Raw genomic sequence first — 72,089 nt, 5'->3', positions numbered from 1 at the left:
AGAACAAGTGGGGATGTGACATCATCAGCCCATATTCATGACGACTGTTTTCACAAATTATTGATAAACTTTAAACTTCAATAACTTTATTATTTGTAATCAGATTTTGATGAAATTTTCGGCATTTTGCTCAGTGAATTCTACTCTATGTATTAAGATATAAATATTTTCAGCCCGGACCATCCCTTTAAGTTTCATGAGTCATGTGAGCGGGTAGAGAAGTCATGCTTGCTGCTGATGGGGGTGACAATGATGAAGGAGACAATGAGGAAGGGGTGTCTGATGGGGAGAATAATTATGAGAAAGGATACCGGGGGGGCGTTTCATGAAAGGACTTGTCGGACGTTTTATCCGACAAGTCCCATTTTATCCGACAGTTACCATAGTAACAGTACCTCTCAGCCAATCAACATCAGAGAAAGATGTCAGATCTGACAACTTGTCGGATGAAAATGTTGATGAAACGCTCCCCAGGTGAAAAGGAATGTGTCAGGGACCTGGGAACGATTTTTCAGTGGGGGTGCTGAAATCTCTTCTCAAAGGTGGGGGGGGGGAGGGGACACAATTGAATTTTCCATAATTACACACACACACACACCTCTAAGGGCACCACACACATATATATGACAGTCACTTCTTAGCTTTCTTCTTATAAAAGAACATAGATATATAATGAGATAAGTCGAGCGCGAGCTATTTTTTGGGGGGGAAATTCATGTATTTTGTCCTGAAAAATCGAACATTTTGAGCAATGTTTGTGGTCCTGAACAAGATGCGTATGTAACAAAATAATAATAACTGCGAACGTGATCAGTGCGAGCAGATATTTTTTTATATACGCTCTGGTCTGATCGAAAGGGAAGTGTTATAAGGAATGTTTGCAGTTACCCATTAAGACGATTCATATATCAACAATTAAATAATCAAGCTACAGCTGGGGTAATAATATCCAAGTCCTTTGGAAGCGCATAGAGACATTATTCATAATCGTGATATGCGCTATACAAGAACTGTCTATTATTATTATTATTATTATGCGAGCGCGAAGCGCTAGCTGAAAAAATTGACATTCCGACCTAAATACTGGACATTCTAAGCACTTTTTGCAATCATGAACAGGATAAGATGCGAGCACGAAGCGCGAGCGGAAATAAGAATGAGATTTCAGACCTAAAAACAGGACATCTTAAGCACTTTTCTAATCATGAACAGGGTAGGTATATAACTATACAATTGATGCGAGCGCAAAGAGCGAGCGGAAACAAAATTAAGATTTCAGACCTATAATTGAGACATTCTATTCATGTTTTGAAAATCAAGAAAATGATGGGTAATTGGATATATTCTTAGATTAATAATGTGAGCGCAAAGCGCGAGCAGAAAATTTTCCATATTCTGATCTGAAACTCCACACTGAATGTAATATGGTTTGAACAGATAAAGAGAAATCCGACAAGGAATATCAAAGTTATAGCATTTTAAAGATTAGCATTATTCCGGTGAAACAGTTTTAAGCATGTCTTCATTAATATTCAGTGAGCAAACTGATGATGTCATATCCCCAATTGTTCTTTTATATTTTATTATATAAAATTAGGTTTATTTAATATTTTCCTTCAAGAACAAAAAAAACAGTTGAATTGACAACTGATTTAGTCTATTAGATATTCTTTGCTGCAACTTATTTCATTATAAGGGAGACATATCATTCACACTGGTATGAAAAAAATGAAACAATTTTGATTCCATGTAATAACACAAGAAACAGGATAGTGGGGATATGATATCTTCAACCCGCAAGGGCGGAAATCCCAGAGGGGACAGGGGGACGTGTCCCCCCTACCAAAAATAGTAGGGGGACACAATATCAAATGTCCCCCTACTATTTTTGGTCTTTCATGGAGAAAAATACATCACTTCACAATCGAAATAATAGCTTTTGGACTAAAGGACCTTACATTTTGGGTGAAAAACTTTTTTTTTCTTTTTTTTTGCTTGTCAAATTTTCCATGCAGGCCCTGGTCCCCCTACCTTTGGGGAAAGATTTCCGCACATGTCAACCCACCTATTTAATATTCATGACGACATGCATATCACCATTTTCATAAACTATTGCTAAAGTTTAGAATTAAATAACTTAACTATTTGTTATCAGATTTTCATAAAATTGTATTTGATATAAATATTTTCAGCCCGGAGTAGCCCCAAAACAAGCTGCGTATCTGAATAAACATGCGTGCGCGTGTTTAGAGTTAGCCCTTTAGTATCTGGGCGTTGTAAATACTTTGTTTTTATTATAAAAATCAATAATGTGAGCGCGAAGCGCGAGCAGAAAATATTTGATATTCCGATCTGAAAAAGGGTGAATTTAAACACTATTTTAAGTACTGTGTCGGAAAATTCTTGAGGGGGTGGGGGTCTACAAAACGTCGTTCATTTTCATTACATTTCTGTCATTCATCAACTTACCACTAGATTTCCAGGAGGTGTTGCCTATGGAAAATAACACATGCAGCACCCCCAAATTTTGGGGTACTTCACCCCCAGCACCCCCGCTTCCCAGGGCCATGGGGCAGGGCGAAAAAGACTGTGAAATTTGATTTATATTGTCTGACTTGTAATTGTTTATACAAAACACGGGCGGTCGGGCTCGCCCACACTTGATTCGACATAAAACCCTCTAAGTTTCAAGTCCAACCACACCCTTTTCCCTCCCTGCTATCGAGTAGTCATGGTAGTGTGTAAACTATGGTTATCACGTATCGCGCGCGACCACCTCTGTATCGGCGTGACGGAGCTTGATTGAGTCGCGTTACATGTTAGGAGGGATGTTATTGGAATATGTGAAAGACGTTGTAAATGATTTGATTGATTGATTGATTGATTTTATTCGTCAAGAATATCACAGGAGATTACAATGAAATTGAGGAAATACCTTGACAGGATAGCCCATGAAAGCCGAAAGGCTTATTTCCAATGGGGTCCTATAGTTAGTATAAAACATTAACATATTGTAACAAAAAAATATAAACTACGACAAGTACTGGAATATTGGGGGAAAAAAATACATACAAACATATCCATCAGTCATATAATTTGCAAACATCTGAAGCAAACAATAATCTTCCTAATATGTGAAACAAGATTATATTTTAACATACCCTAATGTATACATTATCTACAATACTAGAAACCAACTGTACAAAATGTGTTATTTTACTGGTAATGCTGTTCTCGGGCAGCTTCCAGTTTTAGGTGATTTTTTAATGCACTCTTAAATTGACAAAAAAATTTAACGGCTTTTATTTTATCAGGAAGAGCATTCCAAGATTGGATGCCATTAAAATAAAAAGTGTTTCCAATATGTCCTTCACGTTTTGGTAATACGAAATTAAAATTACTATTTCGAGTATCGTACCTATGGATATTTGATACCCGGGTGAAATTATTTGCTATATAATGATCTAATTTATCCGAATAGAATATTTTATGCACGTGGTGTAATACTAATTGTTGTGACCTGTGATCTACATGAAGCAATCCTGCCTTTTCAAGTTCATTATATCCGACATGTGCTCTTGGTCCTAAAACATTTATATATCTCACAATTTTATTTTGAATTATTCTTAGCTTTTTCTTATCCGTAACACCCAGACTACCGTACCAAGCCGCATTAGCATAGTCGAATAAACATTGTATATTAAAGCAAAGCATAAAAAACGTCTAGACTTCATATTCAAACAGGTTTGATATCTATACAAAAATTTCAAGCGTGAATTTGCCTTTTTGGCGATTGAGTCTACCAAACCCGTCCATGATAGGTTACTTGTTAAATTAATTCCCAAATATCTTACTGAATCTTTTCTTTCAATTACCTGATTATTATATGAAACCTTGAAATCGTGTGTATATCTTAACTTTCGTTTCGAACAAAATAAAATGCTTTCCGTTTTCCCAACGTGTAAACTAAGCTTGTTGTCAGACATCCATTCGATGCAATTAGCCAAATCTGCACTAAGTTTTTTATCAATTATCTTGGGATTTGTATCTGAATATAGCAAGACACTATCATCAGCATATAAAATTAATTTAGATTCGTTAATACAATTACACATATCATTGATGTAAGACATAAAAAGAATGGGGCCTAAAATGCTTCCTTGAGGGACTCCGCATTTAATAGGCAGTGAATCAGAAAGAACCGTCTGCATGGTAACTACCTGATGACGGTTAGATAAATATGATCTAAACAATGTCACACATGCAGAGTCTAAACCCATCACTTCTAATTTCTTTAAAAGTATGCTATGATTTACAGTATCAAAGGCTTTTTGTAAGTCTAGGAGAACCATTCCAACCATACGCCCATGTGAAATTTCATTCCTGATAAAATCTGTTAAATGTATTAAACAAGTTTCAGTGGAATATCCGTTACGAAAGCCGGACTGAAATTTATATATTAGCTTGGTTTCTTGGAAGTATTTCTCCACTTGAGCATGAACAGATTTTTCCAAAATCTTCGACACACTCTTAAAAACGTTGGGCAACATACGGTCCACACAACAATTGGTTAAAACATTATCCAACTCTGGGTAGTTTTCAACCAATACTGTGTAGTTTTCACCAAAAGCACACATTATTGGTTTAAAGCTACTCAGAATTTGATAAAGTTTTAACCAATTGTTGTGTGGACCGTATGTTGCCCAACGTTTTTAAGAGTGCACTATACACTTAATACACTTATTGGCCTATAATTACTAACGTCAGTTTTATCTTTCTTTTTATGTAGCGGGGTAACTTTTGCGAATTTCATATCATTAGGAAAGGTAGAAGACATAAGAGATAAATTAATAACATAATTCAAAGGTTTGTACAAATTTCTTGCCCCATCTTTTAAAAATCTTGCAGGTATCATATCTAAACCAGTACTTTTTGATATTTTCAACCTATTTAGTTCTTCTAAAACAAATGTTTCTGTAACGGGGGAAAAATGAAAACTACCTTTTGAAATACCCTTTTCTTCATAAAACTTTTGAAATTGGTCACTTTCTGCATGAAATTTTGTTGTATTTACTGGTAATTTACAAACTAACTTGTCGGCCACAGTTGTAAAATAACGATTAAACTCATTTGCAATTTTAGCCTTATCGTGACTTAATTCACCTTGCACATTAATAACCGTTTTTTATCAGATTTCCCTTTACTTTTTAGACCTAAACCTTTCAAATTCTTCCACAATTTTCTAGAGTCATTTTTGTTTTCTTCGATTTGTTCTTGAAAGTATTTTTTTGGCACTTCTTACCTTCCTTTGAACTAAATTCCTTAAAACTTTATATTTCCTTTCAAGGTCTAAATTGCCAATATTCCTTTTCATATTTTTGTAAGCTACATTTCTCTCTTTAATTAAAACAATAATTTCATGGTTCATCCATTTTTCAGTTGATTGCTTAATTCTTACCTCTTTCAGAGGTGCGCTCATATCTATAATTGACAAGAATATAGATTTAAAATTTGCCCAAGCCATATTTACATCTTTACATTCAGTTACCTTGGACCAGTCTGATCGGGATAAATTTAAGTTAAAATTATCTACATTATAACCTTTTAAGCTCCTGATGGACACAGTTCTGTGGTGCCCAACTACGGGCCTGACAATCTTTCTTGAACAATAAATCAATAAATGATCACTTATACCTAGGTCAATAACACCACTTTGACTAATATGCTCTTCTTTACTACATAATATGTGATCTATCAGGGAGGAAGATGTCTAAGTTGTACGTGTGGGCAGCTTTACAAGTTGGCGTAAACCACTTAGATTAAGTAAATTCTCATATTTCTTGGATAAAGGAGACTTTTTCGAAAGGCAAATATTCATGTCCCCCAACACTATAATCTCATCATCTTTTTTAAATTTTTTTAAAGTGTCAGAGAGTGATTCAATGAAATTATTATCTTTAGGGGGTCTGTAAAGAGCACCAAGTGTAATGGGCTTTGTACGAGGCAATAGAATATTGATCCATAATGATTCAATATTTCTTGGAGTCAAGTCTTCTCTTATATTAAATGCAATGTCATTTCTTATGTAGAGACAAACACCACCACCTAGCCCACATTCACGATCTTTGCGTAATATACAGTATCCATCTATACAAACTTCTTCATCATTTACAGATGAGTTTAACCATGTTTCAGTGATGGCAATAATAGCTATTTTCTGTTTAGAAAAAAGAAGCCGAAGTTCGGATATTTTATTCAATATTGATCTCACATTTAAGTGAATGAAATGCAACCCTTTTGTCTCAAACTGTTCTTCAAAGGACTCATACACTGATGTTTTATCGGAAGTTGGGGTAATAGTTACATGTTCAGTGGGAGGTAAAAGTGGTTCGGTATGACCAACATTTGTTTGAATGGGGTGCAAGAATAAGGAATCACAAAAAGACGGTAAAGAGCATGTTAAACAAGTCCAACATTCATTAGCGATTGTCGGATGTGATAATTATGTACATTATAACATATATAAAAAATACAAAGGGAACCTGATTTCGTGGGGGTGCTGCCTATGGAAAATAATACACGCAGCACCCCCAGGAAAATTTTTGGGGGTGCTTCAGCACCCCCATGCACCCCCGCTTCCCAGGTCCCTGGAATGTGTTATGGAAAAATGTGTACATTGACGGAGTAGGCCTAAGGATGGTTCGAAGAGGTTTGTATGCAATCGGCCCTACTTATCAGACACATACAAAACCCAAATAAACATGATAAAATTTAATGTCCTGTACTAAAATGCACTGATAACTGCAGAAATAAAGTGTAATTTTCAACTAGCCAGTAAACCCTTATCATGCTTACCTCAAATAAAAATTTGATTCAATTGTCTGGATGTGACAATCTCCTTGAAATATAGCTAACAGGTATATCCTTGCAATAGATTTCCAAAGATAGACGCAAACAGTGATGATAATACTAATAGTACTATTTGAAATACAGTAATAATACTTCTAAAATGCAACAGTTGAATCCGAATAGCTCCAGATAGCCTCCGATGCGTCCAATGAATGTTTGATGTGAAATGATTGCCTGCTATAGGATGTCCAGCTTTTGAGTCAGCGATCCACATACTAGATATCGTCGTCTGCAACTATAGGGGGCTAGTATATCGGCAAACACTACAGAATCCAATTTCAACATCGGCAATACTCCTGCACATAATCAAAGCAATTAGAAAGCGATCCTCATTAGTAGGTATTCAAAAATAAATAAATAATGCCCCAGCGGCTAAGCGAGAGAGAGAGAGAGAGAGAGAGAGAGAGAGAGCGGTATACCAATAACACTGCTTTCTGAACTATATAGCTGCCCTGACTGGAAATACATTAATTCAATATTCGCAGCCCGCCAAAACACGCTAAATCGTGCGCCGATAAAAACTTGATGAGCCCAAGGATTGGATAAAACACGCAGTCAAACGATCGGTCAATTCCGAGGCTTATGATGAAGCATCTCGTTCTGATGAGATTGGGAATCCACTCTCATTAAAAGAGTGGAATTAAAATAGCTGAACTGGATTTGGATTTAACACCATCCCAAGCAGTTGAGAGGATTCAATCTGTATAACCTTCACTGTTACATGTTTTCTGACATTTACAACAACAAAAAATAATAAATACATCGCAATATAGGCCTACATACAAATTTATTTGCATATCCGGCCTCTCTGTCATGTTTGTACACTATAATATTCATTATGTCGATTGTTTTTTTTTTAATTGCTCGCTCTCTCGATTATTGGCTTCTTACTCCACTGTGTTAACACATGGAAGTAATGTGTGGAGCGTTGTGGCCCAGTGGATTAGTCTTCGGACTTTGAAACAGAGGTCGTGTGTTCGAATCCCAGCCATGGCGTAATTTTCTTCAGCAAGAAACTGATCCACAGTGTGCTGCACTCAACCCAGGTGAGGTAAATGGGTACCGGTAGGAAGTAATTCCTTAAAAAGCTGTGTGCGCTATGAACGCCTAGCTTAGCCGGGTAATATAGGAGCGCCTTGAGCACCTAACAAGGTGGATATGTGCGCAATATAAATACCCTATATTATTATTATTATTATTATGGAAGAATACTCTGATAAAGGAAATTACACATTCTGATTAAAATTTACTCATGCAAAGGTTTAAAAAAAAATAAAACCCAGTGCAGACAACATCAAGATGATTTCAATAAAACAGGGGAAGGTCATTTGAATTGTGAAAAGTTCACTTGTTCACTATAATATACGTCTAATTATGATGCAATGTCACATTATCAAACAAACATTTTCAAAGTTATTCTAAGTTTTATACAGCCATGACATGTAAGGTGTGTAGTGAGGACATTATCTATTCACATTATTGTGTTATATTCAAATATTATAATTTTCTGCTCCCATAGTACCGGAAGTAAATTGCCATTTTTGCATGCATAGGCATGAGTGATTTTGAAATTGCGATTGTCGACGATATCACGCACTCATCATTTAAAGGACAAGTCCAGCCCACCAAAAAAGTTTATTTGAATAAAAAGAGAAAATCCAATAAACATAACACTGAAAATTTCATCAAAATCGGATGTAAAATAAGAAAGTTGTGACATTTTAAAGTTTCGCTTAATTTCACAAAACAATTATAATATTTTTTATGCACATCCTGGTCGGTATGAAAATAAGGAGACTGATGACATTATCCACTCACTATTTCTTTTGTATTTTATTATAATTATGAAATATGAAATATTCTAATTTTCTCCTCATTGTCAAGTGAAACAACAATAAATCCTCCCTGAACATATGGAATTAGCATTGTTAAATACTGCATGGTTCAGTCAAGTTGGTCCATATTGTCAAATTGGTTTCAATTCAAACAATAAAAAACAAAAGAAATAGTGAGTGAGGGACATCATCGACTCTCTCATTTGCATGTCACTGAGTTGTGCATATCACTGTTTTTTGAAAAATAAGCGAAACTTCAAAATGTCATAACTTTCTTATTTTACATCCGATTTTGATGAAATTTTCAGCATTATGCTAGTTTGATTTTTCTCTATTGATTCAAATAAACATTTTCATGTGGTGGACTTGACCTTTAAGAAGAGTATAGTTACCTTCCGTAAGACAGGTGAAGCGGTCCGAGCGAGGATAAGTGATTAATTTATTTTTGAATGTATCGTCGACACCATAAACTAAATGATACATGTCGGGTACCTATTTCCTAATTAAATGGCTTTTCATGTTGCCCATAGAAGTCTCTTTCTATACTTTGTTTGATAATGCAGGATTTGAATAAGTGCGCACCAAGATCATATTGATTTCAACAAACACCCCAGCAACAATTATTTTCATCAGCATCGGATAAAAAAAATGATGAAACAGAAATATTAATGCATGTATAATAGTCTTTATAATGCCGCAAAAAACATCATCTTTTATTTCAATAAATGACATTTGATGTAAATTTGTTTTCATATAATACATGGCCATTATGCATGAATAATACACCCTCTGTGTAGACATCGGTTAAAGTATAACAATGATGAGTTATACCGAGGTTTTTTACCTGACTGCTAAGAAAGCACGAATGCCTGTGAACAGCAACTAGGGGACAAACGGCTTAAGGTCCTCTCCGAGGGACCTGGTAATGAGGATAAATGCCTTACCAAACATGCCAAAGGGCACTATAGCGCACCACTTGGGAATCGAACCCGGGTCACCGGAATCCGAAACCCCCGCTCTACCGACTGAGCTATATCGCGCCTCTTCCACAGCTTTAGCTCTACAATATACCAGCAATGAAATTGGTGCACCATTTCACACATGGTAGGTCTGATATCATTCATATTTTATCCTGTAATGATATGGTATATCAAAATACAACATAATTCATTTTTACTCTATGAACTTCGCTCGCAAATGTTAAAAAATGCACACCTCTCGTTTGATAAAAAAATTGCCTTGTGCATTACTTAAGTTTGCTGTAAGATTATCTTTTTTTATTTGGCTTTACTCTCACCACCCCTAAGGCTAAATATATATAAATATTTTTAAATCAAGGAAGATGTAACATAGGATTGGAGGAGGTATTTTATTTGACCTCGAAAGCAGCATCTATCCCCATACCCTGGATGGTTTGAACTTTCTTACATTCATGACAGGAGGTGAAAGCTTCGGTATGACGTCAGTAAGACGTCACTGGTCTCTGAGTGTCATCGATGATGTGTACTCGCTCGGCGTACGTCAGCCATCAAAATTAGTCTATGAAGGCTACTTTTGAAATGATTTTATGAATTTACAAATGTAATTGTAAATCTTTTGCGGCAGATTGATAAATGAGCAAATCATCGTTTAAAAAAATACTTGAAGAAATCTGGGAATAATTAATGACTGGTGTTCGATAAACCGTTGAAACAAAATATGAACGTCATTTAACTTTTGAACGATGGTACGGTTTGAGAGACAAAGAAGTAATTTAATTTCTTCATTGTTTACATAGAATGAAGAATGCCTTCGTGCTCACCACCCTGGCTAATCTATTGCGAACGGTTGCTCAAATATATTCCCTTTTATTTGTTATTTGAATGCCTTAGTCAAATAAACCTGAACTGAATCCATCTCATCGCGTTTCAGGAAGGGGTTACTGAACACGATCATATATACATAGAGGACAGGGCACTCGGCGATTAAAGGACAAGTCAACGTTTTGCAAAATGGGTGATATGCAAAACAGAGAACAGATTATGTCATAACAACACAGATACTCTATAGTGTAATAAGTCCCAAAAGTTTAGGGGTTCAGACAAGGCAATTTTAAAAGATGCGAGTGGGCAAAATCTGATATCAAGAAAATTATATCTTATTTCACCCATTTTCCTTTCCTTTTCTTTCCTTTTCTCTCTTTATTTTCTTGTTAGTGAAAATTTTGGGAGGTCCATGCCCCCCCCCCCCCCGGCGGCGCGGATCCAGCCGGATTATATATAGACACGATCGTTTTGAGAGGCCGAGTATTGCGCAAAATCAATAATTATATAAATGGCCCCTGAAATTGAATCGTGGCTAATCATATATCTCCATGTGGCTAATCCGGTTGGATCCACAACTGCGCCCCACCGACTATCTGCATGCCAGTGGTCTTACCCACCAAAGCATGACGAGGGTTAAAGGAGAATGAAACTCTTGGAGCAAGTTAGCTTTTGTGAAAGCAGAAAAATCAAAGAATAAGATCAACAAAAGTTTGAGTAAAATAGGACTAGCAATAGAAGAGTTATGAGCATTTGAATGTCGAGATCACTAATGCTATGGAGATCCTCCCATTGGCAACGCAACCAAGATCTATGATATCACAGATGAACAACTCTCCCCTTTTGGACACTGAAAATATACCCCAAAACATCTCTTTTTGCTCATTCTAATCATATGACGAACGATTCATCATATACTGTTGTGAAACCTCTGTACTTGTCCTCTCATAAAGAGAACACCTCACCTTGTGATAGATTCTATAAAAGTGAGAATATAAGTGAAATAAGTACTAAAGCAATGTACTAAAGCAATGAGGGAGTTGTACGTGTGTGACATCACAGATCTTGGTCGCATTGCCAATAGGAGGATCTACATGGCATTAGTGATATCAATATTCAAATGCTCATAACTTTCTTATTATTCATTCAATCTTCCTCAAACTTTCAACAATATGTTTCTTTGATTTTTCTCTTTGATATGGATTCAGCTGGTTTCAAGGGTTTCATTCTCCTTTAATGTTTGTAAAAGCTGGCAAGAAATAAAATGGGAAAAATATGATGAATATGCCGATATTTTTTAGTTCATGCATGTGTATATAAAAGGAAAAAAATTATACATGTATACGACAGCTTTGGCAAGTGGCAATTTTTTAAATATAATTAAAATAATGTTGTGAAAGAATTTAGTAGAGAACAATATACAGCACGTCCCCAAAGAGTGTCCCTCTGACATAGGTCTATACAAATGCAATCGATCGAAGCGAGTGTGCCCACACTTTGTTTTTAAAATTTTAAAATCTAGTTTTGTGATAGATTTTAGCATGCATGATATTTCAAAATATATCATATTCCACCTTTTTTCTTTTCCTTTATTTTCTCAATCAATCAATCAATCAATCAATCAATCAATCAATCAATCAATCAATCAATCAATCAATAAATCAATCAATCAACCAATCAATCAATCAATCAATCAATCAATCAATCAATCATGAATGAATGAATTAATGAATGAATGAATGAATGAATGAATGAATGAATGAATGAATGAATGAATGAATCAATCAATACAATCAATCAATCAATCAATACAATCAATCAATCAATCAATCAATCAATCAATCAATCAATCAATCAATCAATCAATCAATCAATCAATCAATCAATCAATCAATCAATCAATCAATCAATCAATCAATCAATCAATCAATCAATCAATCATCATTTAACCAACCAACCAATTTATTATTGTTGGCCGTGAAACTTTTCGGGGTCCATTGCCCCAATGCATGCACGTATACATTCCAGTTGGGAAGGGTAATGTTAGCTCTAGTTATACAACAATACTATATTCGTACAAAACTGATATTTTTGAAAAAAATTGACATGAAAATTAGCTATTTCGAGGTATCTTATCGGTTTTCATTCCTGTTTTAGATTTCGATCTAAATTCTTTTTTTAAAGTTTTTACTTATTCGACAACATGAACCAGTATAAATATATAGTCTGATAACCAATAAAAAGGAAGTGGCATTCAAAAGGGTGGTTAAATGATTCCCCCATTTTATGCGCTTGGTTGCGGAGATGCGGGGGTGAATATCACAACTATGTCATGTATAAAAAAAAATAAACATATATTCTATTTCATCCTGGATTTTTTCTATCTCTATATCCATCTGTTTGCAACAGTTTAAAAAAGGAATGGTTTCATTCAATAGCAATAAACATAAGAAAATTAGGAGAAAATATAAATGGTCATCATGCGTAAATACTATGACAATATCGATACTATCACGACGATGTTGATGATGTTGATGATGATGGTGATGATGCTGATGTTGATGATGATGATGATGTTGATGATGATGATGATGTTGATGATGATGATGATGTTGATGATGATGATGATGATGTTGATGTTGATGATGATGATGATGATCATTATCATTATCTTTGTTGTTATTATTATATTACCACCATCATCATCATCATTATTTGCATCATTGTTATTATTAAGGTATATTATGATCATACTTGTCATATTGTGATTTCCAATCTTATTATCGGGGGTTGATAACACCGGCCAACTCACACTTGAATTAATATTGCCTGCTAGCCTCATACCCCCCTCTCGTCCATTCCTTTCTCTTATCTTTATAGCCCTTTCTTTTGTTAAAGGTCAAGTCCATCTCATTAAAATGTTGATTTGAATCAAAAGAGAAAAATCAGACAAGCATAATGCTGAAAATTTCATCAAAATCGGATGTAAAATAAGAAAGTTATGACATTTTAAAGTTTCGCTTATTTTTCACAAAATAGTTATATGCACAATTTAGTCACATGCAAATGAAAGAATCGATGATGTCCCTCACCCACAATTTTTTTTGTTTTTTATTGTTTGAATTATACAATATTTCAATTTTTAAAGATTTGACAATAAGGACCAACTTGACTGAACCATATAATGTTTAACAATGGTAATTCCACATGTTCAGTGAGAAATAAAACTTTGTTTCACAGGACAATGAGGAGAAAATTAGAATATTTCATATTTCTTATAATAAAATATATAAGAAAAAGTGAGTGAGTGATGTCATCAGTTCCCTCATTTGCATACCGACCGGGATGTGCATATAACTATTATGTGAAATTAAGCAAAACTTTAGAATGTCATAATTTCCTTTTTACATCCGATTTTGATGAAATTTTCAGTGTTATGCTCGTTGGATTTTGTCTTTTTATTCAAATCATCTTTTTGTTGGGGGTGGACTTGTCCTTCTGGGTTTTTACGTTCCCCCCCTTGATAAATCACATACTGTATATTTCATAGTATGATATTGGATGAAATATTGATTGGAAGAAAATGAACAGGGGGGGGGGGAGGGGGTACACCCCCGGGATCGACACCCATATGTTTGAATAGTTGCAATTTACAGACCATGTCTGACTCCCCGCAAGCTCAGTGTACTATAATTTTTTTAGTGCATGCATTTAGTAGGCCTATTCGATTTTAATTTCCCCTATATGATGTCCCTGCCCCCTTCTATATATCCTATATATAATTTCTGCTTCTGGTTCTCTACTTCTTCTCCTCTCCTTAACCCCCTTTCTTTCCCTGATTAACATTATTATTGTCAGCGTATCATTATGGCCCGATGGGCGTATTATCTTTTTTTTTTTTTTTTTTTTGGGGGGGGGGGGAGTGAAGGGGTGAACACAACAATAGATGCCCCCATGAACAAAGGATAATCGTCTGCGTTGACGCCCATGATTTTTACTCATTTATCAATCTAGGGGAAGTGGGGTGACGGGAAGCAGGCCCTTGACCCCCATAAAGCCCGATTTTTTGGCTAATAATAATAGAGGAAATAGTTTGAGTGGTGATAAGTTGATAATGTCCCCCCATCTGTTTGTGACAAGTGCCCCTCTTGTGAAACCGGTTCTGATATGGATAAGGGCCTATCTATGGCTTTCGCGAGTTATCCTATTCAAATTTTCATAATGCTATTTTACTTAGTAGGCCTATTCTGATATAGAAAAATATCATGAATCAAAGGGAAAGAAGAGCCCTGATGCAAATCGTCGAAGTAAGGTTACCTTAAAAGAATCAGAAAATAAGAGCAACATATTGATGAAACTTGGGAGAAAATTTTATCAAAGAAAATTGATTTATACCTATAGGCCTACCCATGCCGGCCCAAGCCCACTCTTTTAACTATTTCGTTTCCTTCCTTCGATCTCTTACCTTTCTCTCTTATCACTTCCAATATGGTCGCATTTTTGCCGAAAGCAGTGGAGGATCAAGGGGCTGAGGAGCTAGAGACCCAGGCAGGCCGGCCTCACGTACACCGGTAGGCGAAAAATTGTGTGTGTGTGTGTGTGTGGGTGTGTGTGGGGGGGGGGGGGGTAGAACTCGTTTTGCCCTTATTCTGGTGTAAAATGATGTGATTGGAGTGAAGACTTTCTTTTTTGCTTTATCTTGGTTATTTTTGTTTTGCTTGTCACATTATGGAAGAAAAAGTGGGCCCCTTATCAAGTGCCCCCCCCCATACTGGATGTATCCGCCGCTGGCAGAAAGTGCCAAGAACTCACGATAATAGTATGGTCAGCAGCATTAGATTCTATTGTAACTGAATCATTATTTCATAATATGGAAAAAATTCCCCCAAATCTTTCCCAGAAAAAAATTCTGGTCAAATTATTTCTGACCAAATTCTGAATAAAATAAAAATCGCTCGAGATCAATCTATATCTATATCTATATCTGCAGCGCGGTGCAGCGCGCATGCGCAGCTCACACTTGACGGCCATTTTTCTAAAGAATTCATCGTGCGTACCACGAGGTGCGATTGGTACTATAACATTTCTGAAGTGTCCTAAATATCGTTTAATTTAGGTGGACTGGTAGTTCAAATGTGAAACGATTGAAACCATGCCTTCTTCGAATCCTCTTCCTCCCAAGGAGAATGCGCTCTTTAAGAGAATACTGGTGAGACGACTCTGTTTTAGGGGCCTTCTTCGTTAACAATTTATTTCATTTGGGGTCGCGGTCGTGGTTCCGCACCGGGTACTCCCCCGCCGAGCCGCTGAGGCCGACGGCGGTGGTGCCTCTCTCTGCTCAGCTAGCTGCTCCCGGCACCCGGCCCCGACATACAACAGTGAAAACCAAGTAGAATATCAAAATTTTAAGGGTGTTGGAGTTATCTTTGGGAATGAATGATTAATTAACTGTCTAATTACAAGGTTGTAGATTCTAATGAATTATCTCTGAATTCTAGATTGAACTTCATGAACTGACAAAGTCAAAGTGTTTGTCATGTTTGCCCACCGAAGGCGAAGGGTTTCATCACATGCTGCCGCGCACAGAAAAATCAAGCCATAGTCATAGAAGTCGTGTGTTGTGGACACCAGAAGTGAGATCCCCCCAGCAGCACGCGCGACCCACTAGTTAGAAATCCACTGCCATACGCGGTTCATGGTGCGTGGTTAGTTAACCCAGAGAGCTCCAGCCCGCGTAGCGGGCTGGAGCCCAGACGCTCAGTGTGCAAACGGGCATTCAGGTGAGAGTACCGTGAAGTTTGGTCAAAATAATTTTGATAATACATAATTAAAACAGAAATTAAGCACTTACCACGATTGTATGGATGATAGTCTAACGAGTGGCAGTTTCCTGACATCGAGGCACAGACTGGAACCTCAAAAAACGATCAGTTCTGTCGCGGTGGCTCTCCTTCTTTCAAAATTCATAGCAAAATGGCCGTTCGAGAGGGTGTAGGGCGCATGCGCGAATTTGACAAAGTCTATATGCGCTAGTGCTATACTAGCCTCGGTCTCGATCGGCCATTTTGTGTTGAATTCTGAAAGAGGAGAGCTACCGCGACAGAACTGATCGTTTTTTGAGGTTCCAGTCTGTGCCTCGATGTCAGGAAACTGCCACTCGTTAGACTATCATCCATACAATCGTGGTAAGTGCTTAATTTCTGTTTTAATTATGTATTATCAAAATTATTTTGACCAAACTTCACGGTACTCTCACCTGAATGCCCGTTTGCACACTGAGCGTCTGGGCTCCAGCCCGCTACGCGGGCTGGAGCTCTCTGGGTTAGTGGTTAGTATACTAACCTCGCAATACGTGTGAGTGATGTTTGCCATGCTTTTTAATTTATGTTTGCAAACCAAATGCAGTGTACAAACTTTCAGTGTGTCGTGTGTGTATGATGAAGTATTGTGTAGCGATAGTCGAGACTGAAGCCTGAGAGGGGGGCAAAAATTTACTTGTTTAAAAATTGATTATAAGTACATAAATATTAGACTCTAGATCTGCATATTCAATGTTCGCCTAGATCTATAATAATGTCATAATTATGGATGTGAGTGTGCCAAGATTGAGAATCTCAAATTTTTGAGAGATGATTTTCTTGAACAAAACCTTTGTTACCTTTTCCTTGGACCTTGGTCATTATTTCAATTTTACAGTCACGAGTCACAGATTTTGATGAGAAAGCAAATGTTGCATTTTTAGGTTGTCACATGAAATGCTATTTTATCAAAATGAGTCTGACTTTTGAATAAATAAACATTCTGCAAGTTTTAGAATTAACTTTTTTTTGAAAAGCTAGCCCCAAAAAGTTTTAGGAACGGTGAGAAGAAAATCACTGATGGTTATACCTTGGTCACATTTGTTCTATGGCGGCCGTACGGCGAGTCTTAAACAGCCGTTTTATTCATTTTTATTCAAACCATCGATATGTAGCTGGGACAAAAAAATGGTTAAACTGCTGTTTTCGACTTGCCGTACGGCCGCCATAGAATAAATGTGACCAAGGTATAACATCGCCATCTTGCCTATTGACATGGAAAAAAAGTGTTGGGCACATCATCAGCCAGGTATTAAAAACCATGCAGTGTTTTGATTGTACACAGGCTACACAGCTGATCAATTGGCACATTTACTTTGTGCAACTTTTAATGACAGAAAGCCAAGATTGAGGTGTGAACACCAGTGGCGTAGCTACGGGGGGGGCCTGGGGGGGCACGTGCCCCCCCTGAGATTTGGTGTGCCCCCCCAGGTGCCCCCCCAGAAAAAATTGGCAGAGCAAAAAAAAAAGGAAAGAAAAAAGGGAGAAGAAAAGAAAAAAAGAAAAAGGAAAAGAAGAAGAAAGACAGAAGAAAAAAAGAAGAAGAAAATAAGAGGAGGAAGACGAGTGAATGAAATAATGTAATTAAAAAAACAAATCTTTTTTATGTTACTATATAAAATTTTTGCTGGCGCTTCGCGCCAGAATTGCCTGTTCGATGAAATTCATATCTTGCTCAATAGGCTGATATGGAGTAAGGTTTGAAGTCAATATACAAAACATATTTTAGCTCGACATCGAGCTTTCATTATTTTTTTTTTTTATTTACAAATTTAAGTGCTCTGTAAAATGTCCGTTTTATGGTCTACATATATCAGCATTTTAAGCTCACGCTGCGTGGTCACATTGTTTGATTTGCGAAGTTCATATTGTCTACGTGTATTCCATAATGTTCCATTAAACAAATGTATTCAGAACAGCGTTCTCGCCAACACGCGTCACCTTTGTCGGCCGCCGACAACCGTGAAAGTTTTGTGAGCCTTGGCCGACAACCGTGAATGTCCCCGACAACCCTGACCGACAACCGTGAAACACGCTAGATATTGTCATTACTAAGTTTTGAAATGAACGAGATTCATCATGAAAGTTTTGTTTTTAAGACATACTTGTCAGAAATTTGAGCCTCGCCACTGAGTCTGCTTCGGTTTCGAGCAGAGAACCCTCCTAAATTCCGTCTTCTCTCCATTCACTGGCTTTTCGCTCGATCAGTGCCCTTACTATTTAGCGTGCGTGCAACTCGCGCGCTCGAAAGGCCCACTGTCATGACTGTGCAGCATGCGCTGCATGCATATCGCCCAGAGCGGATATCTCTCCGTCTCTCCCCCTTTTCTTTTTTGTCTAACGAGACTTCGTGTTTGGCGGCAGTGGCCTCTCTCCTCTTCGCTCAAAAATTGTATTCGTGAGGGCAATTGCCGCCTTAATAAAATACATAAGAACAAGTGGGGATATGTCATCATCTGCCAAAAACAATGCTTGAGTCTTTATCTAGTTTTCAGATGGACACTATTATTAAACCAGTCGTTCTTGGTTAATATTAAATCCTCGAAAGTTGCAGTTAAAAAAACAACAAATACAAAATCAATAATAAGCCGTTTTATCACTCTGAGAAAAAAAAGATAAATTCCCGTTTTTGCCATATTCTGATTGAAATTCAATGGGGCAGGGCAGGAGCATTGAGTGCCAGGATATTTGACTTGAAATGCGGAGGGGGCAATAGCCGTAAGACAATGTGATTTTCTGTAATGTATTTTGTGAATTATAGAGATATCAGAATAATACGACCCGCCCGAACCTCTCCTGTTTTTCCTACTTTTCTTACAATTCTTTCTCTTTCTCCCTCCTTCCCAATTTTCACTCGGAAAATCAGAAGGCAACCCCTACCCTTCTCTAAGGACATATTCCCGCGCATAATAGGGAATGTTGTTAGAATGCAATTTCTCGAAATTCGCTCGTTCGATGAAATACATTGCCTTGGTCGGTAATATAATCCTGAAGATGATTTCGATGAGAAATACCGCACTACCACAAAATAGAAATACAAAATAGAATCACATCATGAACATGTCAATAAATAGGGATAAATGGGTCCGTTGATGATAATAAGTATGAATAGGTACTGACCATCCATGCGCCACCGGCATCGTAACTAAGGGCAGACTCGCCATGAATGTGGATTTGCCACGATGTCCACGTGGGGAGAAATCGGACCACTTCTTCTTTCCTTGGTTGGTAACCACGTTCAATTGGTGATTAGTCTTTCTCTATAACGCACACTTGCAATTGCTTTAATTTTAATCTTCAATTCGGCTGCACTGTACTGTTAACCAATAACCTGTAACTGTAATATTGAATTTACTTGTATATCTAAATCAACATATCGCTAATGATTCGATTCAAAGATGAGAACCTGAGAAAACTTGTAATCGCGGATTTAGAGAAAATTCAAAGCAAAATAGAGTCTGAATATGCAGACTTGCAGACAAGCATCATGTTTGGCATGTTTTGTAAACAAAGGCGCGTGCCCTACTTAATTGAATGATCCGAATCATGATTACGCAGTGAAAATCCTTGGCTGTGGTCAAGCTCATGAGGCCCTTGGGAATAAGGGATTTATTGTCAGTCAGTGCCTTTTTAGGACACACAGAATGAACAGCGGTACTTGGAAAAGAGAGGTGTATTCGATCATGATTATGTCATATCATAGACCTATTTATGGTCATATTTAGTCGTTACTTTTTCTCAAATTGTGATTTGTATTCTTGTTAAAAGTTAGACCTAGATGTTTGACAAAAAATACGATTCAGTAAGTCTTTCCCATAAAATAAATGAGTATGCATCGTGTTTTGTGATTATGAAAGACCCATGACAGAGTGAGTATCAAGTTGATCTCATTTTAATCAAGTTCGGACCTTTCAGTGTCTCTCTTGCTCTCACTCTCTTTCAGTCTTTCTTCCTCAGTTTTAACATGAAAACCAAAGGTGTAGATTCTTGAATTTCCCATTTTCTTTTAATAACGAGTGATATCATTAAAATGCGATTTCGTAATACATATAATTATTCCATTTGTTATAAATTAACTGCGTCCAATCCAACTGTAAAGTTGAATCGAAAGACGCAAAATAATAGCTAATGAAAAAGATCTTGAAGCCTTCGCCTGTGCGCTAGCTGCGCCTTTTGATCGATCGAAGGATTATCACTAAGTCTTTGACGATAACGGCAGGGTTCTTGTGCGGTTTGCAAGGAAAGGGGCTACTACTAACTTAGTACTAGAGAGATAAATCTACATCTAATACGGACAAGGTTACAAACAAGGAATAACTTTTTAATTCTTCATTGATGCAGATTACGAGACATGGAACAGTAATAAGCCTACAATTTTAATAATTGACAAATATTCCACCAACGCAATCGAATAGACGGCCACATGGTCAGGATTCCACGGCAAGGCTCGGTAGACGTTGGGGCACGAACTCTCGCCACTCGCCGAGAATCTCGGCTCGTTTGTCAGTTCAACATTGCGCTGTGACCTGTGTGTAATTAGCTGATAGAATTCAATGCCGAAGCCGCCGAAAAAAATCATTTATCCGCCGCAGCAAAGTGGTTAATGTGATGCATTTAGCTGCAATATAAGCTCTTCGATACGGATAATGTCAAAAGCTAACCGCGCTTCGCGCGGGAGGGGGGCACATCCCCCCTCCCGCACCCACCCCCCTATGCGTGCTTCGCTCCGACAACCGTGAAACTGAACCTGGCGAGAACGTTGATTCAGAATGCCCAGATTTTAGGTCTACATCTACAACACGCGCGATAGCCTGCATGTTCTTTATTTAAAATGTACATGTACTTGAATTATCCAGTTTCACATCAGAATATCAATAATTGTCTGCTCACGCTTCACGATCGCATTATTAATGATACCCAATTGACTATATCCTATTTATGATTTACAAAATATGAATAGAATGTCCCGCTTTTAGGTCTAAAATCTCAATTTTCTTCCTCTCGCGCTTCGCGCTCGCATCAATTGTTTAGTTACATACCTATCCCATTTATTAATACAAAAAGTGCTTAGAATGACCATTTTTTAGGTCGGAATGTAAAAAAGAATTTGCTCGCGCTTCGCAATCACATTATCGAAATATATACCGTCTTCGTGGGTAACTGTAAGCAGTCCTTAACAGGTCCCTTTTCGATAATGCTAGAACAGTTTATAAAAATTTATGTTCGCGCTTGGCGTTCGCAGTAGCCATCTAGTTACATACGAATCTTGTTCAGGATCACACATAACATTGCCCAGAAAATTAAATTAAAAATACATGAAAGTAAAAAAAAAATCGCTCGCGCTTCGCGCTCGCACTTTTTATCAGGCCTATGAGATTATTTCATGTTTATGTTGTTTTATAAGAATAAAACTAAGAAGTGACTGATATAGGTGAAGATAATTTCGGGCCCCGTCCCCTACTGGCGAAAGTTGGATCCGCCCTTGTGACACATACACACACACACCGGGAAAATGGTCGGTGCCCCCCCTGAAAAAGCAAGGACCCCCCAGTGCCCCCCCGGGAAAAAAATCCTAGCTACGCCACTGGTGAACACTGACAAATTATTCTTACTGTTCCCAAAGAAACTTGATCTAGCATTTTTAGAAGAAAAGTCAGATTTCCTTAATTTTGGCAAAACATGGGGAATGATAAAAATTGTATTTTTACCTTTAGTCTGTAGTCTCCTGGCGAGTAAGAATCTTTTGCTATTTTGACTACGCGATTTTACTCTCCAAAGCATGAAGCACTATAAATAGTGTTGTGCACACTACATTTCCAATGGCAGTCCAGATCCCTAATATACATCCTCTGAAATATAACTTTTGTGCGGCTGATATCTGTAAAAGCACACTTGATTTCTTTTCAGGCTCATACATTTTGTGCAACACTTTGATTATTCATGTGTTCATGGCATTTCATGTTATTTCATTCTTAATTTTAATAATAAAAAAAAACTATATATAGTACAGCTCCAGTCCCTAGGCTGCAGCTGTAATGTATATTGACTGCGGAGATGACCTTTGTATTAAGTTGTTTTGACATAATATATTGGCCTACATGATCATTTATGAATATAGGGGAAAGACTGGACAGCAAAGTTGTATACGTCAGTTTCATTGGAAAATAATCATCAGATGTCATTATTCGTGTGAAATAAGTTGCATAATTGAGTGTGTGGATTCCTTTCATGTCATTGCAAGTACCATCTACTAATTTTTAACCCTTTTTTTTTTTAAAAACAGAAATGCTATGAACAGAAGCAGTACAAGAATGGACTCAAGTTTTCCAAGCAAATTTTGTCCAATGCAAAGTTTGCCGAACATGGAGGTTAGTTCATGGAGGTGGTTCCCATCATGTGTGCAAAGAATCTATGGGCCCTACTTAATGAAAAAGTCTTTTCTATGACCATGATTCGTATTGTCTATGATATTCTTGTAAAGAGATCACCTATGATTTTATTATTAGTAGGCATCTCATTATTTAGTACCTGGCTATTATAGAAATTGCCATAATTTATAGGCCTATTAATGATTTCCAAGTCTGTTCTGCAATCTCCATAATTTATAGTGGATGGTAATTGATTATGCATTTTTTTAATCGCAATTCTTATTACTGATGTCACAGAATTTTGTTTTATATTGTGATATCTAGTAGAAGTAAAGAATATTATGCAGTCATTACATTGTGCTTTTGGAAAACGGAAATTATAGAATACTACTCCCGTGTTATAAAAGTGCTTGATAAAACATCGTACATGAAGGTTATTTTCAACCCTATGGTTTTTTTTTAGAAACCCTGTCAATGAAAGGCCTCATTCTGAATTGCTTAGGCAAGAAAGAAGAAGCTCTGGAGCTGGTGAAGAGAGGCCTTCGGAATGATCTCAGGAGTCATGTCTGTATCCTTTGAAATATGCAGTGCTATGTTTTCACAGAGAGTTGCAGTTGATTCATATTGAGATTGACCTCAAATTGTGTGATTAAGAGCTATAGGAAATAAGATTAAATACGGTTTGAGATTGTTTTAAATCTGTCACAATTCAGTAAAGTGTGTAAACCCTTGAGGTTAGAAGGGTTTTTGTATGGTTTGCACAGCAATGCAAAGGATAACAAACAGTATTAACCAATTGGACATGTGTTTTGTAATCAGTAACACTTCTCCTGGCCGTGATCTTATATCTGCAAGTTTAGAGATCAGATAGATTTGCTTAAATTAGTTTGAAAGAAGATCATCATTGAAGGTCGGTTCACCCTAGCTTTAAATCAAACAGGCATAATACTACTTTTTTCAAAATTAGATTTAGGTAAGAAACGAAACATACAGTCCTTTAATATAACTTAAGTCTTAACAGTTCTGTGCAACAAAGGGGATATGCAAAAGCTGATGATGTTCCACACCTTTCCTTCGTATTTTATTGTATGAAACACAATATTTGTCTATGACTTCATGGTCAATAAGCTTTTGATAGTTCCCTTTGAATTTACGAGAAAGGCTACTTTCCATGAATACACATTCTATAGGAATCAAACCATGTTTTAATTATTGAAGGGGGAAAAATTGATTATTCAGATATCAAATGAAATGACATCACTGGTTCCTCTGTTTGCAAGCTATCTCCATTTGCCAATTTCAGTGATATTGGGGTGAACTTTTCTCTCTGAGTATTGTAATTGAAAGTTTTATTGCTATAACTTCATGAATAATTATAGTTCATTTTCCTTAGTGCACGTTGTATCAGGTTGGCATGTATTTGGTTTAATACAGCGAGCAGAGAGGAAATATGATGAGGCTATCAAAGCCTATAGAAATGCACTGAAATGGGACAAGGTAAGAAGTAGTTTCTGGGGAAACGTGGTTCTTATCATTAAAGATAGATTTCTTCATGGATTGTATTTTCCTGGTGTTATGTTTGGTCCAACCTTGTTAAAGGCTGCTACTTCAGAGGATGAGATAATGCCATCTTGTTACTCATTGTCGATGTGGGACAGGGATTATGAAAGCTGGAGAGAATGTATATTGCTCATAAAACCAGACATGGTGGCTCAGTGGTAGAGTGTCTGCCTCATGAATGGAAAGTAGTGGGTTCGATCCTTGGTTGAGTCATACCAAAGAATATAAAAATGGGACCTTCTGCCTTCTTGCAAGGCGCTCAGCATTTAGATTGGAGAAGGGTAATAATAACATATTAAATTATTATGTTATGCAGGGCCCGCTAGTAGAGCAGTTTTCTAACTGAAGTGGCTACCCTGGGTAAATAAAATATCATTATTATTATAACAGATTGTTCAGGGGAGTGTTGGAATTTTTCGTTGGTGTTTTTCATCTTGGGACCTATGAACATGTTCCAGTTGTGCGTGAACTTTACAAATAGTTTTATGAAACACCCACCAACTCTGGCAATCCAGGAGTCAAAATTGCTTGCGCTTAAAGTAATATTTTATTGTTGTATTTATGTATTTACAGGAGAATCTCCAGATCCTACGGGACTTATCATTGCTTCAGATTCAAATGAGAGATTTAGAAGGATACAAGGTAAGAATTATGTTAATTCGACTTTCCACATGTAATGGATTGGTAAATGATACACAAGTACATTCCTTTCTGCACATATTGATTATTATTGGTTATGCAAACATGGCAGGAAATAATTTTTGTCTCGCCTGCATAGCAGAGCGAGACTATAGGCGCCGCTTTTCCGACGGCGGCGGCGGCAGCGACGTCAACATCAAATCTTAACCTAAGGTTGAGTTTTTGAAATGACATCATAACTTAGAAAGTCTATGGACCTAGTTCATGAAACTTGGGCATAAGGTTAATCAAGTATAAGTGAACATCCTGCTCGAGTTTGAGGTCACGTGACCAATGTGAAAGGTCATTTAGGGTCAATGAACTTTGGTCAAGTTGGGGGTATTTGTTGAATTACTATCATAACTTTGAAAATTTATGGATCTAGTTCATGAAACTTGGACATAAGGTTAATCAAGTATTAGTGAACATCCTGCCTGAGTTTCAGGTCACATGACCAAGGTCAAAGGTCATTAAGGGTCAATGAACTTTGGCCAAGTTGGGGGTATTTGTTGAATTACCATCATAACTTTGAAAATTTATAGATCTAGTTCATGAAACTTGGACATTAGGTTTTAAGTCCCACTGAATATCCTGTGCGAGTTTCAGGTCACATGACCATGGTCAATGGTCATTTAAGGTCAATGAACTTTGGCCGTGTTGGGGGTATTTGTTAAATTACCATCCTAACTCTGAAAGTTTACGGATCTAGTTCATAAAACTTGCACATAAGAGTAATCAAGTATCACTGAATATCCTGTACGAGTTTCAGGTCACATGACCATGGTCAAAGGTCATTAAAGGTCAATGAACTTTGGCCGTGTTGGGGGCATTTGTTGAATTACCATCGTAACTCTGAAAGTTTATAGATCTAGTTCATAAAACTTGGGATTAAGAGTAATCAAGTATCACTGAACATCCCCTGGAGTTTCAGGTCACAAAACCAAGGTCAAAGGTCAGTTAAGGTCAATAAACTTAGGCCATGTTGGGGTAATTGTTGAATTGCCATCATAACTTTGAAAGTTTATAGAAAGAGTGAATGAAATGTGGACATGGGTGTAGTTGACAAGTCTTAAGTCACCGTTCAAATGTCATTTATGGTCAATGAACGTGGTATTATGTCATTATATGAATGGTGTTTTTGTGAATGATTATTTTATAGTAGTTTTCAAAGTTAGCACTGCTGCGATATTAAAATCGCGTAATGCAGGCGAGACTGCCAGAGGCGTTCCACTTGTTCTGGTATCCTTTCGCAATTTGCTCCACATTTTTTCTACTAATACACGAAGAGTCTTGGGTGGCAGATTTTGCAGAGGAAGGTACAGATTTTAGTTTAGAGTAGGGCTGAGTCAAAACGTTTGAACATTGTTCAACCCACTGTTGATAACGTTTTCCTATGTTGACAACTGTTTGATTGTATAGATTAAAAAAATCTTCCTAAAAAATTTGCTGAAATCTCATATGATATCTACACATCCATGAAATGTTCATCATATTTCCTTGAAATTGTCGTTTTAGTTGTATTATAAAATATTATAAAATATTCCCTTCATTTTTAGTCTGAAAGATTGTTTTCAGTTGATTTCACACTATATCTACTAACATGAAAGTCTAATGTGGGACTACATGTACCTGTTCTACAATATGTAGACATATTGTAGTCCCAAGAGGAAAAATGCATGTGTTGGGAGCGGTTTTGATTTGAGTGATAAACAATCTAAAGGAGAAAATTATTCTGAACAGAACCATAGGAAACTCGGTTGAGACTCTTCAAGCATCCTAACTTTCATGTTTCAATTGATATTGATTAATCTACTTTTGATTGCTTCTTATTCTTTATTTCTTTAAATTCTATTTGCCATGTAAATTCATGTTTATATATGACAACTGCAATATTGATCAAATTGATATGATTGATCTTCACCATGTACAGGATACAAGATATCAGTTGCTTCACTTGCGACCAGCTCAAAGGGCATCGTGGATTGGATACGCCATGGCCTTTCATCTCTTGAAAGAGTATGACACCTCACTCAATGTTCTAGAAGAATTCAGAAAAACACAACAGGTAGAGTAAATAGTGAATTTTCACAATCACTACGCAGACGCTTTCTATAATGCAGAAAATCTTATGTCAAAAGCCCTTCAATGACAAAACAGCCTGTTGAAAATTGCTGAATAAAAATAGCAATGTTGTCCTGGACAAACGACATAGTTGCAATTTTCCTTCCGGATTTTGGACGATCCGTTGTCCTGTTCCCAAAACTTTGACAAAGCCCCTAAGCTTTCCATTGTGATTTGACTTGCATTTTCAAAGGGATTGGTGTGTTAAAGAAAGCGTCTGCGTAGTGGTTGTGAAAACTCCATATAGATATTGACCGACTACTGAGTGTAATATGACACATTAATTGAAGTATATCCATGTGGTCTGGCAGTAAGGTCTTTAGCCTAATTGAGACCACTTTGCAAGCATAAAGAATAACAGATATTGAGATAGCTTACATTCCCTCAAGATTGGACTTGGCGAAAATATCCCAAGGGTGCTTCATAAAGCTGTTGATAAGGTCCTGAGAGTTATTTGGAAAGTTCTTACACGTTTTTGAGCAATTTTGGGTCTGACATGCATGCACTTACAAAATGTTGCTTACCGCGTACCCGGGTGCCGCAAATTTGTTTAACTTAACCTAGGCTCATGTAGGGACAGTGATTTTCCGCGATCGCGGAAAATGGAAGGAATTCACGGAAAGGGCCTTTTGAAACGGAAAGTGGCATTTCAAACGGAAAATCACGGAAAACGTATTTTCTCTCAAAATACACAGAATAGCAACAGAAATTACTCCAAATTTACAACAAAATGAGAATATTAAATGGCCACAAAACCCCAGAAAACATGATCTCACTTCGCTACTATCATGTCAATTCACACATCGTGACTGCACTCGACATCAGCACACTCGATTGTACCCCGCACCCGTACCCGGCCGGGTTGGGCTTCACATGCACACATATCGTTCAACTACACGGGCGTGTGTTGCTGCCCTCTACGTTTGAAGATGTAACAGCATGATATCGTGGTCTTAAAATCCAAGATGGCGGATTGGCAAAAGCCGTTGACTGATGATAACGATGTCCAAAAAACCCCAAAATTATCGATGAAATATCATTTCACCGTGAAATAATGCTAATAATGTGAAAGGTGAGGATGTATGCATGCTAAATGGGTTTGTAAAAATATTTTATGCACCTGCATAGATCCGATTAGAACGGATTCTATTGTGCTGTTGGTACAGTAGCAGATACAAATTTTGACCAGTGCGAGTGTACGTGTTGTGATTTTGCTATTCAATGTGTAAACGGAATTGTCACTTTTCCGTGTGTAGAAAGTCTACATGGGGAAACGGAATTTCCGTTTTCTGACATGCTGAAACGGAATTTGAGATTTTCTGAAACGGAAAAGGCAATTTTTTGAAACGGAAAATCACTGTCCCTACTCATGTGATTTGGTATGTATGATACAAGCATGTATCCCAGGAAGCCTATTGATTTTGAGGTCAAAAGGTCAAAGGTCAAGATCACAGTGACATGTTTTCATCTTACCCTTTTGAAGTCTTTGTCAACACGATAACATTAGTTGAACTTAACCAAGGCTCATACAGTTGGCAGCAAAATTATTCAACCCCCCTCACATTTTCGACATTTTGGTGAATTAAATGATGTTGAAACTGCAGATTGTTACTAAATCATTTAAGTAGTGAAAAGATAGTTAATTACAATTGAATACCAGAGAAAAAAATCCAGATTTAATTCCCAGTCTATTTTAAATTGCAGCTTTCACATAAAAAGCAGGTGGCAAAATTATTCAACCCCCTATTAATATACAGGGATGAATACATCAATAATGCTCACAGGCATTCGTGCTTTCTTAGCAGTCAGGTAAAAAACCTCGGTATAACAATAACAATAAATGACAAGCCATGTGCACATGTTTAGAGGTGAATTCAATGCAGCAAAGGAGCTGTAAAAAAGGGCTTGGCTAAAGGCCCGCGCTAAAGGGGGCACTGAGGTTTCTGTGCACACAGTGCACCGCACACTTCATGATGAAGTCCTGAGGGCAAGGGTCCCTAGACACATATCACTTCTGAAGCCACATCACAAGAAATGTTGCCTCCAGTTTGCTAGAACCAACCTGACAAAGTTACAGAAGTTCTGGGACAATGTTCTCTGGACTGATGAAACCAAGTTGGAGCTCTTTGGTCCTATGGATCAACGATACGCATGGCGCAGGAAGAATGAAGCGTACAAAGAGAAGAACACCCTGCCTACTGTGAAGCACGGGGGAGGGTCTGTGATGCTGTGGGGGTTCTTTGCTTCTACTGGAGCTGGGAATCTCCAGTTTATTGGAGGCATCGTGGATTCTGTCAGGTACCAGGATATTCTAGCGAAGAATGTCAACCCATCTTTAAAGAAGTTGAAGCTTGGACATCATTGGACATTCCAGCAGGACAACGACCTCAAGCACAGCTCCAAATCTACAAAGGCCTGGCTGGAGAAGAAAGAATGGAAGGTCCTTGAATGGCCATCACAGTCTCCAGACCTAAACCCAATCAAGAATTTGTGGTGTGATCTGGAGAAAACTGTTGCAGCACGTAGACCTACCAGCATCGCTGACTTTGAGACCATCGTGCAAGAGGAGTGGGCCAAAATATCCAAGGAGCGTTGTGAGAAGCTTGTGAGAGGCTATTCATCTCGTGTGCAGGAGGCCATTGCAACCAATTTATGCTGCACAAAGTACTAAAAGACACACCCATCTGGGTTGAATGACGTTACAACTTGTTTGTTGTGCATATAAGGATTTCAGTTTCATGTGGAGGATAAATGAAATCAACATTCACCTCAGAATATATGCACTGGGGCATTTTCACCACAGATGGACACAGAGGCAAAAAAATCAAGTTGATATTCATGTCAAATGCTTTGTTTTTTAATAATACAAGACCTGAAGTTTCTGAGACAAATTTTTTTTCCGACTCTGGCAGCCATTTTTTTTTTCAAAATGGCTGCCAAAGTATGGATACAAATTAGTGTTGAAAATAGTATATTGATACATAATTTGTTTTGACAGATTTTTAAAGAACAGGTTTGATCATGATGTTTTCGCCTGTGATTTAGCTTGCTATTATAACACTTTTTAAAATCCCACAGAAAGAAACACCAGTAATTCATTCATCTGATAAAAAAACATTGATGAAATATGTGATATGGTATGTAATGTCAGTTACCGAAAACATTCACTTTTTTTTCTCATTTCCTGGAAAAGAGGATATATTATATGAAACTTGGTGGATTTCCTCTCTATGTAACACCCCTCCCTTCTACACCAAAATTAAAGATTATCAATTAACAATGAAGCCATAGCGTACCATTGAATATATGTAATGTCAGTTACCAAGTGGAAAATGTAATGTCAGTTACCGATATGTAATGTCAGTTACCATGATAAAACGTTGGTTACCAATATTGAAATGCAAATATGTGGTCAATTTTATGGTGAAGAAATATTGTATACTTGTTATTCAAGTCTTTCACTTTAACCCTAAATAGACTGGGCTATTTCGACGCCTAAGAAGACTGGGGGGGGGGGCTGATTCAGCCCCCCCTTATGATCTCGGCCGTCGATTGCGCGATCGCGACGAAAATTGGCATGCGCATTACCCATGGCATTATCTACAAAACTATAATATCAAATTTTGCGAAAAATCTCATTGCTCATTAATTATGCTAATTTATGCGTAAAATCATAAGTTTGCTCTAATTAATAAAATAATGCCCCTAAAATGCTTATTTTTGTTTCACATACTCTAGATAGGCATCTGATCAAATTACATTTATTTTCTTATGTATTCTATTGTTTTCTAAATTTCTTATGTATCTCTCTGTTTTTCGACTTTTTGTTTTTTTATTGTTTTTTCAATGGAAATCATCAGGGACTTTATTTTGACCATAAAAAAGATAAAATTAATTAATTTTAAGCAGTAAAAGTAAAAATAATGATACATTTATGAATTTTGGCTAAAAACACCATTTGCATTGGATTTGTACACAAATTCACGTTTTTGAGTAATTTTGGGTCTGCATGCACTTACGAAATGTTGTATAATTTCGGAACCGCGTACCCGGGGGTCACAATTTTGGTCTCAAAAGTTGCGCGAGACTTGAATGAAAAAGTCAGCGAGTGACCCGGTCAAAAAATTTCGCACGGCGGATTTATCGCAAAAAATGTCGAGGGGGGGGGGGGCTGAATCAGCCCCCCCCCCCCCAGTCTTTTTAGGGTTAAAAGTCACACCAGAAGGAGCTTGCTATTGTATTGCCTAAATCTGCAGTATTTTTTAAGCTTAACATTGTGATGAAGGGGTTTTCCCGGGTCCCTTTTTTAGTTTCTAGGATTCTTTTGAGCATTGCCTCGCTAAAAGTAAATTCCTGGTTTTTATGCCTGTGTTTTTGGTTCATAAGTATAGATGAAAAGTAAAATTTGACAGTTCTGATCAATGTTGCATGGATCTACTAAAACTGTTTTTTTTTCTAATTTACAAATAGTTCAGTTTCAGTTTAGAAGCTGGAGTTTATTTTTTGTTGACAGCTTAAAAAAGAAATTAGCAAAGAAAATGATTAAACAAATTATGAAGAGAATAGAAATCCGACAGATATGAACAAGCATTGCTTGCACTGACCAGAATAGAAATCAATAAAACTACATGGCTGCATGAGATTTGGGGGAGGGTACGTGTAGCCTAGGGGAGGAGACCCTTATTCATTTTGCCTTTTTTGAGGGGAGGGGGAGGTTGGAGAAGGAAAAGGTTTAAAAAGTCGATATAAAACTGATGAATATATTATGGGTGTATAGTCAGAAAAATCCATGTGTACAGTCAATGCAATATTAAATTACTATAGGAAAACATGTAGCTGCTATGACCCCCCCCCCCGAGTAAGTAAAACATACATTTCTTATCTTTTGATAATTAAAAATGTGAAGTATTATGAAACTTTTATGATTTTAAAAAGCCTCACGTATAAGTACCAAGAAAATTATGCCTTTGAAAATCATATAGCACTGGTAAATGTTAATGTGTATTGTCAGTTACTGACAAATTTGATAAAAATGTTCAAATCAAAGAAAGGAATTAAGAAAAAGAATTTTTTTTTCATTGAAATGTTCCTAGAAACTTGGGTATACTTCCACACCAAGCTCACTTTCATGTGAAGCACTGCACAGAAGATACAATGCAATGATTCCACACATTTGACTTCCATGTGCTATCTCTATGGCAAATTAAGTGTAATGTCAGTTACCGTAATGTCAGTTACCAGCATGGTTGCGGAAAAATTATCATAGCCCTCAAAAGACAAAAACGAATTGTCTAATATTTTGACACATCTTAACCTAATAACGGAGGTATATTTACATATTCAAATTATTACTCTATCTACTCAGGGACATGAGATATTTCAATTTTAATGAACACCCTGAAATCAGAGTATACAGCAAGGTTCACTTTATTAACTCTATCAAAAGCAAACTCCCATCATTTGTTGTTTTAGAGATACACACAATGAAAGGTGTGAAAACATTGTGCCATGTAATGTCAGTTACCGTGAAAATGCCCACTGGCTTTTTAATTGTCATTATTTGTGCATTCCTTTCTTGTGTTTAATATAGGGGGTTGAATAATTTTGCAACATGCTTTTTGTGCACAAATTGCAATTTTGGATGAACTATGAAGTAAATTTTGATTTTTTTTCTCTGGTATTTTTTAGTAATTAACTGTCTGCTAACTATCTTAATGGTTCAGTGACATTCTGCAGTTGCAATGTTATTCATTATGACATAATGTCTAAAATGAGAGGGGGGTTGAATAATTTTGCTTCCAACTGTATAATTTGGTGTGTATGATACTAGCATAGATCCCAGCAATTATATTGATTTTGAGGTCAGAAGGTCAAAGGTGAAGTCGCCACCTTCCACTTTTCTTGCTTGACCAATAACTCGATATTCCGCATTACAGGCGGGTGTATTATGCGCTTGCCTTAGCGACACTCTTGTTTACTATGTTTTAGATTATTTCTTTGGAATTGTATTGTGGCAAATGAGGCAACTGGGTGTTGTGCTGTGATTTTGTAATCCAAGTTACTCAAGTTAAATTACAAATTGATGCAGAGATTAGAGGTTTGTGCCCTGGTCCCAGACATGATAAAATTGTATCTGATTGAATCACAAAATCTCAATTACACACATGGTATGTTTTTCACTAAAATGTATGCTTACGAAGTTTGCTATAATTCGCAACTTTGCAAACAATATCATGAAAACTGCTTGGCCTAATTTGCAAGATGAGAGTTGAGAAACAGGGATGGGACCCCCGTGTACCCTAACTTGACATAACTAACTGATTAGGGTTTGACAACATAATCTTGCCTCCTCCTGCAGGTGAAATCATATGACTATGAACATAGTGAGTTTCTTCTCTATATGAATCAAGTTATGAGAGAAGCTGGTATGCATGAAGAAGCACTGAATCATCTCATTCAATACCAACAACAGATATGTGATCAAGTCTGTCTGCAAGAAACCAAAGGTAATGACTTGAAGATTGTATTATCTTGTTTGCAACGGGGGCCTGGGAGACCCTCCCCGGGTTTAGGTTGGGTCAAACAACACATCACTTCATTATTTATGCAGGCAAATGGAATTCCTATTGTCTTTATGTGCATGCTGTTAAATGGATACAAATTCATGAGGGTGTCGCCAAGAGGGGCAATTTTTCCCCAGCCATTTCTAGATCGAATTTGCTTGTATAAGCTGTGATGATGTTAATTCAGGGTCCACAATGTGAATTCAATTTTATTCCAGCTGACAAAGTCGTTGAATAACAAAATTATCATCTACCAGCCTCTCTGTTTAAAGACTTCAGTGTGTATTTTACTTCAATTACAAAAATGGAAGACACTGACACGCTGAAAGTGGGTACCGTATGTGTAGATTCTTTTGGGCTTATTGTATTCTTTGTGTAAATGTTTTCGGTAGGGTAAGTGTGGAGTATTGGGCAAAACTCCAAAGTAGTTCCTTTGTCATGATAAAGATGCAAAAGAATGATGACTGGAAATATTAACTCTTGATCATAATTTAATTTCAACTATCTAGCCAAGAATTACCTTGAGCATAGGTGTTAAAGATAAATTCCAGTTGTGGGGACGATCTCAAAATGACTTTTTACAGAATTTGATATAATGATCACCAAAGTGCCTGTTTGTATGAATAAAAAATATGTGCCAAAGGATTCTAGAAGAAATTGTGTAATTGCTGAGAAATAAACAAAATAAGCACGGATTGTGTCATTTCAGTCGGGTCTTTATTCCAGCAATAATAATACACTGTCCCACGTGTGCCTATCTGTGTTGGCGATCTTCAGTGTGATCGTTTTTTAGCTTAGATATTATGATTTCACGAAGTTAAGTTTATGTACCAGATCTAGATCCACGATGATATAGTAATACTTAACCTTGGTTTTACAGACTTTCTCACGAAATCAGTATTTTACTGCAACTACTGTCATTTAGCTTTAAATGTAAGGACTTAGACTGATAATTCTGTCCAATTTCTACATGTTTCATGTAGCGGATCTGCTGTTAAAGCTTGGCAAAGCAGACGAAGCAAGGCAGATCTTTGAGCACCTACTGGAGAGGAATCCTGAGAATTGGGCATACTATGAAGGCCTTGAGAGAAGTACCAATGCAACCACCGAGGCTGAGAGATTAGCCATCTATACTACTTACATGGGCAAATATCCAAGGGCAGCAGCACCCAAGAGATTGCCTCTCAAGTTTGTGACAGGTAGTGCATCATTTTCCTACCCTCACCTTTGGAATTGATTTTTTTTTGTAATCACCAAGATTTCAGGGCTTTAGATTGGGAGGGGGGGCTGCTATTTCTATTCCTAGTTTTGTATAGTGTAGGAAAAAAAACCTAGCCCGATTAAGGTACAATATACTCGCGCAACTTTTGAGACAAAAATCGTGACCCCTGGGTACACGATTTTGAAATTATGCCACATTTTGTAAGTGCATATAGACCCAAATTGCTCAAAAACGTGAATTCATGTACAAATCCAAATAGCGTTTTTAGCTTAAATTCATAAATGTATCATTGTTTTTCCTTCTACTGATTAAATTTAATTATTTACATTCTTGTTTATGGGCAAAATAATGTCCCTGACAATTTCCATTGGAAAAACAATAAAAAAAAGTAAAACAAAGAAATTAGAAAACAATAAAATACATAAGAAAATAAATGTGATGTTGAATTTTTTTAAGGCCATTTGATCAGATTCCTGTAAAGAGTCTGTGAACCAAAAATTAGTTTTTAAATGGCATTAAGTTCATTCGAGCAAACTTGATTTTACGCATCAATTTGCGTAATCAATGAGATTTTTTGCAGAATATGATCTTTTAGTTTTGTAGATTATGCCATGGGTAATGCGCGTGCCAATTTCCGTCCCGATCGCGCGATCAACGGCTGAGATCATAGTCTTCTTAGGTGTTGAAATAGCCCAGTTATTTAGGGTTAATGTTTAAGAGTAATTTGTAAAGGTCTTACTTTTTTTTTGCAAGTGCACTTGGCTATCACGTTTTATTACATTGGAGTGGGGATGGCTGTAATTATAACCCAGTAGATATTCTTTCATAGATATACTCGCCTTGCTGGTGACATTGCTGATTTATTCATCTTTTCTTCTTGGGGTTTTTATTTCTGTCTGATATTATAAATCTCTATTATAAAGGTGACGAGTTTGACAAGATGCTAGATGAATACTTGAGGAAGATGTTCAGGAAAGGGGTTCCTCCTGCCTTCACCAGTCTACGAGGACTCTACAAGGAGCCCGCTAAGGTCGCTGCAATAGAAAGGATGGTCCTTGGCTACAGGGAATGCCTAGACTCCATTGGAAGGTTTAGTAAAGAAGGTCGGTGCTATGAACAAACATGGTGATGATGCAGGTGGTGTTGAAGAAGGTGGTGATGGTGGTGGTTGTGGTGTAGGTGATGACGACGTTGATCATCACTTTGATGATGACGGTGACAATGAAAAAAAAAGATGATATGAAATGTGGGAATGAGGTAGTGGAGTTGATTAATTTGCTGATGGTTGTGGATGTAGGTTTGATGGTGATGATGATAGTGGTGAAGTTGATGGTGATAACAATGACCATGACATTGGCATTGTTGGTAATGGTAGTAGTGGTGATGACTTCAGATTTAGAACGAACAGTATAGATGATGTGGAAGAGTTTCATCGTGGTGATGGATGATGTAAAAGAATAAAAACTAACAATATGTTTAGCATCATGAATTTTAATGCCATAAAATCTTCATTTATGTTTGCTTTCACTTCACTGCTGCAGACCCTACAGAAGGAGATTGTGAACCACCGACAGTACTTCTATGGACGTTATACTTTCTTGCTCAGCACTATGATCACTTAGGCAACTTGGAGAAGGCTTTTGAATTCATTAACAGGGCCATTGAACACACCCCAACTCTCATAGAACTCTTCATTGCCAAAGCTAAAATCTACAAGGTGAGCCGAGCCGTAGAATTATTCTCAAGGTTATAGCTATGGATCTAATGCCCACCTCACACTACACAATCCGACTACGGTACAATTTTTGAACGAACTGAACTTTGCATTGAATAAGACATTTCCAAGAAGTAAATTTATTAATTTGAAGTTCGGCATAATGCTAGGAATACTGACATCAGAATCCTGCTTTGTCTTCAAGTTGCAACTGACGATGACATCATTATTGGAATTGAAATTAACTTTATTTCTACAGGCAGTTTCCAATTAGTCTGGAATTTTAATTTCAGTATTCATACTACAATTCAGAACTGTGATCTTGAGATTTTAAAGATTGGAATCTTCATATCAAATGCTCTTAATATATCTTTGGAGATTGGATTGCAAGGGATTGTTTAGTGTGCGCCTGGCTTTAGATGGCTGTTTCTGGTCCTGTCTGTTACAGCAAGGGAACAAAGATTGTGCCACCACTCACCAAATGTTGGAGTCTATGCTTCCACAACCTCCCTGTTGAGGATGGGTTCGGGAGAAGCAGAGATTTCCAATAAATTTTGGTAAAAGTCTAATGAGTAACAATGAATTTTAAAATATGGAAAGTGGTGATAGTGGTGGATTTAGTTTAGACATTACCTTTAACAGCCTCTTGTAAGATTTTGTAGGGTAATGATCATTGAAGGCATTATTAAATGAATAACCAAATTGCAAACTCATAATTTTTTTACAAGCAGACAAATCTTGAATATATATTAATGAAAAACTGATGCCAAATAGAAAATGGCAAAGTGTTTGCTTTATAACCATACAACTAACTTTCTTTATTTCTCTTCTGCTTCTTCCCTCATCATATCACTTTCATTGTTTCCCTCCTCAGTCTACTACCATTCCAGCTCTGACAGTTTATTTGTTTTGTTTTTTTCTTTTTCTAGCATGCAAGGGATGCCAAGAAGGCTGTAGAATGTCTCGATGAAGCCCAGTCCTTGGACACGGCCGATCGTTATGTTAATTACAAATGTGCTAAGTATATGCTGAGAGCTAACATGATCAAGCAAGCAGAGGACATGTGTAGCAAATTTACACGAGTAAGTTGATTGAAATCATTGGGCATCGCAAATGTTTACACATAGGGGAGCCATTCATTCCATTCCTTGTTTTTATTTGGCAATAAGTCATGATTGACTATTTTTGCCACACACTGTTTGAAAAGTAGGATAACACTTTTCTTTAGTATTATTATTTTTTTATCATTTTTTTGTTTCTTTTATATTCATTCCTTTTTTTGTATGAAAGAAAAAAAACCCCAAAAACATTTAAATACATACAAAACAAAAAAACTGAGGAAAAGATATCAGCAAACAATTAGGGGATTACTTTCTGAAAACGATAAGGCTGTTGATCGAAGATCTATGAGATATTATGTAAAGAAAAACATTCTAATCAAAGGGGATAAGAGCCACTTTTAAGATGAAAGTCTCAATTCAGACTGTTCTTCATATTTTCAGCTATAGAAAACTCCTTTTTCACGTAGGAAAGTGGTCGTTGATGATTTTCAGATTTTTTTTTAAAAGGAGTTTAGTGGCATCCCTGACTAGTTCTTATTAGATTCTTACTTTTTCCTTGAATATTGTATATTGTAAAAATCAAGCAGGGTTTTCAACATTTCTTCAGAGAAATGATTTATAATAATAAAGAGCTCTTAAAAGTAAGATGGCTAGAAATGATTGCTGTATTGTCAACATCCCTATCGCACACTTGTTTTATATCATCCACCTTCTGTCCTGGTTTAAAAAAAATACACTTCCTTACTACATGATGTGACTTAAGAAAGAGATGATAGATACCTTACAAAAGGCTTAGAGTCGCATCTTTCAGACGGGAATCTCGCAGACAAATCCTAGACAAAAAACAATAAACCTAGGAGAAATCACCTGTGAAAAATGCATAATGCCTTTATGCATTTATCTTTATTCCAGGTCCTTTGTATTATGTCACGTATATCCTATTCATGTAATTTGTATTGTATCATCCATGTATTTTGAAATGCCGAATAGATAATAATAATAATAATGATGGTGAGCTTTGAAAGCACCATGCGTTTTTTCACAATACCCCACATTCTCCAGCGATGAACATATTTTTATTTCATGATTCCTCCTTGAAAGAAAGACTCAATGAAGTTTGTTAAGGAACCTTGCAAGGGTTATATTGCAGACAGCTTGATGAATCAATGACAGAGAATAAAGTTGAACTCACTTGGGCTTGAGTCTCTTTGTCTTTCTGTGATGATATACAAGTTTGGTGTGCAAGAAAGCTGCTCCTAAAGTTATGCATGACTTTACTCACGACTGGAACATGTTCTTGGGTCATAAATCAATTACATAGGGATATCACATAGCACAAGAAAGGATCACCAGTCGTGCGTAAAGTCATTCGTATCTTACAAACAGCTTTATGAAACGCCCACCAGGTATGAAAGGAAAGTGACTTGCACACATTTTCTACAACAAGAGTTAGGAATAAAATAAGAAATCTTTGTCTGTATGCAATAAAGAAAAACATTCTTTCCACAGTTTTTAGTTATAAGTTGACTTTATAACCTGACATGTTTGGAGCCTGAGTTAATCTTTTCCTACGCAGATTATTTGAATAGCAGTATAGTGAAACTGAGATGCCACATTTGTCACAGTAAATGGTTTTAATTCAAACATGTATGTTTTATATGTTTATAGCTGCTGGTAGTGAGATAGAAGGCTTATTGTATTACTGCAGATATCCAATTTATTTTATCTGTCCCTGGTTTCCCAGTGGGAAATTTCTTTTCATAACTTCTCGATCTTTGTTTTATGCGGAATATATCCTTTCTTTGGCAAGGAAGAAATTTAAAATAATATATTTTTTTGGTCAACCTTTCTAATAATCTTTTCTTCTTTTAGCCAAGTTAATTTTAACTCAATATGCTTTTATTGAATGTTGCAGGAGGGTGTACCAGCCATTGAAAACTTGAATGAAATGCAATGTATGTGGTTTCAAACGGAATGCGCCCTCAGCTACCAGAGACAAGGCATGTACGGCGAGGCTCTCAAGAAATGCCATGAAGTCGACAGGGTGAGCAAAATTATTGACTCATTTTTGCTGGTTTTATACTTTTTGAAAGCAGAATGAACAAATGTCGTTTAAAAGCAGAGTTCTCGGGTTGGAGGGGACGATCTCACAACATGTACTATGTATGTGCTACAAATGGTATAAGCAGGATCATGCACTTGCAGAAGTGGTTTATGGTACACCATGTGTAAAGTCATGGAAGGACTGAGATAAAAGTGGATAGAGATAGAAGTGAAATGGAAAGGCAAGAAAGTGGAGGTTGGGAAGTAGAGTATTCTTTTCAGAATGAGTGTAATCCTTAAAAGGACTGTAGACCAGAAGGAGGGGAAAGCTGAGTAGTAGGCAGGGTGAGAGGTTTGAGAAGAAGGCTGAGTAATAGGCTGGTTAAGTTGGAGGGGTGAGAGAGGTTTGAGTAGAAGAGAGGAGGCTGGCTTGAGTCGGCGAATGGAGCTGTAGAGCAGGAGCAGGAGACTTGATGTTTCTGGCAGGTTGACTGTTTGTCTGTAGTCCTTCCAGGACTTTACACATTGTGTACCGTAAACCACTTCCATGATTGTTCATACCACCATGCAAACCTTCACACATCAGGATCTCTTGTTTGTGAAAACAGCTTTTTGTGCATTTTCTGCATAAAGTGTCCATATCATTTAAACTCTTTTTCCACATCTTGTCTATCTTGTCACCACTTCCTCCTCTCACCCATGCCACCAAAAACGAGCATAAACTCATCCTTTTTCTTAGAGCCTGATCCAAATGATGATTGGGCCTGTATTGAATAATGCTTTCCATGCCCATGATAGAATGCTTTTTAGATCGTATATAGCCTCAGGATTTTGCCCTTGGACAGAGCTCCCAATGGTTGTTCTGATAGCTCAGTCGGTAGAGCAGGGGTTTTGTATTCTGATGACCTGGATTTGATTCCCAATTGGTGCCTTTTAGTAAGGCATTTAAATCGTCATTACCAGGTTCCTCGGAGAGGACCTTAAGCCATCGGTCCACTGGTTGCTTGCTTACAAGCATTCCATTCATGCTTTCTTAGCAGAAAAAAAAAAGAGTAAAAAATCACTACCATTCACAACCAAATCCATTCGGACATCATCATTATAATCATGATAATAACAAACGACAACAGCAACATCATCATTTTTACCCATGATAGCCTTCTCAGCTCCAAATATTGTTTTCCCATTGACCCCTGCTTGTTTGACTTTGGATTATCAAAATTCAAAACTAACATTTTTCTATAGAATGAGCTGTAAGAAAACACCTATGAGTTTTGTTTCACCATAAAGTCCATACTTTGTGATGATAAATTTTATGCATAGATTCACTAGAAATATTTACAATTTCATGTCACATGAAATTTGAAATTGAATTCTTTATCAGATAGATTTTATCTCATGCTTCATTTTCTATCTTGCAGCATTTTACCGAAATAATTGAAGACCAGTTTGACTTTCATTCGTACTGTATGAGAAAGATGACGTTACGAGCCTACCTCAGCCTGTTGAGGTTAGAAGACGTTCTGAGAAATCATAGGTTCTACTTCAGATGTGCAAAGATAGCAATAGAGGTAAGCCACTTCACTTTTCTTCACTTCACACTCTAATATTCATTTATCATTTCTGTTATGAAATTAGGACTGTAATCTATGATTGAATTAGAGTATATTGACATTGAAACTTAATTGAATGTATCATGATATATCAACCACTTTAAAAAAAAGCTTTTCCATATACAGTTGGGAAATAATTATTAGACTTCTTAATTACTAAGCTCCCATATTGTATGGTCTAATAATTTTTGCTCAAACTGTATGTGAAACAAAAGTTTGTGACATTGCTGTTTGAAGTAAGTGGATAATCTCAATATGGAGATGAAAATTACAGCAATAAATGAATATATCTTTTCTCACTGATCCATCAGCTACACCAGCCAAAGAGTGTAATTTCATTAGAAGTTACAGCTCATCGTTTTTATGTTGCTTTTAAATCGTTGGAAATGTCTTTTTGTTTTTAATTTGCAGGTGTATCTCAGGTTACATGACAAGCCACTGGCAGACTCTGATGCATCAGACGACATTGACACGGCAAATCTCACCCCTAAGGAGCTGAAGAAGCTTCGGAGTAAGCAGAGAAGAGCGCAGAAGAAAGCTCAACAGCTCAAGGAAGAAGAGGAAAGGAACAAAGCTCATGAGAAACAAGGAAAGAACAAGCATGATCCTGACCTTGATGGGCCAAAGGAAGAAGAACTAGTACCAGATAAACTGGCACGGGTGAGTGGTTTGTTACTCGTTTTCATTCTTTCTGTATATAAAACATTCCAGCTTTCTTTCCTTGCTAAAAAGAACTGCACATGGTGGTTTAGAGAAGGGTGGCTGTCTCGTAATCATGAGTTTGTTGGATATCATCTCCTACGGAATTATACCAAAGTATTTCAAAATGGGCATTTGCGAGGGGTGCGTAGCCTGTACATGTAATTTGATTCTTTTGTCAAAGTAAACCAAATACACAAAGTAATTTTGAATCATTTGAATACTCAAGCTTTTATTTTATGCTAGTGAGAACTTGACATAGAGGCTCTGTGGTATAGTGCCCCCCTCATGAACAGGAGGTTGTAGGGTTCAATCCCTGACAGTGCTAGTGTCATACCAAACAGAAAGTCTTTAAAAGAAGGTTAAGGCGTGGGCACAATTCTGATGCATGTAGTCAAGAAATCATCTTGTTTATTTCCTTAATAATCAGGAACTTTGATGAACTGAATCCAACTATTCAAGAGCTAGTTTAGCTTTATATTTACAGCATTGTTAACAAACCTTCTTTTTTAAAGGCATACTTAATTGATAATTAATACTTCATTTTGTTATTATTTTGTTTGTTCCCACGCTAGATTGAAGACCCTCTGGAACAAGCCATCTATTTCTTGAAGCCATTACAAACTTTAGCAGCTAACCTCATAGAAACACACCTTATGGCTTTTGAGATCTACTACAGGAAAGGTCAGTCTATACATGACTGGGCACACAAAATCCCACATAAGAACTTAGTGACATGAAAATTAAGTTAAATATTTGTATTGGAGGAGATTCTAAACTTCCCAATTATGTATAACCATTTCCTGTGAACAAACCTACCCCAGTTTACAAAGAGAACCTTGTTCTCTATCATATAATGTTCCTTTAGAAAAGAGGGATTAGTTGGCAAGTTTATTGAAGCACACTATCACCTTTACCTGTATTTGGCAAAGGTAACCATATAGAGAAGACTAGAACTCAATAGAGAATTCATAAAAGGAGTAAGGAGATTATCCCCAAAAGGCACACTAATTAAGCACATCCTGTTCATTGTTATTGACAAATATGAATGCTAGAACTTAACCTGTTTAAAATCCATGGGCTTTTTAAATGAGAGAATTTGTTACGTCTTCACAAAGAAGATCTAATTACAAGTCTACAAAACAAAAAAAAAAGCGCAAAGTGATATTAGAAAAAATTGTCAAAATAGGTATCAAAATTTTGCAGAATATAAGTAGGCCTATACTTTTTTCAGAAATTACGACAACTTATTCCTCTTACCAGACCACTAGTCTCTGCTGAAATTTCAAAGGCGGGCTCTAGTAAAAACAAATCTGTTTTGACTCTGGCCTACTTCAGTATATATTCAATTTTAAACTTTGTTGCCATGGTAATGGTCTTGTAATAAATCGTAGGAAAAATCTTAAAGATCAAACCACTTATTTTTTAGTAATGCATATGAAATGTGGCATCCACGAGGGTGCTGGTTATTACTTGTATGATTGATAATTGTAGTTGGTCATCTTTAATTACCGTGATTTGTTTTCCTCACCCTCAGACAAACTGCTTCTGATGCTACAATCTATCAAGAGAGCTTGTGCAGTGGACAGCTTGAATCCCAAGTTACATGAGTGTATAGTGAAGTTTTGTAAAAAAGGTGAGTGCTTCTATCCCGCTTCCCTAATAGCAAGTCGACACGCATCTACTCCTGCTGTACATATTTTGCTTGTGAAATTTGAAGAAGTATCATGTAACTCGAGGAAAAGAGTCTCTTTCTTGACAGAAAGCACATGTGAAAGAAATTGATTAAAAAATCCTTGTTGATGTATCACTCTATTCAGTTGAAGACTCTTCCCTTGATATTAGACATTGGCCTTGTAATAGATGCTACCTATTTTCGCCTCTCGTTTATTATTCACTTATCGAAAAATTAATTTTTTGAATTTAAAATATTTCTTTTGCAATTAATAAATTGTTAGCCCCCCCGAAAGACCATTGAATGGTTTTCATCTTCAAAAACTGCAAATGGTCTTTAATAGGACGCTTATCCACATATGTGACTTGTGTCCGAACCATAAACACTAATCACTGTTTTGGTGCAGGTATACAAAGATAGTCTATCCTTTTAATCTGTGATTGTCTTCTCCTTTATATTGACAGTGAATGAGAGACTCGAGCAACAACACGAAGCAGTGCGAACCATTCTACAACAAGAAGTTCAACTTCTACTTGAAGGTCAAGACATTGTACAATACAACAAGTCCTTTACAGATTCTCACCTTTCATCCCAAACACATAGAATATCAGGTAGGTACTTGTTAAAGATATTTTGACATTTTTATGATAAAAATAGCCATCAAAGCTGCATTATTGAGTGTTACAGCACAGGCGCTATCCATGTTGTATTGTGCATTAATTCTACCATATCTTAATTATGGAATTCTGGCATGGGGTAATGCCTCTCAAACGAGACTCAATAAAGTCTTGCTACTTCAGAAAAAAGTACTGAGAATAATATGCAATATGTCCTTTAGAGCTCATACAGATGAATTGTTTCGTCATAAACGTATCCTTAAAGTCAATGACCTGTACCGCTTGCAACTATTCCAATTCATGTATCAGCTAGATAGAAATAGTGTACCTAATGTCCTACAAAAGAAATTTATGAAAAACAATACTTTACATTCATATAATACGAGACATTCAAATGACTATCACTTACCCAAAAGTAGAACAGTATTTTCTAGCAAAACTGTATTTTTCACAGGACCAAAACTCTGGAATTCTCTGGACAGAGTAATAAAAGAGGCAGCTAATCTAAACCGATTTAAATTACTCATCAAAAAATTTATTCTGAATTCTTATTGATTCAATCAAATATTTTGTGAACCTCATACTTACCCACGGTAGTATTGATTATTTTAAAGTCAATATTTAATTTTGTATATAGTGTAAATACATTTGTGTTACAGTGTTTATATATAATTTTATAGAATTTTGCTGATTATTTTACTCTACTTATATCATATTACCCTTGTATAAAATTTTGATAGGGGGTCTACATTTTACAAGCTTTGCTTTTTAGTAGGCCCCTCCACTTTTTTCATTTCATTGCTACGTTTCAATCCTGTGTGTTATGCATTTTTTTCAGTGTTAAAATGATTTATTATAAATGTACTTTGATGATTGTGGAATATGAATATATCAATAAATAAATAAATAAATAAATAAATAAATATATATACAGGAAAAAGTGCATAAGTTGATATTCCAAACCCAGGTATTCACCCAATTCGAAGCAATCATTCAGAACAGATAGTGCAAGATGTGTTTAATATCACTTCTTTCAAGTCAAATTTATATTTAGTTGCACAGATTTCTGTGTTCCTGAACGGGTTCCATGACAATTGCCTCTGCAACAATTGTCAAATAAACCAGAGCTTGGAACCTTACCTTAACATTATCCTAATGATTCTGAATTAAAACCCATCACAACCCTCACCTAATGTCTTTAGATAAATCAACGGAAGAGCAAATGTTGTGTTACCCCTAAAAGGTTTGCCCTGGGCAAAGTTACCTGTATTGAATTTGTTATGTTGAGACTTTGAAAACAAGGAATATATTATACCTTTCAACAGGTGTCGCATTAGTTGCGTAATACTAATAGAGAATATGCAGCCAAACAACATTAACTTATTATCTATTCTGTTTTGGGAAAGCTTGAAGATATAAACAGGCCTCTACAAAACATTTTTTAGTCACTTGCCCTGTTGGACAAGTGGTGAAAAAATTTGTTTGCCTGATAGAAAAAACTGCTTGCTCAATTTGTTTTATAATTTTTTTCATTATGATGGCACTACTCTTATTTTTAAAGGTCATACAAAATAACAATTGAGAATCATGTACAGTATAAAAGAACACATTTAAAAGGATATTTTCAGCAACGTAGGCCTGAGTCTTTACGTTTATTTTGAAGAAAAAAAAATCGCTATTTTATGGGCTTTTATGGCTAAAAAAACCTTCACCAAAAGTTGCTAAAATTTCATATTTTGCATCTTTAAATCCACGAAATGGTTTCCTTAGAATTTCCTTAGAATTGTTTTCATTTAGTTGGAAACTATAAAGAAAAGCCAGTGAAAAATGTTCAGCCTTTTTATTGACTCTGAAAAAAATTGTTTTATGATGTTAAAAAAAAAAAAAAATCATCAAAAGTGGAGTGGCTAAAATTTCACATTTTGCATCTTTAAATCCATGAAATGGTCATTTATTTTCCATATTTCCTTGAATTCTTTTAAAAATTAGTTGGAAACCATCAAGAAAATTAAGAATATTCACCTCTCTCTTGTCTTTTCTTCATCATTTTATGATGTTGCACTCGGTCAATATTTTTTTTAATCTAAATGTGGGACTACAATTTGTAGTCCCACATGTAGACTTTCATGTTTTTTTTTTTCATGGTGTTGCAACATTAACAGAAAACGATCGTTGATCGTTTTGATTGTTTTCCACTTGGGCATCACCATGAAAGTCTACATGTGGGACCACAATAATAAAAAACATTTACCGAGTGTAACATCATCATAAATCAGAGTAAAGAAAGAGCTTAATATTCTTCATTTTTTCGGTAGTTTCCAACTAAATCAAAACAATTTCAAGGTGATATGGAAAATAGATGGCCATTTCATGGATTTTTGCAAAATGTGAAATTTTAGCCACTTTTGGTGGGTTTTTTGTTTTTTTTGCATTGGCAAACTGCACAAGATAGTTAGCAGCGCATGCGCAGTCATTGCACACATAGAACGTAAGATGCGATGGCACGGTTTTTCAAACTAGGTACCTGGCGATAAATTATTGGTAATTGGCGCTGATTTTACATCAGATTCCACTGTTTTTTTTTACTGGATTGACATAATATGAGAGATAGTTTTGATTATCCAAAAGATATGGAAATTTAGAGGGTCTACTGATATTTAAATATTCCAAAACAACCACTTGCCCGATCGGGCGATTGACTTTGAGAAGTGCTTGCCCGCAAGTCATTTTCACTTGTCCCGGTCAAGCGGGTTTGTCGCGCCCTGTATTTAAACAAAATTTGAACTTGTAGATTGTGCAGAGGCGGTGATTTTTTTATTTCTTGTGGTTGTATTGCAATTTTACCTTTGTGTGGTTGTATTGCAATTTCACTGTGTATATTTGAGAAGTTATCTTCAATAGAAATGCTTCATTTAAAAATTTGGACTTGTGGCCATTGAAAACTATGTCAATCTAAAGGCTTGGTCCACTCATGGATGCAGAGAGAGGATCTAAAACGGAAAAGAATCTTGCCATCCTTTGGAAAACGTTATGTATCGGTTGTGTACTCTTTGCATACGAGTTTCATACACTCTATAGCATCCATCCACTGTGATTTCGTTGTTCACCCATTTTGTCCATTGTCTGGAGCAGATGAAAACGGATAGAGCCACTCCGAAATTTTTCTTGTCTGCTGTATCCGTTATGAGTATGTTTTGTCATGGTGTCTGTCGGCCAGTGGGACCAGGCCTTAAACAAGTGGACATATTCAAACCAGCCGACTTGTGTATTTTTTTTCAACTTTATAATTTGAAGAATAACAATCACAAAGCATTTTTAACTCAGATAATTCAGTGAAAAATTTTTATTGGATAAGTTTATCAAACTCTTGTGTGTTGTATCTAATTCTACCAAGAAAGCACAATGCTTGGTTATATATGTACTACTGTTTCTAATCACTGTGGATTGTAAATCTGCTATATGGTGCGAGATGAAGGTTAAAATTCTTTCTTTTCCACACCAGGTGCTCTAAGTATGTACTTCCTCGATCCTACCAAGAAGGATGAAGCAATCTCGTTAGCTACTAACCTAGGAGACAACCTCTCAAATAGAAATACTCAGGTAAGAAATTCTTACAATAATCATACTTCTCTGTGGATAAATTTCTTGCAGAAAGGAGCATCGCTTTGGCTATGATTCGCATCCACATCCCTGTGATTGACTTGGGAGAGTCAGAACAACTAGAAAACAAAGTACTCTTTATTATCATGCCTTTTTCTTGCCTCTGTCCTTTGTGTTACTCCCTCATAATTAACAGCTTCTTTTTAATTGTAGCCAAGTGAGTTGCATCTAGAAGTTGAAACCTATAGCTTAATCAACAAGAGTTCTCTGTCCAATAGAATCGTATGCAGTTTATGACCATAGATGTTTTGTAATTTACATTTGTATAATTTATATTTGTATATCAAAATCATTCACTCTCCAATAGCCTAAATTTTGCTGAATCCTGCAAAGGAATGTTTTTGTTCTTATTCAGTGTTATAGAATCAGTAACTGAGCCCATTATGTGTATTACAGGAATTTTCAATGCTTTTCACATAGTCTTGTGCTTTCAAATTGTAATTTGTTTCCAGTAAAAGATTAAGACAGAGTTATTTCTTAACATGATCTGTTGGTGTAACATCAAATCATATTTTTATTGAGAATGATTAATCAAGCTTCGTTTGACACTAAAGTTACCATTACAAAATAATTTTGGAACTGTAAAATTATGGAAGAAGCCCCCATAAATATTATATTGTAAGTCATCGTTGTAATGCTGTTGACATCAAAGAGATAGAAAGTTGTCCTCATCCTAGAATTTCCTTTCTTTCAGAATTGCATCCGGGTCCTGGAGCTTCTCCAGTCAGACTTCAAGTGTGAATCAATGGCTTCCGAATACAAGGCAAGATGCCATGAGCTGTTCCCTTATGCAACCGCTTTCCAACCACCAAAGATGAACCACACTATGGAGAACAATGATGAAAATATGGTCGAAGAGGAAAAGATGGATTCCAATGATGGCTCACCCACTACCAACAACATTTCCCCAAGGTCAAATGACATAGAGCTCTCCTGCAACTCAACAGGGGATAACTGATGTTCTAACTTATCCTCGATGCCATGCTTGTCAATTTATTCAAATTATCTTCTAGGAAGGGAAGACATTTTCGAGGTGGTGTATCACTGCTTGAGTGGTATTTCAAGAGATGGTGTACTCTGAAGGCATGTAGATCAAGCTGCACCAAGTGGTGAGGTTCTTGATAATGCCATGCAATACTGAGAATGGTCTTTATCTAGGTGGCTGTTTCATGAAGCTGGTATATGAAGTGCCAACTGTGAGCCTGAAAGTATTTATTCCTGGCATTAATCAACAGAGGACGGTTCTAATCTGATTAAATTGTGGCAGATGATATCTTATATCCTAACATTGTATGTTGATGGTTTGATTATCGTCAACATTTAGCTATGAACAATTGGAGTCCTCATGCCATGATCAGTTGTCATGTGCAACATTATGATCAGCTTTATGAAACAGTGACCTAGTTAATAGTTGAACAGACATATGAATTACAATTCCCAATTTCAATTCAGAGAAAAGCCGCATACAGTTGAATCAGTCAATTATAGTCAACCCTCTTTGGGACCACAGGAATCTGTTCTACTTGGATGAATATCGACAGATGATTTGCATATTCTGGTCTCGAATAATTTTTGGGGTAAGGCGATAATTCGACTAATGGAAGGTCTACTTGTGCAGACTCTACTGTACAATGTGATAATTTTAACTTTCAGTTTCTTTGAAATATCCAGTCTGTGTTTCCTTCCCTTTTCCTAGCTCTTGTCAGTAAGTCAGTAACTAATACGCTTATTCCACTTTCACAAGAGCTATCCCAGTTTTCAAGATAGCAGTATGCATGATTCTCGGCACTAGGTAGTTAAAAAAACATATTGAGTTCGATTAGTGGAAACAATTTCCTTATATCACATTAAAAAAAAGGTCATCTGATATTATGATTATTATTCATAATCTCCACAAATATTTAAGTATGATTATCCTTGCTATCCTGTGGTGTTTCATAATGCTGTTCATAAAGTTATGCATGACTGGAATAGGTGCCAAGTCAGCAACATAGGGATGTATCATTTAGCACAAGAAAGGGTCACCAGTCGTGCGTAAAATCATTCGTACAGCGTAACTTACAGCTTTATTAAATTGTGTGTTGAATCCGTTCATGGCCGAGTTCTGAATTGGCCTGGGCAATTGACCCATTAAAACTGATCGAAAAGCCCAGTATTAGTAAGAAACATAGTGGACTTAGGTTCTGAAGCTATATTAATGAAATGTATTTTGGCTCTAAAAAATGATAATTCGTAATTTTTTTTCTTAGGGAAATACCTGCCAATATTAGCTTTGCAGAGGGACAATGAATTCTACTTTCCAGTATTGTAGGAATAATCTGCCCATGGCTTGTAGAATTCAGTTGTGTTATTTAAGAGTTTGAAATGTAGAATATTTAATAAAATAGCAAGTTAATATGAGTGTTTATAACAATCCGATCCTTGCAATGTGCCAGTCTGTTTCCACAAGGACATTTTCAATTGTAGTGGAATGAAATATCATTGGTATATTATTAAATGAGGTACCTACATGTAATTTGAGACTAATGAACTACCTTTTTGTAGCCATTTTCAACTCTCCAATGGACAGCTGAAGCAACTATGAGTTTGCAAATCACTCTTTACCTTTCATTAACTCTCACATCTAATCTAAGTTGTCCTTAATGAAATACGTGGTAGAATTGATGGCACGGTTAAGGCTCAGATATAGCAGCAAGTAGTTGGGCAATTTTGTAGGGTTATCAACCTTTTGTACGTCCAACCCCCAACTTTCTACATTCTTACTTCATGAATTACTGAAGTCCTGGGACCTGTTGTACAAAAGTTACTATTATAGTTACTTGGCCATCCAGTGGTAACTTCCCTGAAATCCTTGGTTTTGATTGGTTGTTTAACATTGGATGGCAAAGTTACCATAATAGTAACTTTAAAGCAACAGACTCAAGATCATTTGATAGCATGAACAAAATCATAAATAGAAAATAGATGTAGATATTAATGAAATTGCCCAGTTCATATTTTGGGACTATTTCCACAGCTATATTATACAGAGATCTTTGATTAGAACTCTTGATAATGAAGGCATTCCAAAAATATGAGAACATCAAATTAAACCAAGCAACACAAAATTACCATTTCTCTGAGAAATTGTATCTACAGAAAGTATTTATTTGATACACCAAAAGTATCACATTTAATTTAAGAAAGCAAATACTATACTTCCATATACAATCTGTATGTGACACTCACCCTTTTTTGTATGTTTTCTTCATTGATCTGTGACATCTTATGAAATATTTACTCAAGGCTGCAATCTGCCTGAAAGACATACAGTTTTAATAGAACAGTTTTAATGTTCAAGTTATTTATGTTTTTCTTTAATTTATTTATTTCTCATTTAATTTCATTATCGTAAATCCTGACAAGTATAATTTTGTAATCCGAGTACAATTAAGAATTTTTTAACACAAAAATAATAGTTTCCTCGAGAGTTTCATCAGCAACTTTCAGATCTGACAACTTTCTTTGAGATTGATTGGGTGACAAGCACAGTTCCTATGGTAACTGTCGGATAAAAAATACTGTACAAGTCCTTGAAATGCTCTTCAGGTCCTGTCTTGGAAAGTCAGTGCTACAAATTTAACCCTTAGAATTTCAATGGTATTGCTATGAATAATCTACAGTATATAGGCTAATACAATTGGTAAGCACATCGATCTTCAATCTTATAGCATGATGAAAAGAAGGCCATGCCCACATTTGTTTTCTAATACCACATTACATCAAAATATCCTAACTGTTTCTTACCTTGTCAAGGATTTAAATTGTATAGGCCGTCTATGAAAAATATAATCAATATTACTGATTTAATATCTTACTATCTTTGATTTATCAACCGTAATCTAGGCAAGCAATAAGCAGAATTTTAAGGGCAATATTATCTCAGATATTGAGTAGACCTCCTCGAAGTAAATTTAGAAACCCTGAAGAGAGGAAGCCGTAGGTATACAGGATATTTTCAGTCACTTTGCTTGACAATGGAGGTATCTGCTTCTTAAATGAATTGATAGAGATTATATAAAACATTTGTTGAAAACTTATGCACTAATTTAATTTTCTCCTGGATGTAGATTTACTATAGATAATTGTGTTACCGAATTACCTGTAGCAGAAAAAGATTGGTCAATAGTCATTTTGAATTGATACAATATCAGATTCCATTGCTCTTTACCCACTCAATTGCCTGCTTTTGGTAGGAATTTGGAAATGACGAAAAAGTGAATGGCTCTTGAACTTTATTTTATTATCTTTTTTTATACTGGAAGAAATTGATTGATTTCTTTCTACATTTCTACTATTTGCCCCTTTTACAGGGCTGTCTTGTGTGTTGACTATAAGATGGAGAATGATTTGTTTACATCTAAAACTAAAATTCAATTTTGCAGTTTGATAACAAGGAATTCTTAATGAAATTGTGTTTCGTTTTTTTCTTCAATATTATATTGTACATGAGAGAATGTAGCTATGATGAAAATACAATTTCTGATAAAAAATATTGTGATGCCTGGTAACTATTTGTTTTCACACCAACCATGTCGTGTTTTTCTTTTCAAACGCCATACTTCCTGGACTGTCACATATGACATACAAGATTGAATGAAAGATGGAAGAGAGTGAGTTGGGAGGAAGGAAAGGGTGGAAGTGCTTTGATATATTTTATTGAAAATATTTATGGGTATATCATAGAATAAAGGGAATGGAAGCAAGTACAGAGAGAGAGTGGATAGAGATCTAAATAGGGGTGGAGGAGGGGGAAAATGTGGTAAGGAGTACCAACAAAGAAATACTGATAGAAGAGAGGGAAAAGGGGATTAATACACATGTATCTTCCTCTTGATATCCGGTTTTTAAAAACCATTGTAAGCATACATCTACATCTCGTAACCCAAAGTACATGCAGTTCACCGAGTACCCGATCTCTAGACCTTTGAACCAACTCGCATATATGAGCCGTGACCTTTGACCTGCGGACTCTGAATTCAAACTTATCCTGTATTTTGGTGTCGTCTACCTACACACCGAAAATTTTAAAAATCTGTTGAATATTTCATAAGTTATGCGGAAACCAACTCGCATATTAATTGAGCTGAGACCTTTGACCTGCGGACTCAAAATTCGAGCTTAGCCTGTATTTTGGTGTCATCTACCTACACACAAATTTTTAAAAAAATCTGTTGAATATTTCCCAAGTAATCAACGCTTGATGCCCCCGGAGGGGCATAAAAATGTTATTGAACACACCACAACAAATATTTCTACCTTAAACTTGTTTAACCACATAATTGTATCTTTAATACATATTTGTCAATGATTTGGTACATATTTGCCGGTTTAACATAATTTTCTGGCCCTTTTTAGGGACCTCCCTCTTCTTCAGGGATAGACACATTATAGCACAAAACAACATGATTTGCATTCAAATCAGTATAAAAATGATATAAGGGAAAGGAAAAAAACTTTACAGAAAAGCAAAGTAAGAAACGATATCTGAAGGCAGACACAAAGATTAAGATGAAATTAAAAAAAAAGGATTGTACCAAATGAGAGCATTTCATCAACACTTATTGTCTGACAAGTCGCAGCATTAGCCAAATTTCCTTGATTTGGAATTGCTGAGAAGTACCCTGTCTGACAGTTGCTACACGTATGATTAACTGTCGGATAAAACATACTTTTATCATCCCAATAGCCCATGCGTGAAACACTCTGGAGAGCATGCATGCATGGTAAAACAAAATTATACTGTACCATGGATATCATTCTTTTCTTTAAATTGAAACACAATTCATAAACACAATTCATAAAAATGAATAAAACTGAATGTCATTTATATTTTCTGATATGTTTTATTTCAGTATTGTAATTATTGCATTATAAATTTTGTTGGAAAAATGAATAAATAAATAAGTGAATGAATGAAATGAAAAAGATAGCTTAAATGTAAGTTAGATTACATTAAAAAAATGTTACTGACGGTCATCCATCCATGACACTTTCAATTCTTGTCATAAGCAATGAATGTAAACATTTCAAAATCATTCTATCTTTATGCCAAATAGTATTAATGCCAAATTCTATCATTCTATTTTGGCAAATAAACTGTACATACCTGTACCTTTCTCCAATTAGGATATGGAGAGTTTTTTTATCAGGGAAATGTCAACGCATAGGCATTTGGAAGTGGATGGCCCAGGCTTCCTGATGCTTCATCGATGATATCACCCCTTCAAAGATTATCACTTCATACCCCTGTATGGAGTGAGTTGTTACTCTATTATAAAAATGATCTTTGGACAATTGACGACCAATATCTTTACTCAGTATCGACTACAAAATTGCAGCTCGGGTTTTAGCGATGCGTTTACAGAAAATTTTATCATCATTATTAACTGATCAATGTGGATTTATTAAACATGTTAAAGGTAGATCGGCATCCGAAAATGTTATGCTTGCTCAAGATATTATTGACTCTTGTAAATTGAAAAGTTCCCGTGGCATTATCATTTAGTTTCGATTTTCTAAAAGCATTCGACAATGTGAACCACTCATTTCTGTTTAAAACATTAAAGTTTAAGGAATCGTTTATAAATTGGACTAAGATGTTACATAAATATGCTCAAGGTAGAGTACTACAATGTATGTGGTTGGTTATCAGAATTATTTCATATTTATAAAGGTGTAAGACAAGGGTGTCCGTTGTCAGCATAGTGGTTTATTTTGTTTTCAGATATTTTAGCAATTCATATTAAAGAAAATGATGAAATCAGTTCGCAGACGATACGACGATATTCATTAATTCGATTAAATCCCTTCATATTGTTATGAAAGAGATAAATAATTTCGGTTCCAAAAGTTCCAAAGTAAATTGGAATAAGACAAATATGTTAAAAATAGGGATATTTAACTTAAAAAGAAGCGAATCTGATTTTACAGATGATCCTGTTAAGTATTTAGGAATATTTGTGGGGGGGGGGGGAAGAAGAGTATATACGAAAGCTCATTTGGGAAGGGAAAATTAAAAAGGTCAATAACATACTAAAAGCATGGAAAATGAGTCAGCTTACATGTAACTGGTAACGGTATAATGATTAATATGAAATGTTTAATTGTGCCTCAAATCGTTTACGTTGGTACGTTTATTCCAATGCCAGACTATGTATGCAAGGGTTTACATAAGAAATATTGTTTTTTTTAATGGAATTCAAAGCGTGAGAAAGTTAAACTTAATATTTGTGTCAGACCGATAGTTGAAGGTGGTCTTGGTATGATCGATCTATATTCAAAATCAAAATCACTTATATTGTCTTGGATAAATTCCTTTTTTAAAGAGGGATTTTGGGTAGAAATTGGCACTTAAATGGCACTTTAAAAAATAGGCACTTACACAAGAAAGGGTTTTTCAGTGGTATCACCTTAAACGGGCTCCTCCTAAGGTGAAAGGGGCATAGTACACGTTCATGAAGGGACATTTTTATTGCATAAAAAGGGCACCTTTTCGATGTTTCAAAAGGTGGAGGAAACTGTACCCCTACCCCCTTACCCCCCCTGCATGACAGTAAAAAAATCCGGCTCGCGATTTGCACTCGCATTAATTGTTAAAACTATATTAACGCATGCAATCCTATTGATAAATACAAAAGTACAAAAATAAAAAAGCCTTAATATCAACAAACTTCGTGCTCTTATTAGGCTTATTAGATTAATGAATACACAATAATATTTTGATGAATTCCGAATAATCAAATTTGCCTCTTTTTAAGAATTGGAAATCAACAAGTTTCATCTCGCGCTGAGAAAGAAGAATAGGAAGACAGTCATCATTTTCACATGGTTACGCATAGCATAGGCGGATCCAGGGGGGCCCGAGGGGCCCGGCCCCCCCCCATTGGCGGAGCAAAAAAAAGAAAAAAGAGAGGACAAAAAAAGAAGGAGAAACATAAGAGGAGGATGACGAGTGAATAAAATAAGATGAGGGGAAGACTTGGAAAATAATTTCAAAAATATTTCATGTCACCATACAGTATAAAATTTTAGCTCACGCTTCGCGCTCGCATTGACTTTTAGGTGATTTCTATATCTTGCTTAATACGGAGCTTAAGTATCAAATTTTGAAGTCAATATATAAAACATATTTCAGCTCGGAAATCGAATTTTCATTATTTTGTTTGATTTACAACTTGATTTTTAAAAAGTGCTCTGCAAAAATTTATGTTTTGTCTTCTGCGCGCTCGCAAAATTTGATTTGTCAGACAGAAGCGGATCCAGGGGGGCCCGAGGGGTCCGCCCCCCCCATTGGCGGGGCAAAAAAAAGAAAAAAAGGGGAAAGAAAGAAAAAATAGAAAGAGAAGGGAAAAGAGAGGAGAAAAAAAGAAGGAGGAACATAAGATGAGGAAGACGAGTGAATAAAATAAGATGAGAAGAAGACCTGGAAAAAAAAACTTTCATGTAGGGATATAAAATTTTCGCTCGCGCTTCGCACTTGCATTGCCTTTGAGGTGATTTACATATCTTGCGCAATATGGAGCTTAAAATATCGAATTTTGAAGTCAATATACAGAACATATTTCAGCTCGGAAATGTAACTTTCATTATTTTGTTTGATGTACAAATTTGTTTTTAAAACATGCTCTGTAAAAAATTCTTGTTTATGGTCTGAATATTAATATTTTCTGCTTGCGATGCGCTCGCAAAATTTGATTTGTCAGGTACCTATTATTTTCCTGTACTCCATAAAGTTATCAAAACTTAAGATCCCTATTCAGGTCAGATTGTCAAAACGTATCGGCTAGCGCTGCATGCTCGCATTATGATTGGTGAGTTATGTATATCTCAATTATAAACTACTTAAAAATCCCAATTTGATGACAGTTTATCATAAATTTCGGCTCGTGATTTTCTCTCGCATTGATTATTGAAAGATAATAAACTCATGCATCTTATTCATAATTTCTAAAGTGCTTTAAAATAATGTCCAGTTTTCAGGCCATAATATGATTAGATTTTGCGCTCTCATGCTTAGGAAGAGAAATAGGAAGATAGTCATCATTTTCATATGATGACATAATGTCCTTATAGTATGTCCAGGTCCTATGCCAAACTCAAAAAAATGAAATATATCAGCTCTTTTTAAACTGTGATCCATATCCACGGAACCTCACAATTTTCCTACAAAGTGCTTGAAATACAGAGCTTAAATTGACCCTTTTGTCAGATCAGAATATCATATATTTTTAGCTCGCACTTTGCGCTTGCTTTATTGATTTTCATGATTAAGAGAGGTATTTAGAATACCCAAATTCTAGGTCGAAATCTGAAACACGAAATCTGAAATTCAGATACGCAGGTTCTCTATTCAAATCATTATCCAGTTTCAGATCACAATATCAAAAACTGTCTGCTCGCGCTTTGCGCTCACATTATTAATGTTGGAAACTTTCCAATTACTCATCCTTTTCATGATTTACAAAACATGAATAGAGTGTCCAGAATTGTTCTGCTCGCGCTTCGCGCTTGCATTAATTGTTTAGTAATATACTTATCCTTTTCACGATTGCAAAAAGTGCTCAGAATTTCCATTCTTCAGGTAGAATGTCGAAATTATCAGCTCGCGCTTCGCGCTTGCATTATTTGATAGTATGTAACGTCTTCATGGCTAACAAGCAGCCATTAACATATTTTTTTAACAGATCAGAACGTATATCAAAAATAGATTAAAAAAAATTCTGCTCGCGCTTTGCGCTCGCATTATTAATATAGGAAAATTTCAAATTACTCATCGTTTTCATGATTTACAAAATATGAATAGAGTGTCAAATTTTTAGGTTAAAATCTCGATTTTTTTCAGCTCGCGCTTTGCGCTCGCATCAGTTATGTAGTTATATACCTATCGTTTTCCATTCTTCAGGTAAAAATGTCAAAATTTTCAGCTCGCGCAATTGAAATTTGTAACGTCCTCTTGGCTAAGAAGCTGCCGTTAACAGATCCTTATTTTTAATTAGATCAATGTGCATATTAAAAATCTCTGCTCGCACTTAATAAGGCTTATGATATTATATGAATATATAGTCCTAATAGTCACTAAGTCACTAAGCTATATATATATATATATATATAATATATAGCTTAGTGACTTAGTGACTATTAGGACTACCCCTCACAAGAAACAAACAAAAATTAACTTCGAGCGGCCGATCGGGGAAAATTTAGCTGAAAAAAATTCCGGGCCCCCCTATTGGCAAAGGCTGGATCCGCCCCTGGTTACGCAATGTCCATAGAATGTTCAGGCCCTAGGTCTAAATAATAAATAATGTCAGCTCACTCTTCACGCTCGCATCATTTATAGAGTGCGATCCATATCCACTTCACAATTTCCCTACACAGTGCTTCAAATGGTGCTTAACTTTATGATTAAAAAAAGAGCTTAGAATATAAATTTGTTTAGATCGAAATGTAAAACATTTTCAGCTTGCGCTGCTCGCTCGCGTTTTCCATCGTTGAAATGGGGACATCCCGATAGACCGCGGGTCCGATAGACCGCGGGTCCGATAGTCCGCGGGTCCGATAGACCGCGGGTCCGATAGTCCGCAGTGTGTGTAAAATTATGATCAGATATATCAAATGTCATCGAGAGGTCCAAAGGTCAAATGATACGAGGCCATGGGGTTCTATCAGGTGCGGATCCATGGAGGGCCGAGGGGGAACTGCCTCACCCCCTCCACCCCCAGCTCAAAAAAAAGAGGGGGGAAGAGGGGAAAAGGGAGAGAATAAAAAAAGAAAGAGGAAGATGGGAAAAGAAGAGAATAGAAAAGAGAGTAAGAAGGAGAAAGGAAGAGAAGAAAAAGGGGAAAGGAAAGACAAAGAAAAAGGGAGAAGAAAAGGGGAAAGAAGAGGGAAAAAAGAGGAGGGAAAAGGAAGAGAAGAAAAGAAAGGAGAAAGGAAAAGGAGGAAAAAGAAGAAAAAAAAGAGGAACGAAGAGAAGAATATTTAAATAGAGAGGAAGATGGGAAGAAAGATAAGAAAAAAGAGAGAGAGAGGAAGAGGGGAAGAAGAGAAGAAAGAGAGAGAGGGAGGAAGGGGAGAGAGAGAAGAAAAATATTAAAAGAGAAAAAAGGGAGAAGGAAAGAAAAAGAAAAAGGGAGAAGTAAAGGGGAAAAGAGAAAAAAAGTGGAAGAGGGAAAAGAAGAGAACGGAGTAAGGAAAAGGGGGAAAAGAAGAAGAAAAAAGAGCGAGAGTAAGTGGGAAGAGAGGAAAAACGAGAAAAGAGGGAAAGAAAAGACAGCAAAAAGAGAAGAAAAGGGGGAAAGAAAAGATGGGGGAAAGAGAAGAAAGGGGGGAAAAGAAGAGGGGGAAAGAAAGAGAGAAAGAAAGAGAAAGGAAGGAAGGGGAATGAGGATAAAAGAAAGAAAAAAGAAAGAAAAGGAGATGGGAAACGGAAGAGGGAGATGTTGACCTGAAAGTCGATTTGATGGCGCCAAAATGACGTTCGAACTATGGGGCGCCGAATTGATGTTCGATCTAGCGGGGCACCAAATTGATGTTCGAACTAGGGGAGCGCTAATTTGAATTTTGACCATAATGCGACAAATACATGTTTCAGAGAGGGGAGGGAGGGCAAAGTTATATTTCACATGATGGGGGCGCCAAGTTTATGTTCAACCGAGGGCGCCAAATTGACCTTGAACTTAGAGGGCTTCATGCAAATTCATTTTCGACCGGGGACGCAACATTGCCTGTTCATAGTAAAATATATGTCCTGTAAAAAAACTTCAATTAATGCGGCTGAATTAAAATATCCCGTTTTACGATAACAGAAAAAAAAATATTTTCGAGTTTTAAGTCTGTTTAGCGAGATAGATACCCTGTTCAGGGTCACAAAAATGGGTTATTGTCAAATTCAGCTCGAGCTACGCGCTCGCAATATTTGATTAATGAGGTATGCATCCTCTGCTTCAATCCCACATGTAAGTGTTAGTGTTTTTCAAGTCAACATACATAGGTCGATCCAGGGGGCAAAGATTTTGCCCCCCCCCCATGGTGGCGCAAAAAGGGGTAAGAAACAGAAAAAAGGAAGAGAAAAGGACAAGCAATTAGAATAGGAATTATACCTTAGTCCTTCTTAAGTCAGTATATAAATACAGCTCAATAGGCTGCTATGTAGTTTAAAATATCGATCTTTCATTATTTTGTTTTATTTACCAATTTATGTTTTAAGTGCTCTGGAAAATGTCCGTTTTATGGTTTGAATCAACATTTGCAACATTTTGTGCGCTCGCACTATATGCCAAGTAGGCCTATGTATTGTCTTTTTATATTTCATATAAGATTCTCTAAATATACCTTTTCAGGTGTCTCGATTATAAAAAAAGTAATAAAGGCCTATGAGCTAGCGCTGTGCGCTCGCGTTTTGATTGGTGAGTTATGTATACCTATATATTAATTTTATAACAAACTACTTAAATTAAAAGAAAAATCCGGATCGCGATTTGCGCTCGCATTATTTGCTAAAAATATATCAACCAATGAATCCTATTCATGATTACAAAAATACTTAAAATATCCAGTTTTCAGGCCTCATGCACTGTCAACAAATTTCACACACTCATTAGGCTTAACAGATTAATAAATATGAAATAAAATTTGTATAAATTCATTATAACTAAATTGTCCCTTTTTCAGAAATAAATTTTTAGGAAAACAAAGAGAAGATAGTCATCATTCTTATATGATGACAAAATGTCCTTAGGCCTAAAATGTCTCGATCCTAGGTCAAATAAATAATAAAATATCAGCTCGCGCTTCGCGCTCGCATTATTTATATAGTGCTATCAAATTTCCCTATATACACAGTGCTGTAAACAGTGCTTAAATTGACCCTTTTCATATCGGAATTTCAAATATTATTTTCAGCTCGGGCTCTGCGCTCGCATTATTGATTTTTATGATGAAAAATGAAATGTAATCAGATTGCCAGGATTCTGTCTAACTCTAAAACACGCGCACGCATGTTTTTAGGATACAAAGCTTGATCTTATTCAAAACGTGCTAAAATAATCCAGTTTCGAATCAGAATATCAAAAAAATTTTGCTCGCGCTTTGCGCTCGCATTATTATTGTAGGAAGATACCAAAAATTACCCATCCTTTTTCATGATTGACAAACATGAATCGAATGTCCCATTGGGGGATTTGAAATCTCATCTTTTTAGGTTGGAATATCAAAAATGTTCAGCTCGCGCTTCGCGCTCGCATTATTTAATCGTTGAATGGCTAACTGCAAAACATCCTTAACATGTCCCTTTTCGACCAGGCCAGAACGAATATTTTACATTTCTGCTCGGCTTCGCGCTCGTGGTAATTATCTAGTTATATACGCTGTTCAGGTTCACAAACATTGCCCAAAATGTTCAATTTTCAGGACAAAATACATGAAATTTCATTTTTAGATTACATAGGGCTTAAGAGATTATTACACATTTATGTTGCTTATAAAGTAAAGCTAGGAAATGACTGTTAGGACATGGGTGTTTTGCCTCCCCCCCCAAAAAAAAAAAGAAGAAGAGAGAATCAAGACTAAGAAAAAATAGAGAGAAAAGGAAAGGGATAAGGATGAAATATAATATTATTTTCCAAATATTATGTCAAAATCTATCACAACCTTGTATTTTTGTAATAAAAATGTCAGCATATTTGCTTGCTCGCTTCGCTCACTGGCAACTTCTTATTAATTTTATGCGATACACCATATCGAGCCCCCTCGAAATTGTTGGCTCATTACGGCACTGGGACAACCCCTTCAAAGAAACAAAAAAAAATCAACTTTGAGCGGCCGATCGGGGAAAATATGGGTGAAAAAATGGCCCCTCCCCCTAATGGCGGAAGCTGGGTCCGCCCCTGACTTAGGCTTTCAGGATATAATACATGATAAATCTATTTTAAAAAATCAGATCGCGCTTCGCGTTCTCATTATTTATTTAGGCCTTGTGAGATACCTCAATTTGTTTTTAAGAATGAAATATCAGATTTTCTTTGACGTCTACCCCCCCCCCCATTTCATTTATTTTTTTTAACTTGGTGCTCTCGCCACCCATCCCCCCCCCCGTGCACCCATGCTGAATAAATACGCCACTGATGAGGAGAATTAGTCGATTGCTTCGAGATTGCATTATTCCCAAGAGGTGATCATTAATATTATTGAAGGGTATTCTAACACAACAGTACAGAAACTACAGCTCCCGTTCACAGAATATTCTAGTAGGGCCTACTCTGGTAAGAAGTTAAACCAAATTGAACCCCCCCCCCCAAAAAAAAAAAAAAAAAAAAAAATCGCTCGTGCTTTGCGCTCCCATTGATATTACATTATATATTAATGGATTTTTTTTTCAAGAACACATGAAAAAGTGGTCTTTGGTTTTTTTAAAATGTGATTATAAGATAATTCAAAATCCATTTAAGGCACTTTAGTTAGCCTGGCCGGGAGGGAGTGGGCGCCACTTTTCGAAAAGTACACATATGGGCGCCAAAAATCAGGTCAAATTTGCCCCCCCTCCCTCCCCACGGAATCCTGGATCCGCGCCTGGGTTCTATAACAATAACCCAATTAGGGCAATCACCCCCTGACAACTACTTCAAGGAAAATATTATCCCCATATTTTTACCGGCGGGGACTGATACCCCCCCTCCCGGAAATTTACCCTCCAGATAATTACCCCGGATAATTACCCCTAGTATGGAGCCTTGAAAATGCCATTAACGTGACGACATGGCGTGGTACTTTATCTTGCCATGTCTTAATTAATCATTGGCGGCGGAAGGCAAACAAATTTAGGGGGGTCCACCTGAAATTTTGGGATGGACACAGGTAAAAAAATTGACAAGCAAATCAACCAAAATTTATAGGAAGAACCACCAATTTTGAAAAAATTTTGACAAGAAAAAAGGTTATAAACCAAAATTAGGGGGACAAAAATATTTTAGGGGGGGTCCACCTCAATTTAGGGGGGACGTAGAAAACAAATTGACAAGCAAAAAAAAGGTTCTCAACTAAAAATCTAGGGGGGACCGTCCCCCACCTCAAATTTAGGCGGAAAGGTCCCCCCCCGCTTCCGCCGCCTAAGTAATTAATACGCTTATTATTTTGACATAGCGATATATTCTATCTTGTCAAGTCGATATGTCCACATGGCGAGATATGAAGGGTACAAGCCCCGGCGAGAATCCCGATATATCGCTATGTTGACATGTAACTTATTTAAGTCGACTTGGCAAGATAAAATATCTCGCCATGTTGACATATAACTTTTTATAAGTGGACTGACTTGGCAGGATAACGTATCGCGCCATTATTTAGTCGACATGGCAAGATAAAGTATCTCGCCATGTCGTCAAGTCGATGGCTCCGTATGGCGTCTAGAGGGTAAATTTCCGGGGGGGGGGGGGGTAACAGTCCCTGACGATAAAATATGGGGATAATATTTTCCTTGAAGTAGATGTCAGGGGGCGATTGTCCTTTGGGTCATCGTTATAGAACCCCAATGGACTCGTATCATTGGCCTTTTGACCTCTTGATGGCATTGGATCTCACTATATCCTGACCATAATTTTACACACACCGCGGGCTATCGGACCCGCGGTGTATCGGACCCGCGGACTATCGGACCCGCGGTCTATCGGACCCGCGGTCTATCGGACCCGCGGACTATCGGACCCGCGGTCTATCGGACCCGCGGGCTATCGGACCCGCGGTCTATCGGACCCGCGGTCTATCGGGCTGTAACCAAAAATACAGCAATGTTCCTATATATGACATAATAAATGATATATCTCGTTAGTAATGAAGATTTGCATATATTACTTCGTTCATACATCGCATTTTTTTGCAGTTTGGTGCTCATTTTTGTGAAAATTAGTTTTCCCTATTTATATTGTACATAATAGAGTATACAAGGGCCTATGGCGGCCATTTTGAATACCAGGAAATAAATATTTTGTCAAAAATTATTTTTTCAGAGAGTATTTCACTCCTGCCACACAATTCCATGCATTTCATAGCCAGTGTGCGGACAATTTTATGATTTTCATGGGTAATTTGCATATTTTGGCGGCCATATTGGATTTTGCCAATTTGCGGAAAATGCTCAAGGTTACACGAGTGGCATCATTCAGATTCGTAATCAGCACCCTCGAATTGACAAGAAACCATAAAAAAATATTGTATATATACAAAAACAAGGTTATGCCTCTTCTATCCTGGACTAATAGTCTAAACTCATTTCGCCTACAACCAGTTCATCTAATATCCAATTCGTCTAATAAGTAGTTGGGCTAAAACCATTTAGTCTAATTTCCAGTTGGTCTAACACCACTTGGTCTAATTTCTACTTCGGCTAATTTCCACTTGGTCTAATTATCATTTTGTCTAATTGCCACATGGTCTAATGACCGTTTGGTCTAATTTCCACTTGGTCTAATTTCCATTTAGTCTAATTTCCACTTGGTCTAATATCCAATTGGTCTAATGACCAATTTGTCTAATAGCCAAATGGTCTAATGACCACTTGGTCTAATCGCCAATTGGTCTAATGACCAGTTGGGCTAATCGTCACTTGGTCTAATTTTCATTCGGTACAATTCACACTTGGTCTAATGTCCATTTATTCTAATATAGCATCATTCATTATTATTTATTTTATCTAGAATTAGCAAATATGGTACGTAATGGATAAATACCATCCATCAGTTAATACATATCGCCAGGATCCGGAGGGGTAGAGCCGGGGTAGGGCTGGTGGGCGCAAAACCTCACCGTGAAGGACTATCGATGATGAGATAGTCGCTCATCAAATGAATTATAATTCTTATAATTAGGCCTGTATAACAATTATAAGATGATGAAAATTAAATCATACTCATAATCATTACATCACCGCATGCACATTTACAGAACAGTAAGTTGGGGACCTTGTAGCTTATAATGGTCGAATGGCGGGGTTTCATCAGAAATAAAATTATTATGAAGAAAGGAACGAAAATATAATGTAATTGATTGTGTGGATACGTATTTGGTAAACATGTTTATGCCTCTTTTAAATAATTGCGATGCACCATTACGGACGATACTTGAACTTGATGGCCTAGTTATGCAGTTTGGGGGATTCAAAAACTTTGTTAGCCATTATATCATGTAATTTTGTTATTAATATTTTGTTTAGTTATTTCAATAGTTAGTTTGGAGGCAAATAACAGACCAATTAGATATAGTTTGATAACACTGTACAGGTCTATCGGGTTAGCTGCAACAACATCACTGCGACCATCTTGGTAGCAGCCACATCATTCTGACGTGTAATAACACAGTATAGTCTACGCTTGCAGACCTTTATCAGTTATCACCACAGTAGTCATTCATCTTATATATCTTCTCATTCTGTTTTTTGTTCTACTTCTTCGCCTCCTCCTTAAAATGGATTGGCAAGGTTCCCACCCCATCAGGGAAATCAAGGAAATCAGGGATTTTTTAAACGTTTCTCCAGTCAGGGATTGCCTCAAATCCGGGGAAAATGCCTCACTTGAGGGCAAAATCAGGGAATTTTGATCGGCCCAAAAGTCGAAAGCACGATAGTCACTCAGACTCTGTTATATTTTGTTGTATATTAAAACAGCATTCATTGAATGACATGTTATGGTGTTTTTTTTTTGTGTAGCCTCTTTTGCTACAATACAAGTATAGGCCTACTGGTACATTATACATGCATAACTTAAAAAATAATAATACATGTAATTCACTGCAACAACTTAGAAAACATGAGAAACTGGGAATGGCTTTAATTAATTTTTCCACCTCTATATTAGCGTTATTTTACAGAAAAATAGCAAATATGATTGTTTTTCACCAAAACCTTCAAAAATCCCCTGAAACAAACAAAAAAATCCCAAAAGTTTGTTTAATCCCCATATTTTTTCGTCCCCACAGGCTTTCGAAAATCCCCATATTTTCAAAATTCAGTTGGGGACGAAATATACGGGTTGATTTCACACTGTGTATGACCAATATTGATTTGTTAAATTTGCTAAACTCAATGTGTGTGCCTATACACACATGTACATGCGCTGCCTGATCAGAGGAGGCGTGGCTATTCCATGCATGATTGACGCACCTTTATATTGAATACACGCGCGACAGATCGGGTATTCAAGGCTGATTGATAAGCGCTTTCGAAACAAACATCATTATACAACACATGGATAGATCCTTGACAGCTGATTGGATGAAAGCGTGTCACATGACATTCAGAGGAATCAGCTATAGCACGCTAAGATATGCTAGCCGTGCTATAGTCGACTATTGCACGCTCGTGCTATAGTCGACTATAGCACGCTGAAGTAAATGAGCCAGCACTGCAAGATCCCTGAGCACACTGAACCCATGGACATGCCCCGTACACGTTAAGTGAATTAGCGGTATACGCGCGTAATCACGTTTTCGTATCTCTGACCGATGTACGTAGCACTGCGCATAAACGTTGCTAAGCTGAACACAATGCGCGTACGTACGTTGCTAAGCAAATTATTCCCAGGGTACGACTGCGAACCTTCTGGATTTTATGGAATTCGTTTACAAATTTGACCTCATGGATCTATCTATGTTGAAAGTACTTGACTCTCCTGGGATTACTGGTTTAAATCTACTGACTCCCAAAAAACAACATTGTAAGCAAAATTAAAGACCTAACGCGCGTTAGTCATAGACTAGACCAATGGATCTAGCCTATCTAGTCTAAAGTGTAAGCTATCGGTGTTGTATAAAACAAATATTCAATGTTGTATTCGTGCGACGTTCCGAATATTACATTCGTTGCAAGTTGAAACAGTCTATTCAACTCCGCTTCGCGTCGTTGAATAGACTGTTTCAACTTGCACACTCATGCAATATTCGGAACGATCGCACTTATCAACATTGAATATTTGTATATTATTCCCCAGGACAGGCCCATGCGCATAATTACACTTGCACACATACATCCACGTATCTGATCAGGGAGGGCGTGGCTATTCATCTTTAGGCCTACTGCGTATTAACGCAGTTAATACGCAGTAGTTAATGGAGTTAATGGAGTGATTTACCGTGCCAATAGTAATACACATTAGATCTTTGATTATTAATACAGATCCGTAGGCATATTTCGGGTTTGCTCTTTATTCATTTGTATGTAATCATTCATTATTTATATGTAATTATTTCAACTCTTGTATATATGTTCTTAGGTGGCAGAGCTCTGCCGTAGTGCTTCCTTTATTGTATATGATGACCAAGATAGGTCTTGTTATTTTTGTAGACATATGTTTCATTTATATTAACTGCACATCAGCACCACAGTTACACATTAATATACACACAATCACTATCACACTCACCTTCACCACAAGCACGCTCGCAGTATATCCCTTACATAATCGCCGGTACTTTACATTATATCAATTTTGATGGATTCACTCTCTTTTATTCCTGATAATTTAATAGAAAATTCACACAACAGTAAATATTACACACCTCAAGAACTTAACAACATATTTTATTAATAATCATGATGATATTTCTCTTTTACATGCAAATTTAAGAAGTCTGAATAGAAACTTCGAATATTTTGAAAATCTCTTACACACGTTAAACAATTTTAAATTTTCTGTTATTGGTATTAGCGAGACATGGTTACACGAAAATTCCCCAGATCTGTTTGATTTACCAGATTATAAGCTGATTAGGGCAGACCGCAAAGGGAAAAGAGGCGGAGGGGTAGCCTTCTATATTGCCGAAAAATGAAATTTAAGATCCGTTCCGACGTGAAACTTTTACATGCTGAATCTTTGTTTATTGAAATTGAAAACACAGAATTTAGACCACCAAGTTCTAATTTTGATTCATTTTATGAGGAAACAGAGCAATATCTCCATATAATAAGTAATGAAAATAAAAACTGTTTTATTATTGGTGATTTTAATATCAATTTCTTACCCTCAATCGACAATAATAAATCAAACAATTTCACAAAACTAATGTACTCATTCGGCTTCAATTCATTCATAAATATTCCCACTAGAATCAACCAAAATTCATCAACTCAAATTGACAGCATTTTTTCCAACGTACATAACATGAACAACAAAATGATAGGAGGAATTCTATGCTCTGAAGTTTCAGACCACTTACCAATATTTCTAACTTGTGATTTAAAACTACCATCGACAATAAAGAAATGACACTTCACTCACAATAGTTGAATAATTGTACCTTAATTTATTAGGCAGCTCATGACTTCAACCGCGGCGCCATCAAGGGGCGAATTACCATCGTTGTAGGTTCCACGAGCCTAATTACATCAGGAGGGCTAAAGATATTCGTTCGACCCAACCCATTCGAATTTTTGTCAATTTGATATTGCTGATTGACAAAAATGTATGAATGTGATTCAAAATCTAACACTGATTCTAGAAATGGTAACTACTGAACTTACTTCGCCCAAATTGGGAAGATAAATAAGTGACTTGGAACTATTTTTTGACTGGCGGAATAATTAGGGCTATTTTACTGTTTCAGTTGATGAATTCGATCGATTCATAGTTATCTTCATAAATGGCGATTTATTTTTAAAATGAGCTGGCTACGGTACCCTTTCCTGGTCAGATTTGGAATGTCAGATATATATCCTATCCATTGGTAGTAAACATTCCACCCTCTAATTTCACATTTATTTTTTATGAATTTTTCAAAAGTGCCATTTTAACACACAAGTCTATGGGGAATGTTTTACGCGCGTGACACCTGTAAGTAATGTGGGAAATCCCTAGTAGTGGATGGAATACCTGGCCAAACTCTTCAGTAGCAAACAATTTCTTACTTATATCAATATGTTTAGTCATCAAGTGGTGCAAAAAAATTGATTTAATGGCTAGCAGGGCTACATCAGGTAAAGTTAGTAGGTCTGTGTAGCCTAGGAATGTATGTAGATTGGTCAATGTATAGAGTCAAGGCCTCTTCTGATTTATCATTGTTTTGTGTTAGTGTACATCACCTACTTAGCATTAGAAAGACCTTTAGAAATTGCTCATGTTAAAATTGTTCTTAGGAAGGGGGTAGGTAGAGAGGAGATAGAACTTTACTGAAGAGAACTAGAGTGGTACCTTCAAGAAGGTATTTAGAAAAGGGCATAGAGTAAGGTAAGGTATCTAATAGTGCTCAACTAAGGACGGAGGGGGGATGGCTGTGTGCTGCAATCTTAGTGTAGCCCCCCCTCTTTATTAAGCCATGCCATGTATAAAATTATATTTCTTTCTCTCGATCTCTCTCTATTTATGTATCTCTTCCTTCTTACATCTGAGAGGCAACAGCCCTAGGAAGATTTTGAATAGGTCAAATGCAAATATACTAAAGTAGTATCTCATTCTTTTATTGTTTCCTCATCAAATCTCATGTATATTTGGTAATTATGTTTGGGGCAGTTCTGGTATCCTGATATCTACACAGAATTTACATACACCTTTATATTACAATTGATAGGGACCTATATTGTCAGTGCATTCACTGCTGGGCTATATGCAGGTAGGATTTGTATACATCCATATATAGTGAAAATAACATGTATGGGTAACACATTAAAATGGGTCATTGCATAGAAAATAGGCATTTTCAATGCATTTCTTTGTGCTAGTGTGAGTGTACAGATATAAAAGAATAGCAAATTAGCTATTCAAAAAAATAAAATACATAGGTCATATAATATAGGTTCCACGAGCCTAATTACATCAGGAGGGCTAAAGATATTCGTTCGACCCAACCCATTCGAATTTTTGTCAATTTGATATTGCTGATTGACAAAAATGTATGAATGTGATTCAAAATCTAACACTGATTCTAGAAATGGTAACTACTGAACTTACTTCGCCCAAATTGGGAAGATAAATAAGTGACTTGGAACTATTTTTTTGACTGGCGGAATAATTAGGGCTATTTTACTGTTTCAGTTGATGAATTCGATCGATTCATAGTTATCTTCATAAATGGCGATTTATTTTTAAAATGAGCTGGCTACGGTACCCTTTCCTGGTCAGATTTGGAATGTCAGATATATATCCTATCCATTGGTAGTAAACATTCCACCCTCTAATTTCACATTTATTTTTTATGAATTTTTCAAAAGTGCCATTTTAACACACAAGTCTATGGGGAATGTTTTACGCGCGTGACACCTGTAATGGCACTAAAACCAATCCACCACAAGGTGGCGCTATAGCACAAACAACAAACATTGGCGTGACCACTTTGTCTTTTTCCCTTCCAACTGTTAAAACTGCAAATGGATTGGTGATTACAAATCATTAGCAAAGTAGCAAAGTATTAAACTTCTAATTCCATGTGAACAGGTACTACCTTAAAAAAAGTCAAAAAACGATGCCATATCCCTATACAAAATAAAAATCTACCAACCTCTAAAAGGTATAGAAATTCCGTATAACAATAAATAATGCTAATTAAAAAACACCCGTTGTAATTATTCTTAATAATACAAGTATCAAACCCTTACAGTACTAATGTTGAAAACGTTACATAATTACTATCAAATTAAAATCAAAACATCTCATCTTTACCTATCAGCAAGGATATAACCTGGTAATATAAACACCAGAACTACATATGTGCACTTTCCGAAAGATATAAACACACATAACATTGCATAAAATGTGTAACATACTGTTAGGGGCACTAACATGCTTTCTTAACCAAAACCATTAGATGGAACAATTTACATCACAATACATGTACATGTGTATCTTCAACATCCCCATAAAATCAAGCATTCTAAACAGGCGGTAATTAAACATTGACACCATGTCACAAACTAAACCAAAAACAAAACCAAATCAAATGTCATTTCAAGTCAATCACTTAAAAAAAATATTATTCAAAACAATAAAACTGTCAATGCTAGTCCCTTAAAAAAACTAACAATCAATGCCTTTAAGTATAACTCATATTTAGGGGGAAAAACCAGCCCCTTTTGTGCTAAGGAAATGAAACCATTTAAAGGTAAACCAAAAACAGCAATACCATACATTACGCCAAAATAGTGTAAATGTAGACGTTATTGGCTCAAAATATATCCTGTAAATGAAAACAAATAGAATTACATACCTGTTAAACTTGAGAGCACACATACAGGAAAGGAAACCATAAACAAAGTAAGTGCATGTTAATCCCAAACACTACTATCAAGTCCCATGTCATCTAAGTAATCTAACCTAAAAACACTATACTAAACAAATTATAAAATTGCCAAACTATGCAATAGTTAAATAATGTTCTTATTAAATAAAGACACAATTCATAACCAAAATAAATGTATTGATAAACCCATTACTGTAAAACCATTCCATGAATAAACAGGGACACTTTGTAATAAAACATCTGCAAAACAAGAAGTCATTCAAGAAGTCATTAACTTCACGAACATTAAAATGGACCCTTCCACAACCATCAAATTAACAAAAAGGATTCCATACATAGTAATATACACAAGTGTACAGTCAGGTGAACTGTTGTCACACTGGATACCACATAGTCACGCTGACTAAATTAAAAATAACGCCGTCATCTTGTAGAAAACAATCAAATGCTAAGGTAAAAGGCATACATATACATCCATAAAAAGTGTGTGGTGGAAATAATTATGTGAAATACAGCAACTGTGGAAATCTTGAAACACACCCTGGAAAAATTATGTTAGGCATATCAAATACAAATCAATCAAAATATGGATACTTGTATATGATTTACATGTCACTTCCATAAACAAATAAAAGTAGCACACACACAGCCAGTAAACATTAAAATGTCTAAGCAAACAACAAACTTCAGTCTAAGAAATCAAATTTAATGACAAACCAGTAGGCATAACAATCACATTAAAATATTAACACAATCAGCTGTACCACTCCAACCCGATGAAAGGCTAATAAAGAAAAATGTGAAAAACATACTTCCTTAAAAAAATAAAGGCATAAGC

General features: G+C 36.4%; 1 protein-coding gene across 1 annotated transcript; it reads left to right on the top strand.

Annotated features, from left to right (window-relative positions):
• The first annotated feature begins 15,557 nt into the window (after positions 1–15,557).
• Positions 15,558–52,532, top strand: LOC129261076 (N-alpha-acetyltransferase 15, NatA auxiliary subunit-like). Its single transcript, XM_054899110.2, has 19 exons — positions 15,558–15,755; positions 22,688–22,772; positions 23,236–23,340; positions 24,181–24,269; positions 24,906–24,974; positions 26,941–27,075; positions 33,490–33,637; positions 34,678–34,893; positions 35,840–36,019; positions 36,458–36,633; positions 37,560–37,712; positions 39,607–39,735; positions 41,156–41,305; positions 41,759–42,007; positions 42,622–42,730; positions 43,584–43,682; positions 44,186–44,332; positions 47,841–47,938; positions 48,693–52,532. The coding sequence occupies exons 1-19, from the start codon at positions 15,699–15,701 to the stop codon at positions 48,954–48,956; spliced, it is 2,658 nt and encodes an 885-aa protein (XP_054755085.1). The 5' UTR covers positions 15,558–15,698; the 3' UTR covers positions 48,957–52,532.
• The last annotated feature ends 19,557 nt before the right edge of the window (positions 52,533–72,089 follow it).

The sequence above is a fragment of the Lytechinus pictus genome, chromosome 5 (assembly GCF_037042905.1).
Source record: "Lytechinus pictus isolate F3 Inbred chromosome 5, Lp3.0, whole genome shotgun sequence".
In the NCBI taxonomy this organism is placed as follows: Eukaryota; Metazoa; Echinodermata; class Echinoidea; order Temnopleuroida; family Toxopneustidae; genus Lytechinus; species Lytechinus pictus.
This window is presented reverse-complemented; position numbering and strand designations above follow the sequence as displayed.

What these genes read in the sequence shown, in the direction of transcription:
- LOC129261076 (XM_054899110.2), top strand. Translation starts at nt 15,699, where the DNA reads ATGCCTTCTTCGAATCCTCTTCCTCCCAAGGAGAATGCGCTCTTTAAG. An exon ending in CCAAACACATAGAATATCAG is followed by an intron (nt 44,333 to 47,840) that starts GTAGGTACTTGT and finishes TTTCCACACCAG; the next exon opens with GTGCTCTAAGTATGTACTTC. An exon ending in TCTCAAATAGAAATACTCAG is followed by an intron (nt 47,939 to 48,692) that starts GTAAGAAATTCT and finishes CCTTTCTTTCAG; the next exon opens with AATTGCATCCGGGTCCTGGA.